Source organism: Cryptomeria japonica, chromosome 5 (assembly GCF_030272615.1).
Source record: "Cryptomeria japonica chromosome 5, Sugi_1.0, whole genome shotgun sequence".
NCBI classification, from domain to species: domain Eukaryota; kingdom Viridiplantae; phylum Streptophyta; class Pinopsida; order Cupressales; family Cupressaceae; genus Cryptomeria; species Cryptomeria japonica.
In genome coordinates, this window is record NC_081409.1 from 453,578,187 (window position 1) to 453,650,275 (window position 72,089).

Below are 72,089 nucleotides of genomic sequence, written 5' to 3' on the forward strand. Positions count from 1 at the left end.
CATGGATGTATATATATTACAAGCAATATTAGTTCATTACACATTTTAAAATTAATTTTGAACAATATTAAATTAATGAAGAATTTAAAAATTTGTGCATGTACATATATGTAATCTACAAAATATGCATGTACGCACCTGTAACAACTAAATCAGAAACATGTTCATAATCAACTGAATATAGAGGATCATGAATATCAATAATGTCACTATCTTCGTAAGGAGGCATTGTGAAAAATTATTTCATATCCCATTGCAAAACATATCCATTAGCAATATTTTGACAATGAGTATCTCTGTTGTTCGCTTGTTGTAAGTTGTATCATGACCAGTAAAATGATTTTTGCACGATTCAATAATATCATTAGAATTATGTATGGTGATACCTGTACATAATCTCTTTCTTTATAAAATTGGACAACCCACATGTATATGTATATAATATATATATGTATATATACATATATATATGTATATATATGTATATGTATATGTATATATATATGTATATTTAAATTTATCTATGAAGATAATTTACCTGCAAGTTCATGTTGGCGAAGTGCACGCTTCACACATGCTCCTGATCCATCATGCTCTCCTTTTCCATGTCCATTCTCAAAGAAGTTCCACAAAAGCTTTATGCTACGTCGAGCATGTTGTAGGGATAACCAGTTAAAAGCTTTTGCAAACTTAAATTGCCCTGACATGAATAACATATATATTAAATATATATTTAAAATTTTGACCTGTTATATACAATCAAATCATATATATATATATATATATATATATATATAGACTTAAATAATCAATTTCAAATCTAATGTACTTACCGGCACATCCATCTGACCAAATCCAATGTTGTGTATGTTCTATCCCACGATCTTTAATATCTTCAAAAAACACTCCAAAACAATGTGCTACATATCTCCTATCATGACACGTATCATCACTGATATAGAAATGGACCTCCTTGACGATAATGCGTTCATTTTCAGTACTCTATATACCATCCACATGAAATTGTGCATGTCTATAGCAAACTTGTACAAATATTGCAACTTGGTCAAAATGATAATATTGGCTTTGAATTTCTATGTGAGGACTAAATGTATAGTTCTTGGAGAAATCTACAATTGAAAGAATACAACCTGGTGGAAAACAATTCTTTGAATCATGAAACTGTTTAGCTTGCCATCTTGCACCATGACAATGTTGGATATGTGGATATATCATATTATGAAATCTATCTATAAACTAAATGTAGGGAAATTCACTCTCTTTCAACATAATTTTTTTGGATTCAGTTCCTGACTTACTTTGGTATGTCTCATATTCAAATCTCTTCCATATAACTAGTGCATGAATATCAAAATTCTCAGTTTGCAACACAAACTTTCTCAAAAAACTACAATCATTGCATTCACCTTTTATACATTGTATTTTGAACTCATCAGAATCTTTCAATATTTTCACATAAAATAGACTTTACAAATTGTGTTGTACTTGTAAGAATGACTAGATCTGGATTAATTATTGCCATGAACTTCTTATATGATTGCAAGTGTAAATGAAATTCAACATGATTTCAACAACAAGTTTCACGTACCTTATTTATGCGTACAAAGAAAGGACGAAATCTCTCAAACATCCTATTAGCACATATTTTTATGAAATACTTTGTGCTATAATAGATGCCATTTTTCTTATCATTCAAGAATTTACTGTGGGTGTTTTATATGTAGGAGCATATTGAAGAAAATGGAGTTGTCCAAAGATTAATTGGCATTGCCAAGACTCCCAAACCTGCGCATATAGAACGGTGGAAAAGGCTTTGGAAACTTTTATAGAGCCCCACCTCGATCAAGCTCTAGTTAACTTAGCTGACCATGGTTGACCATATTATTAAATGTTATAATTCAATAGGATGGGCTATGATAGATGGGTAGATTAGTGGGAAAAGTAATTGAACCGGGTTATGGTATCTGTTCACTTTATTTTCCCCTGATTTAAGTTCTTTTTGGCGGGCCCGGTTGTGATCGCCTTTTGCCAGCAGGGCAAAGCACGTAGGACACTTGGTGGCACGACATTGCTCCCTCAGTTCATCTTTGGCATCCAGTTTTGAAGCAGCATGGAGGTGACGAATGGAAATGCATGCTGAATGTTCTTTTTGGCAGGCCCACTTGTTAGTGCAGTATGCGAGCGGTTTCTTGCGGCTGTGCCCTTTTCCGCAATCCGTTCACGGTTGACAGAATCTTTTCAGTTCTTGGTAACCTCCAGTCCATTGTAGGTGAAAAGTTGAGTTTCAGGGTTTGTTTTGCTTGGTGCGCCCTCCATAGTGACACACCATGCTTTCTGTTCAAAGGGGGTTGTGCCATTTTGGCATTTTGGGGAAGCTATTTTTAGGGGTGGTGACCTATTTAAATGTGGTGTTCTTTTTTGCCAAAGGAGGAGGAGGAAAAAAGAAGAATTTTTTTGGAGAGCATAAAGAAAAGAACAGTCTAGTTTGCTAAGTAGGAGTTTTCTTTTGTTTCTAGCCTTAAAGAACTATTTTGGTCTTGCTATAAGAAGATTACTCAAATTGTGCCTGCGGCCTTTATGATGTCTCTTTTGGCCTGCTATTAATAGTGTTTTTTGTGCTATTGTTGTTGAAAATTCTGATAACTTTGGGAATATTTTATCCAAGACTTCACTGATTAAACTATGTCTTTTGCACTTTTTATCTGATGAATGCGTGATGAATATTTCCATATGTTTTCAAGTAAATCTGGTCGTAGCTTTTGATTATGTTTTGGATCTGAACTTGTAGATTGTTGAATGGGCTTCTAGAAATTATATGTTTCTTAATTTATGTGAGTTCATTGTCTCTTAATAGTCTGGCATATCGCCCAAGTAGTTTAGTGTTACTTTTAAAAAAAGTATTTGTTTCTTTTCCCTTTCCTCAGAACCCAAGGAAGAGTTGGCTTCTCAATCTCGGAGGTCATTCAGTATTCCCCATGCAATTTGGTCCCGCAATACTGAATTTCCCATAAGGTTGTTTGTCCCCAAAGCAAAATCTAGAGTCAACAATGTTCACTTTATTTTCCCCCGGTTTAAGTTCTTTTCGATGAGCCTAGTTGTGATCACCTTTTGCCAGCAGGGCAGAGCACATAAGACACTTGGTGGCATGGCGCTAATCCCTCGGTTCATCTTTGGCATCCAGTTTTAAAGCAGTGTGGAGGTGACGAATGGCAATGCATGTTGACTGTTCTTTTTGGTGGGCCCACTCGTTAGCACAGTATGCGAGCGGTTTCTTGCGGCTATGCCCTTTTCTGTAGTCCATTCGTGGCTGGCGGAATCTTTTCAGTTCTTGGTAACCTCCAGTCCATTGCAGATGAAAAGTCGAGTTTCAGGGTTTGTTTTGCTCAGTGCGGCCTCCGTAGCGACACACCATGCTTTATGTTCAAAGGGGGTTGTGCCATTTTGGTGCTTTGGGGAAGCTACTTTTTAGGGGCGGCGACCTATTTAAATGCGGTGTTCTTTTTCGCCAAAGGAGGAGGAGGAAAAAAGGAGTCTTTTGGAGAGCATAAAGAAAAGAACAGTCTAGTTTTCTAAGTAGGAGTTTTCTTTTGTTTCCAACGTTAAAGAACTATTTTGGTCTTGCTATAAGAAGATTACTCTGATTATGCTTGTGGCCTTTATGATGTCTCTTTTGGCCTGCTATTAATAGTGTTTTCTATGCTATTGTTGTTGAAAACTTTGATAACTTTGGGAATATTTTATCCAAGACTTCACTGATTAAACTATGTCTTTTGCACTTGTTATCTAATGAATGCATGATGAATATTTCCATATGTTTTCAAGTAAATCTAGTCGTAGCTTTTCATTATGTTCTGGATCCGAACTTGTAGATTATTGAATGGGCTTCTAGAAATTATATGTTTCTTAATTTTTGTGAGTTCATTATCTCTTAATAGTCTGGCGTATCACCCCAATAGTTTAGTGTTACTTTTAAAAAAAGTATTTATTTCCTTTCCCTTTCCTCAAAACCCAAGGAAGAGCCATCTTCTCAATCCCGGATGTCATTCAGTATTCCCCGCGCAATTTGGTCCCCCAGTACTGAATTTCCCATAAGGCTGTTTGTCCCCAAAGCAAAATTTAGAGTCAATAGTTCTTTTTCTGGCATGCCCGATGGGACTCTTATTTAAAAAAAAAAACCACATCCCAGCTAGTTTATGAGTCATAGGCCCGTCACCAAGAGTCAAACGGCCCTACATCCTCATCTTCTTCTTCCTCCATTGTTGACCATCCATTCCACCTCAGTTTCACCTCCACAAGGTCTCCCCACTATTATACATGCTGCAATGGCACAAGTTCCTCCCCGAAATTTCAAAACATGGGACAATGGTAGCCCTCTCATTCCTCAAGTTCCACCCATAGTTTGGGGAGCTATCTTGGTAGCCGCATTAAAAGCCATTCCCAAATTCATGGGAGAGTGTCATAAAACCCCTGGAGAACATCTGCAAGATGTGGCTACTATTTGTACTATACATGGCATCACCAAGCAGAATGTGGCTTTGCGGTTGCTCGTAGCGTCTTTCAAAGGAAAAGCTCTAGATTGCTTTAGATATCTAGGCCCTAGTACTATAGGGGACTGGGATCAGTTGGGAGACCGCTTCTTTCAGAGATTCTCAGACAAAGCTAATAGATCATCCCTAATGCACCAACTCATTATGATCAAAAGAGCTCCTACAGAGGCATTAACTGATTTCAACCTGAGATTCCAGCGAACTTGGCAAAGGATACTATTATCCACCCGCCCCCCGGTAGATATGGCTTTTGTATTTTATCTAAAAGCTTTCAATTCCGACATATCAGTAATGATTCAATCCTTAGGGGGTAACACTCTTCCGCAAGCTTTTAACTTAGCGGTTTAGGCTGAAAATAACCTTATCGATGCTGGGAAGCTCGCACCTTGCCCTACAATGCCAGTGTTCCCTGAAATATCAACCGAAGTAATGGAGGAAGCCACCCTGAGCACCTTTGCTCCACAGTCTATGTACTCGTTCCCCACTCCTCAAGCTACTTCCCAAACCACCTCTCTGGCTGCTGAGGTCAATGATATGAAAAATCTCTTAAGATCCTTCTCTAATGAAATTGTCAACCTAAAAAGGGCCCAGGTCTCTCCTACCAAGCCTCCTTTTCAGCCAAACTTCCAAGGAAACCGACCTCCCTATCAACATCCTAATTATTGGGCTAAGAAAAATCCCCCACCGAATGGCCAAATAGTCCCCATCCCTAATCCATTGTAGGCCATCCACCCAAATGGTGGTAGAGAATTGACTGTAGGTCAGAATAATTTGGTGAACGATACCAATTCTTGGTGTTTTCCATGCAACAATGCTCATGCCCCGAAAAATTTCCCAAGGGGGAATTTGTAACAAAAGGTTGCGGAACAAAGGAACTCAGGTATAATGCCAGATGAATCCGCGTATACATCCTCGGGGATGGATAATGCAGCTTTTGTTTCTTAGATGCAAGGAATGTCATTACAACAAGAAGTGGAAATCACCCCTAGTCGCTTTTTTCATGGATGCAGGATGACAATATAGTGCTAACTATTGATAGAGGAACTCTAAAAGATGGAGCCCCTATGGTGCATTCAGACTACAACCTTCACTGTAAAAGGTGTTTGACCAGGGAGTATGCCAGCAATATAAGGTCACTACCCGTGACTAGGCCCCTAGAACCACCAGTTATCAGTTCCGCCTATCCCAGGAAGGAGTTCATCCCTTACGAACCGAAAGAGCCAAAGATTTTCACGCCCCTGATGCTGGATATAGTAGAGCAGTTGAAGAAAGCTCCAGCTCATGTCTCTCTCTAGGACCTCCTGAGTATTCTAGAACAGAAAAGCCAGCTAAGGGAGGCATTGTCCCATGATCAAAAGGATACAAGCACGGTAGCTCCCCCACTCTCTTAGATGAATGGAATGGATCACCACCCAGCAGTTAGTAAGGCACATCCCCCTACTGCTTTGACGAATGAAGGCTCACCCTCCACTGCACAAGGAGAAGGTAAACCTAAGCCGAATCCTTTTTACCTTACCCTTATAGTTGGAAATAAAATTTTGCATAACTCCATGATAGATTCTAGTGCTAGTACCACGATAATGCCCAAGCAAATTACCGAAGTATTAAACATCAAGTATGACCCTTTAAGTAAGGGGGTAATGCAGCTCGATGGGAATAAAGTCTAGATGATAGGTCTCATCAAAAGCCTCCCTTTGAATTTATTTGCATGTCCAAGTATAACAGTATCTTAAGAAGTAGCGGTCATCGATATCCCTCCCATCTTTGGGCTCTATCTATCCCAAGACTTCACTGCTAAAATAGGAGGTTATATGTCCCTAGATTGGTCCCACCTGATTCTCCGTACCTGACATGGTGCTAAGATGAAGATCCTGTCAGAACCCCTTCACACCAAGCATATAGCGGACCAAGCCTTGATTAATTTCAAGCCTACTCACACCTCTATAACTCATGATGAGCGAAAGGTAGTGGAAATTTTAGAAGATGAAGAAGTAACTAGGGAAATCCCACCCAAACAAGAAGCTTTCCTGAATGAGTTCATAGACTCTAACCCCTTCTCTAATTACCATGCCACCGACTTAGGAACTTATTGCATTTTTGAAGAGGATCAGCTGATCCCAAAACTCACCAAGGATCCGTTTTCCAAAGATTAGTTGTCTTCAACACTATCGACTCTACACTTTGACAGTGCCAAATGCAAAATGAGCTCCAGATCTAGAGTTTGTCTCACCACTCCTGCGGGCAATCAGATACAAAGGCCTTTCCGACTATAGTTGGCATGTTCAAATAATGAAGCAAAGTATGAAGGGCTAATTCAAGGTTTGAACATGGCAGAAAAAATGGGCATCAAGAAGCTGAAGGTCCTTGGTGATTCCAAATTAGTAGTACACCAAGTTCGAGGGATATCCAGTGCCAAACATGTTCGTATGAGATCCTACCGCTCCAGAGTCTGGGATTTAATAGAAAGTTTTGATGCTTTCAATATCACAAGCATTCCTGGGACACTAAATACTGAAGTAGATCACATGGCAACCATAGGAGCTCATTTTGATCCAATTGTAGACCTCTTAGCTGACCACCCAGCAGTCATCATTGTGGTCCATTTGGCTATTCCTGATAATGATACATATTGGCAGGTTTTTGAAAGTGATGAGAAGATTGCTCTGTTTATTCAAATCTCGAGAGAGTTTGCCGACCACTTGCAACCAAGGGTTAAAGAAGCTTACGGAAACTAGATTATTTAGTTAAAATCCAACAAGCTCCCTAATGGTTTGATCACCTTAGAGAATTTTTTTGATCATGAGGATGTTAAGAAGGATAAGCGAAAGCTCACAACAAAAAAAGGAGATTATGCTAAAATGTCAGTCAAAAGCGGAAGAATCCTCAAAGTGGGCAAAGGTGTTTCCTCTAAAGACAGGGAGAAATTGGCTCGATATTGTGATGAGTATGAAGGTGTCATGGTTTGGTCTTATGATGATTTAAAAGGTTACAATCCTAGCATCATCCAGCACACCATCGAGCTCACTAATGAAGCTAAGCCAGTCTGACAAAAATAGAGACCTGTTAATCCTAAGATTGAGTCCCTCATGGCTCAAAAGTTAAAGAAACTAATTGAGTCAAAGATTATTTACCCTATAAAGCATAGTACATGGGTGTCAAATTTGGTCCCTATAAGAAAAAAGAATGGAGATATTCGACTCTGTGTGGACTTCCGGGACTTGAATCGAGCATCACTCAAAGATCATTATCCCTTGCCATCGATGGAGCAATTATTAAGCACTGTAGTTGGATCAGAAATGTTCTCTATGCTCGATGGTTTCTTAGGATATAATCAAGTAAGTTTCAAAATAGAGGATCAACACAAGATGACTTTCACCACCAAGTGGGGAACGTTTGCATATCAAAAAATGCCTTTTGGCTTGTCAAATGTTGGGGCCACTTTCCAAAGGGCCATGGATTTGGCTTTCAAAGAGCTAATAAATAAGATTATCTTTATATATTTAGATGACCTAACCATGTTTTCCAAACACCGAGAGGATCATTTTGATCATCTTGAGTTAGTCCTACAAAAATGTCTTGAATTTGGGATCTCCTTGAACCCAAAAAAATGCATCTTTGGGGTTCCTCAAGGTAAGTTGCTGGGGAATATAGTTTCTAAAGAAGACATCTCTATCAACCCTGACCGGGTCAAGGCTATTAAGGAACTTCCCCTTTCGATCAACAAAAAGGGAGTGCAATCATTCTTGGGAAAGGTCAATTTTGTTAGTCGTTTCATCTCCGACTTTGCTGGGATAGTAAGACCTATCACCCTCATGCTTAAGAAAGATATACATTTTAAATGGACCACTGAAGCCAAAAATGCCTTTGACCAAATAAAGCATGCCATCTGTTAAGCACCAGTATTATCTAATCTAGACATGTCAAAGGATTTCATAATGTATGTCTATTTCGGTCAGCATAGTATCGCCATGGTGCTAACTCAAAAGGACACCCAAAGGGAGGAGAGCACCCTATAGCTTTCCATTCAAAAACTCTCAAAGATTATGAGCTCCACTATAACTTTGTGGAAAAGAAAGCCTTAGCTGTCATAAAAGGACTGAAGAAATTCAGACATTTCATTGCCTGCAACAAGACCACAGTGTATGTAGCTCATCCCGCAGTAAGAGAGTACATCATGGAGGGTGACATCATAGAAAAAAGAGCAAATTGGATCACTAAGATCCTAGAATACGATGTTGACATCAAGCCCACAAAGGTGGTCCGCGGGAGAGGCTTATGTGAGTATATAGTACAGGGCAATGAACCCCATGGTTTTGAAGCCATTTCAGAAGAAATGGTTATGATTATGCCTAACACCCTTAGCGACAGTTTGATTGACAAAAGAAAAAATTTCATGAGGACAGGGACCTTTCCCAAAAATCTTCCCCCGGCCAAGAGGAGATTCTATCGACTCCAAAATAGCGATTTTCGCCTCATAAATGAAATTCTTTTTAAAAGAAATTTTGATGGAGTTCTACTCTGATGTGTGGACCGAGGCCAAGTTGATAAAATTCTCTAAGAATTTCACTATGGCCCCTCAGGAGGCCATTTCTCCACACCTACAACCGCGATCAAAATTACCCAAGCTAGATACTTTTGGCCATCTATGTTCAAAGATGTACATGCTCTAGTAAGAGGATTTAAAGAATGCCAATATTATATAGGGAGAGGTACGAAAGTGGCCATGCCACTCAGGCCTGTGTCAGTGGAAGAACCCTTCGCTCAATGGGGCCTCGATTTTGTCAAGATGATCAATCCTCCAAGTTCAGCCATACAGAAATGGATCCTGACTGCCACCGACTATTTCACCAGATGGTCTAAAATCGTTCCCCTATGGAATTCATCTAAAAATGAAGTGCTAACTTTCCTAGAAGACCTAACTTGTCAGTACAGCCCCCCAAAAACCATTATATCAGATAACATGTGTACCTTCACTGGCTCACGAATCACACAGTTTTCTCTTAGCAGAGGTGTTTATCTCAAAACCTCCTCTAACTACTTACCCCAAGGGAATGGTTTGACAGAATCTACTAACAAGAACCTGATTCGACTTATCAAGAAGATAGGCACGGACTATAAGAGGGAGTGGTACCATCACCTAAGGAGTGCATTATGGGCCGACCGCATAACTCCCAAAAAGATTCTCAAAATCTCCCCGTACAAGCTGGTATATGGAAAAGATGCATTTTTTCCTTTGTCACTAGAAATTTCAGCATTACAGTTGCTAAACTCTATGGATATCGCCGAAAATGGTCCAATGGCCATAAGGCTAGTAGAGATTATGGAGTTAGAGGAAGCAAGGGAGACCAACTTCACAGCTCTCCAAGACAGGCAAGAAGTCATAAAAAGGTGGTTTGATAGTAAAAGGAGTTCTGATGTGATATTCGCCCCTGGAGACCTTGTTCTGAAGTACAACGAGAGGATGGCGAAGCCAGGTCAGCACACCAAGTTTGACTGTCTATGGGAGGGTCCTTTCTGCATCATAGGATGTAAGGGTTTTAATGCTTTTGACTTAGAGGACATGAATGGAGACTCCCTCTCCATCTTGGTCAATGGTTTTCATCTTAAGCCCTATTATTAAGGGTCCCTTTCCCTTTCCAAGTAAATAGTATATACTATGTGCATATGTGTGGTGTGTATTTATTTTAATTATTTTCAGCTCAGCAAACATCAAGAAAGAGAGATCAGATAAAGAGGAAAGTAAAATCATTATATTAAGTCTTTCTCATATTTTGTTATAAAATGTGTGGGCCCTTAGCCTCTCTTTTGTTTACATCTTGTAGTTTCAAGTGCAAGTCATGCTTTGCCACTCTTTTCAGAGGCTAGCTTCAGTATCTTCCTCCTCAGTGTCAGAGTCCCCTTCTTCTCCTGGCCATTCTGAATTAGAAGAAGTCTCAGGCTCCTCATGCAGGAATATAACCACTAGGTTAGGAGGCTGATCTAGCATTAGGACTCTTGCGAAAATATAGTCCCTAAACCCAGTATACCAGTCCGTGCCTTCTAGAATGGGGACCATCATATGTACTTGCAGGAGAAATTCTGCAGCCAGTGATAAGTTGATGCTTTGACATGTTTTTTTATCATGACTCTTTGGTTTTTGGCATCTTTTGGGTTGCATTGTGATAGTAAGGTATTGTGAATTGACTATATGTAATCCATGTTTTGAATCTAAACTTATGAAATCAAGTTTGAACTTTGTCCGTCAATTCTTGTAGCCATGCCAATTTATTCTTGCAACCAAATGATTTGTCCCTGTGATATGCAAATTATTTAGGATAATTTCATATGTGAGTTAATGAATGTATTAATTGAGTAAGATACATATGCATGTCCTTGTATGTTGTTTTTGTTTTAGTGTAGATAATAATTGATGCTGTGGTGGATGATTTTCTTTCATGACTAAGGACTGGAGAATCACGTTCAGATAACTGGAGATCAAACTGAAGGGGATCCGAGAAAGCGCAGTTTATGGCATAATTGAAGCAGTTATACTTCACCATGGGAGTTTAACTCTAGTGCATATTGAATTCACAAAATATTGCTTTAGCGTGCAAAGACTATGGTTCAGTTTTAGATCCACAGTTCCTACAACCAAGCTCTCAGTTATCTCCTTCATCTGACAATAATCCGCCTCTTCTTCTGGGCGTGATTTGAGTTGTCCATTGTAGTTGATCTTTTCTTTATAATAAGCTCTTCCTTCTTTGTTAGAGTTAGACAAGATAAAAAGGAATTGAGTAGAGTTTTGACAAGCATTCTGAATTTTCTCCTTTAGAATATGTAATCATTTTCAGGAAGAAATGAATAAAGAATATGTTGTTATGATCTGTTAAAAGTATTTTGCTGGAAGTTTGATATCACTCATCCAAGAGGGCCCACTTGGTGAGTGATCATGTGTTTATGATCATTGAAGCTAGTTTTTACTTAGTTGCAATAGAAGTTCATGACTGGATTGTTTCTGCAGCCATTGGAAATAGATCCGCTGACTGTTTCTACAGCCAAGACAGAATGGTGTGATTTATGTTATTTTCATTAGATCATTCAAGCATTGTTTTGTGAAGCTTTCATGTAGCCTTTTATGATTTCCATTCTTGCCTTTCCCTTTTGCATAATGTTAATTACTGTAGTAATGCAGAATAATCATTTAAGGAGCTTACTGCATATATATTGCAAACCCATTTCAATTTTTACATTCCTGGATTGATAACTAAATGAACACCAGCCATGAAAATAGTAAACTCTACCATATGAATGTCCAAACTTTGGATTGAGATTTCAATTAGAGATATTATTATCATTATAGTTGAGGTAGACATTTTTGGTGCCGTTGCGGGGATGGTGTCAAGCTAAGAACCTTTTATGATTATTTTAGTTTCCAGTTAGTTATTTGAAATTTCATGAATCTGCATGCATAATAGAAGAAGAGATGCCAGAGGTAGATTTTTGCCCACTCATCCTACTCATGCAGAAGATAATTTTCTAGATATAAATCTTTTTGTTGAACTTTACCAAGCCCCACAAAATTTGAATCACCCTAAGTTTGAGTTTCTAGAAGGTAGCCTTGAGTTCCTTTTTGGTTTACAAGAAGAAGAATTCCCTATAATAACAACCCCCACAAGTCCAATGCAAGGGAATCCTCCTCCTAGTGGAGATAATCCACCACCACCAAGTCCAACATTTGAGTTTCCCATCTCTGACCAGCATGATAATGCTAACCTCAAGAACATTCCAGCATCTTCACTTCCTAAATTCTATGGGTTTATGACAGAGGATCCGGATACATTTCTGTTTGAGTTTGATGTTCTCTATAGGAGTTTTGACTATACTACAAATGCTTATAGACTCAAAAAATTTCCAGACACTTTGAAGGATTCATCCTTGAGATGGTTTATGAGCTTGGGTAGTAGCACAATCAACACATGGGATGAGATGAAACGGTTGTTTCTTGCAAAATACAAAGATTATTGTAGAGGTACTGATCGTCATGGGGATGATATCTTTAGAATGACACAAACTGAAGATGAGAGTCTTGAGAATTGTCTGGAAAGGTTCCTGTTTAGTGTCAAGAAGTCCAAGCATAGTACTCTCAATGAAGATTCCCTCAAATTGATATTTTTGAGGGGCATCAGTGATGAATGCACTGATTCCTTAGATCTTATGGGAGGAGGTGACATTACACAATCTACTTGGGCTGAAATAGGACAAATTTGCAAGAAGTATTTCAGATCTACTTCTAAGAAGAATAGGACATTTAAGCCAAGGGCACCATCATTAACATCTGGAATTGGAGTTTCTAGACTGGAACTGAGCCATCTGTTAAAAGATTTCAAGGAGGACATTATAAACAATATGGGTACTCAGTTGGATACATTGGCAGCTAAGAAGAAGCATGAGGAAGCTGATGCATTTCTTGCAGAATTTTGTCCTCATTGTAAGCAGTGGAAGAAAGATTGCAGATGTAAGATGGTTGCAAATGTTGAAGTACTTGATTTCAAACCAACTCAAGGTGAGGATGAACAAAGTCTTCTATGTTTCTCAAAGAAGACCAAATTTTCAAAAACAAGGTATGCCACCTAATCCACTTTCCTTTTCTGGTTATAGTGGTAATTCTTATGCACCAAATAACCAATGGCAACCATAGTATTCTCAAAATTTTGATAACTATCCACATTGGTATGGGTCACATGGCCAAGGACAACAATTTGCTAATCAAGTCCCCCAGTGGCAGCAGCCATAGGGAAACTGGTATCCACCTCAGGGTCAAGGGAACCAGTCTCAAGGGAATTGACAACCTACCTCTCAATGGAGGGGAAACCCATCATGGCCATCCCAATCTTCTAGATATCAGCCCCTTGCTCAGCAACCACAACCTCCTGCTTTAATGCCTCCTCCTGCAACTACAGCTGCACCTCCTAAGCCAACACAGTTGCCTACTCAATCGTTGCCTAATCCAAATATCAAATCTTAGCAACAACAACAAGCTTATTCAGTTGATGCTAATCAATACCTAGCCTATTCTTTATCACTAGATGATATTCACCTCCAATATGGGAAAACTCTACCTAATCCCTCTCATTCGGTTATTATTGAGGTACAAGAAGAGAAGCCAATCTCCGATCCTAAAGATACAATACCTCATAATCAAATATTACCACCATTTCCCCATAGACTAAAAGACAAAGAAGTTTCCACTGAACAACAGTAAAGCTTTGATATTCTTGATCAACTGAAGAACATTTGTGTTAAAATTCCATTGTTGCAAGCAATAAAGGATGTCCCTATATATGGTAAGGCATTGAGAGAAGCATGCCTAAAGAAACCTGGCAAAAAGAAAAAGGATCCACAAATAGTTCATGTTATGGGTCAATTGGCTGATATTATGTTAGGAAAAATTGTCATTCCAAAGTATTCTGATCCAGGTAGTCCTGTTGTGAGTATAGTCATTAATGGCAGTCAAATAAAAAATGTTTTAGTTGATCTAAGGGCAGCCATTAATGTAATGACAAGGGAAGTAATGAAACATCTAGAGATCGATAGTTTAAGGGCTACACCCATAGTTCTGCAACTTGCTGATGGTTCTGCAGTAAGACCTGATGGTATCATAGAAGATATAGTAGTTATTCTAGATTCCTGGGAATATCCTGCAGACTTTATGATTTTATCTCCAAAAGCAACATTGGGGGGATATCCAGTCATTTTGGGTAGACCATGGCTTGCCACAACTAATGCATATATTGGGTGTAGATCAGGAGACATGAATATTTCAGATGGCAGTTCCACAAAAACATTAGTCTTGTATTCCCCAGCACAACCTCAACTTGAGCAGCAGCAAGCTATTTGGCCTATCTTGGGAGAGGAATCTGAAGAAATTGACTCTATTAATCACCTTATGATGATTAATTGAGGGCCACTCATGCAGTTATATGATGAAGAATCAATTCTTTATAAGGTCCTGATAAGTGAATTAATAAAAGATCAAGAATTGCAAGAATTGGTTCCAAATATTGTAGGTTTGGACTTTCCTGCAGCCACTGATATCTTGCATACCTTGTTGCCACAGGAATTGTCTTATTCTCATTTTTAGGATAGAGGTGGAATTGAATAAATATCTGAACATCAATAAGAATATATCAGATACTCAAAAGGATAGCCTAGTGGACTTGCTAAAACTCCATAGAAATTCTTTTGCATGGGATTACAAGGATATGAATGGAATTGATCCAGTAGTTTGTACTCATCGTATTTACATAAAGGATGAGTGTTTCCCCCTCAGACAACCTCAAAGAAGAGTCAACCCTGCCTTGAAGGATATCCTTATAGAAGAATTACAGAAATTGTTGAAAGTCGGGTTTATCTATCCTACCTCTGACAGTCAATGGATATCACCTTTGGTGATAGTTCCTAAAAAGGGAGGCAAATGGAGAGTATGTATTGATTATAGAGCCTTGAACTTAGCCACAAGGAAGGATCATTTTCTACTACCATTTGTGGATCAGGTACTGGAATCTTTTGTCGGTAAGAGATATTTTTCATTCCTAGATGGATTTAGTGGCTATAATCAGATACAAATAGCTCTCGAGGATCAGGAGAAGACAACATTTACTTGCCCATGGGGCATGTATGCATATTTTGTTCTTCCTTTTGGGTTGTGTAATGCTCCAGCCACTTTTCAAAGGGCAGTGACCAGTATTTTTTTTGATATTTTTCAAGATATTATAGAAATTTACATGGATGACTTTACAACTTATGGCTCTGAATTTGATCAAGCATTGGGTAATTTGAAGAAATTTTTGCAACGGTGTGAAGACTACAACTTGTCTCTAAACAGTGAGAAGTGTTTCATTATGATGGAAGAAGGAATAGTCCCTGGTCATCATATATCTGTACAAGGCATAAAAGTGGATCCAACAAAAATTGAGGTTATTCAGCATATTAATGACCCTATGAAGTAGAAAGATGTGAGAAGTTTTCTTGGCCATGTTGGATACTATAGAAGGTTTATCAAAGATTTCAGTAAAATTGCAAGTCCCTTATATTCACTACTTACTAAAGATGTAGAATTTAAATGGACCTCAGCATGCAATGAAGCTTTTTTAAAGCTTAAGCATGCTTTGACTCAAGCACCAGTTCTAAAAGGACCAAATTAATCTCTACCATTCCAAATCCATACTGATGCATCTGATTATGCCATAGGAGTAGTGTTGGGACAAAAAGTTGACAAGTTGGAAAATGCAATATATTATATCAGCAAGAATTTGCAGGGACCTAAATTGAATTATACAGTTACTGAAAAGGAAATGCTAGCTATCATATATGCCCTTAACAAGTTTAGACACTATATTACAGGGTATCCCATATTTGTGCATACAGATCATACTACAATTATATATCTCATGAATAAGCCATCAATCACCAATAGATTAGCTCGCTGGTTATTGTTGATGCAGGAATTTGATATCACAGTTGTTGATAAGCCAGGGAAGTCTAATGTGGTTGTAGATTATCTTTCACGTCTTCAATTGCAAGAAGATTCTACAATGATAGATGACACTTTTCCAGATGAGCATTTGTTTCTCATACAGGCTCATACTCCTTGGTATGCTGATATTGTCAACTATTTAGCTGCAGCTAAGATGCCAATTTATTTTTCTCCTAAGGAAAGAAGGTTGTTGGTTGAGAAAAGTTTTAACTTTTCATGGATTGTTGATTGTCTATTTTATACTAGACCTGACCAAGTCATGCGAAGATGTGTCAGAGAAGATGAAACGTATGACATCCTGCATGCATGTCGTGATGAGCCATGTGGAGGTCATTTTGCTACCAAAAGGACAACACTAAAAATACTCAATACCGGATACTATTGGCCTACATTACACAAGGATGCAGCTCAGTACACAAGGAAATATGATAGATGTCAGCGAATGGGCAGACCTACAAAATCTGATGAGATGCCAATATATCCTCAAATGTCTATTACACCATTTGACAAGTGGGGATTAGATTTTGTTGGCCCCATTGATCCACCTTCTAATGGCAAATCTTATATCTTGGTATGTACAGACTATGTAACAAAATGGGTAGAAGCTAGAGCTATGCAACATGCAAGAGATAATAAGGTGGCTGAGTTTCTCTATGAAGAGATATTTACAAGGTATGGAGTACCAAGGGAAATTGTCTCAGATTAGGGACCTCAATTTACATCAACATTGATAAAAGCTTTGGTCAATGAATACAATATAAGACACAGGAAATCTACTCCATATCATCCAAAGTCTAATGGACAAGTAGAAGTTACCAATAGAGAGCTTGAGGATATTCTTACAAAAATAGTGTCTATCCATAAGAAAGATTAGTCTCATTGACTTTCAGAGGCAATTTGGGCATATAGAACAACATGGAAAACACCAATTGGGCTCACACCTTTTGAGATGGTTTATGGAAAAACAACAATGATGCCTATTGAATTTGAGCATAAAACCTTGAGAATAGCTCTACAACTAAATATGACATTGTCTGAAGCACAGAAAGAATGCATTCAACAGTTAAATGCTCTTGATGAATGGAGGAAGATAGCTGTTCAATAGACAGAATTGATTCAAAACCAAAGAGAAAGATGGCATGATAAATATATCAGAGAAAAGAAATTCAAAGTTGGTGACTGGGCACTCCTATATGATTCTAGATATAAAGATGCTATGGGAAAACTCCAAACAAGGTGGTTAGGTCCTTATGAGGTAGAAGAAGTTTTTCAGAATGGAGCAGTCCATTTGTCCACAATAGATCCTATTCGATTTAAAATCTTAGTGAATGGACACCGCCTATGACTTTATCACAAACCAGCTACTAGAGAAGAGTTCCTACAGTAGTTTGCTCCACAAAGTGAAATAAAAGTTCCTGTAGCAAATGGCAAGATTCCTGTAGCAACTGCCAATGATGCGGTATCAATACATGAGCTTCATGTTGCACTTGAGTAGACTAATAAAGGTGATGTTCCTGCGGCCTCTGCAGTGAACTTATTTATTGTATCATAATAAAATATTTCCATGGGAATATTGTTCTCTATACATAAAGTTCCATCCCACTTTCTTACCTGTCACTTCATTTCATTTTTCCATCATTTTCACCCAATTGCAGGTATGTGTATATTGTACTTTATTTTAATTATGCATTTATTAGTTCATTATGATTTTATCTTGTTTAAATCTGCTCCAAACCCTAAATCTCGTCAGCCTGTGTGGACACGTGCTAGGTTAAGTTGGGGGGGGGTACTTTATGGTCCTTTTTCCAATGAGATTTATTATTAGTTTTTTGATACCCCGAACTGATTTACTAACTCACATTACTTATGATGATTATTATTTCATGCAAGTGAATAATAAAGTCTGCCGCCAAAATTAAGATATGTATGTAGATTTTAGTTTTTTGCGAAACTGTCAAACATTTTTGTGAAGCTGCGGAAGTATCAGAGTAAAAAATGGGTGGTGATCTAATTTGCTATGAGCCAATAGTCCATGAAGGGTTGCTACAGGATGTTGTCTGTGAGCAATATTTCTGAAACCACGGCTAGTTGGATTATTTCTTGAAAATTAAGGATTACAATGACGAAATTGCTGCAGAATTCATGCATTCCTTTAATGGAGGAGAAGCTATAGTTAAAGGGTTGAGGGAAATTGCTATGGAGAAATGAATTGTAGAGATCACAGGGTTGCTGCAGGAAGGAGAACTCTTTCCAGAATCAAAAGACGCAAGAAGTGCCAGGGAAAAGTTTACAATTTCCACTGACAGACCCTTAATGGTGGATAGACAAGGGACTAGAAGGGTTTCTTTACTAGCACATTGGCCTCAAGTAGCTTTGTATGTTATGAAATATATTACATGTGAAGGGCGATATTCAAATCTACATTCAGCTCATTTTAAGTTACTTAGTCATCTGCATCATGGCTGGTGAGTTGATGTCCCTAATTTCTTATACCATCTCATTTCTATAAGTACTAAGGAGACTCAAAAGTATGGAAATCCCTCTGTTAGCCATCATGGATTGGTTAAGTTTCTTGTATAACGGTCCCTGAGAGATGTTTCACAAATGGAATGGGGTGTATTTGAGGATATTCTGCAATTTAGGGTTGATGATGCCCCTGTTGCGAATAATCCACTGGCTCAAGAAGAGATTGTTACAAAAGATCCTTCTGGTGAAGATGAGGGTTTGCTTGTTGTTGAAGGAGCCACAATTATTATGGAAGAAAATATTGAAGCAGAGTTAATTGAAGAACAACCCTCTACTTCTCTTCAAAGAGATTCACCCATTTTGCAAAGGGAAGGAAAAGAGTTGGAAAAGGATGAATCAGATGAAGAATTTGTTATCCGGCCGTAGGTAACTCAGATTCCTCCTGCAGCCAAGAGGCATTGAACAAAAACAAAAACTCCTACAGCTATTTCAAAAGTGTATGTAAGGAGAACAAGAAGGAGGACACAGAAGACTCAACCTATGATTAATCCAGCAGAGGTTATTGCAGTAGAAACTTTGGAAGAAGAAGATGCTGCAGAGAAAGCAATTCAAGAAAACCCTATGGAGGAAAAAGATGCTGCAAAAAAAGAAATGCAAGAAGATGCCATAGAGAAATCAATGCAAGAACACCCTATGGAAGAAGAAATTCAAGAAAACCCTGCAGAAGAAGAAATCCAAGAAGAAATTTAGGAAGAGGTTGTAAAGGATAAGCTAGCAAATCTTGCTTCTATGACATTGCAATGTGAAGAGATTGTTGATGATGTTCTACAGCAACCAGAAGAAAATGTGGGAGATATGTCAACTCAGAATGAGGAGTTTATTGAAGAAATTCCATGGTCTAAGGTAGGACCTATTAGACCTCCTTCATCCCTAAGTAGTTTATCTATTGCTTTAACATTTTTTAGGCAATGGGAAATAGACAAGGATAGGTTGTAGGGGATAATTAATAAGCAACAAAAAGAGATTGAAAAGAGAGATAATAGAATTGAGGAATTAGAAGCTAAGGTAGAAGTGATTTATGGTATGGTTTCTGAGTTGATGCAGTGTAGGGCACCCCCAAGAGTTTATGCAGTACATTTGAAAGAGCGGTATCTGAACTTCAGACTAAACCACATTGTTAGGGACCTTAATCCATCCTTGGAAACACCTGAAGAATTCTATCATGCTTATCAAACCTCTCTACATGTTGTGAGGAATTTGTTATGTGAATTATATTTACGTAACTATGTTGTACCCCAAGACAAAGAATTGAATCCTTTATTGTATATTGGGGATATCCATCTTAGAGTTTTAATGTCATGGATTCAAAATGAGATTATCATAGGGCCACAAGCCAGTGAGTTTGAAAAATTAGAGCTTGACTATCCATTACCATTGAGAAGGGAATCAGAAGCACCAAGGGTTCTTTATTATGATTGGAAAAATTTGCTAATAAGAGAAGATGATAGTAAGGTAGTACTTCCAATGAGAGAGGAAGTCTATCAAGCGTATGAGCATTTGGTTCAAACCTACAGGACAACCGCACTAGAAGGGTTAACTCAACGTTGGAATAATCTACCAGATCATTTAAACTGGGAGAACCTTACTCATTACAAAATTTTCATGTAGCCATACAAAGAGCCTCCAGATACATACAGTTAGGCAGGGAGAAAGCCAACAACTGGTTGCCATTGATCTTTCAGCCTCCGATCCTTATGTGGCCATTTTTGGCATGCCAACCAATAGAACAAAATTATGATGTAGTTGCAGAAGAAACAACTAGATGGTCTAGGTTAGAAAAAATGAAAGGATTTTATTGGAATTTGCCTTCTAAGGGAACAGGGCAGGACATTGTTGGTGATTTTAGAGTTTCAGCGAAAATCAGAAATTTTCCTTTTGCTATAGGAGCAGCAAACCCTTAAAGTTGGGGGGCATGATAAGTTGATGCTTTGACATGTTTTTTTATCATCTCTCTTAGGTTTTTGGCATGTTTTGGGTTGCATTGTGATAGTAAAGTATTGTGAATTGACTATATGTAATCCATGTTTTAAATCTGAACTTATGAAATCATGTTTGAACTTTATCGGTTAATTCTTGCAGCCATGTCAATTTATTCCTGCAGCCAAATGATTTGTCCCTATGATATGCGGATTATTTAGGATAATGTCATATGTGAGTTAATGAATATATTAATTGAGTAAGATACATATGCATGTCCTTGTATGTTGTTTTTGTTTTAGTGCAGATAATAATTGATGCTGCGGTGGATGATTTTCTTTTGCGCCTAAGGACTGGAGAATCATGTTCAGATAACTAGAGATCAAACTGAATGGGATCTAAGCAAGTGCAATGTATGGGATAATCAGAGCAGTTATACTTCACCATGGGAGTTTAATTCTAGTGCATATTGAATTCACAAAATATCGCTTTGGCATGCAAAGACTATGGTTCGGTTTCAGATCCACGGTTCCTATAGCCAAGCTCTCAGTTATCTCCTTCATCTTACAATCATCCGCCTCTTCTTCTTGGCATGATTTGAGTTGTCCATTGTAGTTGATCTTTTCTTTATAATAAGCTCTTCCTTCTTTCTTAGAGTTAGACAAGATGGAAAGGAATTGAGCAGAGTTTTGACAAGCATTCTGAATTTTCTCTTTTAGAATATGTAATCATTTTCAGGAAAAAATGAATAAAGAATATGTTGTTCTGATCTGTTAAAAGTATTTTGTTGGAAGTTTGATATCACTCATCCAAGGGGGCCCACTTGGTGAGTGATCCTATGTTTATGATCATTGAAGTTAGTTTTTACTTAGTTGTAGTAGAAGTTCATGACTGGATTGTTCCTGTAGCCATTGGAAATAGATACGCTGACTGTTCCTGCAGTCAAGACAGAACTGTGTGATTTATGTTATTTTCATTAGATCATTCGAGCATTGTTTTGTGAAGCTTTCATGTAGCCTTTCCTTTCTACATAATGTTAGTTACTACAGTAATGCAGAATAATCATTTAAGGAGCTTAGTGCATATATATTGAAGACCCATTTCAAGTTTTACTTTCTTGGATTGATAACTAAATGAACACCAGCCATGAAAATAGTAAACTCTACCATATGAATATCCAAAATTTGGATTGAGATTTCAATTAGAGATATTGTTATCATTATAGTTGGGGTAGGCAGCCAGCTCAACGCAGTACCTATGGGAAGACAACGACATGGTTTTCAAGCCATTGATAAGTGGACGCCACCTCACTTCTTAATTCTGTAAGATGAAACACTCTAAGTTGGATGCCACAGGGAGTCCTAGGAAAGGTACATGATACATGACTACATCTTCAAGGCCTCCTAGGTAGTCTAAAGGAAATAGTGCTTGAGTCAGCTTCATTGTGAGTAACCCAGACTGGCCGCAATCCAACAAAGAAGCCACGAAGCACGAGAAAATATCCATATTTACCCGGTATCGGTCTCAATTCCCAATGAAATCCTCCCCAAGTATCCATTTGATGGCAGCAATTATTAATGGATTCTTCCTTTGCATCATCCCTTGCAACCTCGAGTCTGATATGTTCCCCAAGAAAGTGACTTGTGCCCTTCTGCTGATGAGTAGAATTGGAGTATCCATTTCTTCAAAAACTCTGTCGTTATAGCTCGCGTTGTGATGAAAGAATGTCTGAAAAGACATATTTATAGCAAAAATCTTGGCAGGTAAGTAATCGGCAACTTGAGCTTCCCCTTTTTCCATTTCAATGTCTCTGTCACACCTCTATTAATTCATGTCACGCGAATGGGATTATTTCCAAGATATTGACATCTTGTTAGTCACCTTGAAAAGAGGAATGGATGGGAACAAAGAGCCATATGTACGTTTAGGTACGTCACCCTTAAATGCGAAAGCTCTGCCAACCTATTTCAGCTCGCACGACCATTATTCCTAACTGATCCTCTTGATCAAAGAAAGATTTTTTCCTTAAAAAACAAAAACTTTTCCCAAGGAACGCCAAATGAACTAAGTAATTTTTTTAGGAAAGTGGGAATGACGGCTCCCGTCATTCATGGGGGTTGATCACAGCAGCATTTCTGAATTGGCGCACATGTAAGCTGAGCCTTAGCTTTCAAAAAAAACAATGCATGTCATGCGTTTACAAGTTCAGAGGTTCTTTTGATCATCAATCTGTTCATTGTGTTGCCAAAGAGTGAGGCCAAAGGGAGACATGCAGGTTCCCATCTCTTATCTCTGGTTTGATAGAAAAACAGGAAAGGAAGGTTGTCTTCCTTGATGGATTTTGAGGCTTCATCCATAAAAGCTACTCCTAGAGGTTTTTGGGTTAAGATTTTTGAGGAACTATCTTACTCCTCTCATGCCATTCCACTAAAGAGGAAGTACCCAAAGACGAAGGCCAAAAAGAAAACGATGACCCAGAACTCGTCAGTTGTTCTAGATTCCTTAGAAAATATCTATGAGCCTGAGGTCCGAAAGTAGCCCAAAAACCTTAGAGAGGCTACTTGTTTGAGGATGCTACATCACATAAATGATCCTCATTCCATCGCGGTGCATTTCTGGAAGAGTGGTGCTCCCCAATTTTTTGATCCCCGCAGTTCCCTACTGTCCTGAGCTTGTGGCCGCCTGTGCAGAGGTTTTTGATCCCGCCTCATATTTTGTCAACAGCTCACACTTGAAATTGATCATATCTCCAGAGGCCATTAGGGAAATGCTATGCTCCCCAATCTTTGAAAATACTGAGGTTTTCTCAGAAAAATCTATGGAGGAATTCTGGAGCACCAGGAGAGATGCGTTAACTTTCTGTCAAAACACCCTCAACCAGAGTTTGTCAGCAGGGCTTCCAAAGTTCCCTTTATCTTACAGCGATCTAAAGAAAGATGACCTCAGAGATATCTCATCTACCCTAGCATGGTTGTGTGGTCATGATAATGACCAGGATATCACCGCTTCCATGATGGGATTTCTTTTTAAATGTAGGAAGCAAAGGGAACCTTTCCACTTTGACTTCTCCATGACTATCGCTAAGGCCATGGTCAAGCAGTTATCCGAGTTTCAACAGTTACGATGCTTCAGGTTCTCTTCAGTATTGGTGCATCTGCTTCTGCATCAAAATGAAGCTTTCTTTGCACAGTTCATGCGCTTGGCCACTTTCGATGAGGCAGGAAATGTAATGTCAGTGTCTTGTTGGATGCCTCTATTACTGGCCTCTTATGATTCCTACCAGTTTTTAGATTTTTTCTCAGCTCCCGTACTCAAGGATTTTGGAGTGATTCCCAATGAACCTCTAGCCTGTTTCTCACAGGTTCAAATGAACTGGATGCAGAATGAACGCCCGCCTTGCCACTAGTTCATGGGCCCTGATTTCTCTTTCATCCACGTGCATGGTTTCTCTGAGGAGCCATTTCGGCTACCTACTTACGTGATTGACTGAACCCTAGCTCTATAAATGGCAAGGCAACTGGCAAGAGTCAAGCAAGCGATTGGCGCTGGGAAGCACGATACCTCCATTATAGAGGATAACAAGGCCATTGGCCCAATTACCCTAGTAAGAAGAAAAGTAGCTAAGGAAACCTTGACTTTAAAGATTGTGCAGCTAGGTTTTATGGTTATCGATGACTTTTGGAGTTATGACCCTGATGGCCGCTTAAGCAAAAGGAAAAATGCTATGAGGCATGAGCCTCGAGACTCATGGGCAGAACGTACAAACCCTCAGGTTGACGACCCAAGCAAATATGTGGGTCCTGATGATTTTCCTATTTTGGATCGCCCCTCGTGGTTAAAATTTTATACCCTAGTTCAAAGGGTTAACCTTGCAAAGCCTATTCTTCAGGCATTGTTGGAGGGCATGAAAAATCTATCTTGGCCCATAAAGAAAAGGGAAAGTTTTTTGGTCTATTGTCAGGAAGTAAATAAGCTTAGAGATAGCCTTGGGAATGCACCCCTGGATGAGTGTTTCGAGTAGGAATGGAGTAAGGTAAATAAATCTGAGGATGAGACTGGTGATAGTTCCTCACGAAGGGACTCATCTCCTGAGATAGCTACTCAGCAAGAAGTTGGGATTATCAATATCGAAGGGCAGGAGCCAGAGTTAGAAATCCCTCTTTCTTTAGACAGTGCAACATGCAGACTTTGTTCACAGTCTAGTAAGAGGCGGTCTGAGAAGCAATCTTCTGAGGGCCCCTCGAAGAAGAAGCCATATCTTAGTGGGTAAGAAGGGGTTGCACCTAATATATCAATGACAACGTCTACAGATCTTCAACCATTGCATCCTTCTGCTGACCAGGTACGCTCCCTTTTTCCCTCTTCCCATTCTCTAGATGTTCTTACAACTACCCTCGCACCCATAATGCAAACCTCGGTCCCTACTGCTCTTACTTTGGCCCTGACAGGTATGACAGTTAATACCTAAGAGGTACTCACGCAAGCTTCTATTCCTTTCATAGGTGCGATCCCCATATCCACAACTTTTCAGTCGTCCACATTAGAAACAATCCCTGTGTCGCGTAGGCTAGGTTTTGAAGAGTCTTCCCCCTAGAGTATGGTTGCGGAATCCACCAGTTCCTTCCTGTTAATGGGATCCCCTTTTTTCCTGTTATTTTCCCCACTGGTAGTGACTCATCTGGTCCAATCTTCTTTCGCTACCCCTTTTTCGCATTTCCTTTTCGTTGTCCCTCCTGGTGCAGTTTTTGTAGGTCAAGCCATCGATCATTCAGATAGTTTCCAATAGCAAGTTGTTTATGATAGAACCGTCAGTTTGAATAAAACCAATAAGCAGAAAGAGAAGGAAGGTGCTCGTCGTGCTTGCCCTTGCTTGCAAACCCATTTCAACAAGTAAAGAGATTGCCTTTACTTTGCAAATCTAGTCCCCAAGGTTGACAAGCTAGAAGCTCAGATGAGGCCCAATGATTATGAGCTACAGGCAATGGGCGTTAGTCTCCAAAGCACCATGGCATCCAACAAAGTCAGAATGATGGAAGAGACTTCCAAAGCAGTGTCCATGGACTTTATCAAGAAGAGCCATTATTTGAAAAAGCTTCAAGAAGAAACTGTTAGCCTCCATGATTCCCTTTCCTAGCAAAGGAAGGAAGATAAAGCTCAGGTATCAGAGATCAATCGTCTACAAAGCCTGCTAACTTAAGCTAATTTAGAGAAAGGAAAGTTGCAGTTGGCCCTTAACAACATAGGTTCCTAGCTAAAATGTCAAGAAGTGACAAGAAATATAACCCTAAAGGAATTGCAAGATAAAGACTCTGAGATACAACGATTGAAAGCTGCTTCTAGGGACGTTTCCCAGGTTCAGATGCAATCGCATGAAGAAATCCTTCTCAAGGAAGGTTATGCCCATCAGCTGAGTGAGGCCCAGGTATCACGGTCAGATGAGAGGATGAATTTCAAAGCTTAACTGAAAATGAGAGAAACTAGCCTTGAACAATCTGGAAAACATGTTTTAAAATTGGAGACTCTTCTACAGCAGGAGCAAAATCATACTTTGCAGTTGCAGTAGGCCATCAAGACTAGGGAAGCAAAAATCTTAGCCTTGGAAAATCAAGTGGCTATTGAGCAAAACAAAATCTAGCAGCTCCAGCAAGAGATGATTGGGAAAGATAATGAGATATCTCGATTGCTAAGTCTCCCACCCCCGTAGCTGATTGCTCCAGACTTCTCTACCATGTTGACGGAGCTGTATGTTTCCCATTGGGAAAAAGTAAAGCAGTACTACCCATCCTTGCAACCAATGTTAAGATTTCTCAGTGATGCACAGTCCCTTTGTGCCGAGGCTGGGCACTTTATTAATGATTATATGCTTATCATCAGTCTAAAGTTCCCAATAGCCCATAATCTTATTTAGTTGCTTTATTCTACTCAAGAGGAGGAGCTTAGGGAAAAAGGGATTGCTAATCACCGACAATTAATCAAAAAGACTAATGTCTTCATAAATTGCCACAGGATAATTATGCAGGTGTCAGCTGCTCTGGCACCTTTGCAATTTTTTAGTACCAGACATTAAACGGTGTGTCGAGAAATTTGTTTATCTAGGCTTACCTTCTCCTTTCCCTATGGATGGTTCTGTGCTATGGATTGAGCAAGTATTGCAGCAGATCAAGAATGTGCAGCAGTATAGAGTTTTCCTATCATGACTAGGAAGTCCTATTTCAGTAAATGAGGTAGAGTGTCTTTTACATCCTCTAGCCTAGCTCTCCGCTCTCCTGAACCAGGTCCAAGAAGAGCCTATACCTCTACCCTTGGATGAAGTAATTTGCCTAGAGCAATATTTCCAGGATTTTATGCTCTCTGAAGATGAGTGGCTGCCTTTGCAGCAAGCTTTTGATCTTTTCCATCCCGTGGTGGCTTGAAGTCTGGTCTGTGAAGCCAGTAATTTTGGGTTCTTCTATTCCACAGGCAGAATCGCCCCTGTTAGTCACCAAGAATGTTCACTTTATTTTCCCTCGGTTTAAGTTCTTTTCAGCGGGCCCGATTGTGATCGCCTTTTACCAGCAGGGCAGAGCACGTAGGACAATTAGTGGCACGACGCTGCTCCCTCGGTTCATCTTTGGCATCCAGTTTTGAAGCAGCATGGAGGTGATGAATGGCAATGCATGCTGACTGTTCTTTTTGGCAAGCCCACTTGTTAGCATAGTATGCAAACAGTTTCTTGCGGTTGTGCCCTTTTTTCACAGTCCGTTCACGGCTGGCGGAATCTTTTCAGTTCTTGGTAACCTCCAGTCCATTATAGGTGAAAAGTTGAGTTTCAAGGTTTGTTTTGCTAGGTGCAGCATCCGTAGCGACATGTCATGCTTTCTGTTCAAAGGGGGTTGTGTCATTTTGGTGTTTTGGGGAAGCTACTTTTAGGGATGGTGACCTATTTAAATGCGGTGTTCTTTTTTGCCAAAGGAGGAGGAGGAAAAAAGGATTTTTTTGGAGAGCATAAAGAAAAGAACAGTCCAGTTTGCTAAGTAGGAGTTTTCTTTTGTTTCCATCCTTAAAGAACTATTTTGTTCTTGCTATAAGAAGATTACTCAGATTGTGCCTACGGCCTTTATGATGTCTCTTTTGGCCTGCTATTAATAGTGTTTTCTATGCTATTGTTATTGAAAATTCTAATAACTTTGGGAATATTTTATCCAAGACTTCACTGATTAAACTATGTCTTTTGCACTTGTTATCTGATGAATGCATGATGAATATTTCCATATGTTTTCAAGTAAATCTGGTCGTAGCTTTTGATTATGTTCTAGATCCAAACTTGTAAATTCTTGAATGGGCTTCTAGAAATTATATATTTCTTAATTTCTGTGAGTTCATTGTCTCTTAATAGTCTGGCGTATCGCCCCAGTAGTTTAGTGTTACTTTTAAAAAAAGTATTTGTTTCATTTCCCTTTCCTCAGAGCCCAAGGAAGAGCCGGCTTCTCAATCTTGAAGGTCATTCAGTATTCCCCATGCAATTTGGTCCCCCAATACTGAATTTCCCATAAGGTTGTTTGTCCCTAAAGCAAAATTTAGAGTCAACAGTATCATTTTACCTTGCAGTACATATTTTGATGTATTATGGATTTAGATCGTATATGATCCACTGATTGGATAATCTTGATATAACATATGTCACTTATCTCTGAATTTGCAGTACTTCATTATGATATTAGAAAACATGGATGCATGCCATATTAATGATTGAGTTTCATGAGGATTATGATGATGCAATTTAATAGATTATTTTATATGGATGTTATTAAATAATTGGAAACTTGATTTTAATAAATGAAATTGTATGCGATGTCTGAATTGTATTCTTTGCATATGATAATATTATATTTGATTTTTGGAATTACTAATGTGCAAGTGAGATGTGCAGGAAAATTATTCCAAGTGACCATGGAAACTATTCGGAGAATCAAGCCTAGGCCTATGTGCGATTGTGAAGCTAAGGGTTATCTATTTGGAGAGATAACACCTCATTTGTAAATGTGTTTTAATTTGTAAATGTTATACTTGGATGTGTGTTTAATTTTGAAATTGTTTAATTTATAAATTTTAAAAAAGGGACATTTGCCATGTGTAATTTAGTGATTTGTAATTCTTTTTGTAGTGTCACTTGACACATGTGTTATAGGATGAGTTGGCATTGTCATGTCTCTTTTGAGGAAAATTGTTTTAGCAATGCATATTTTTCAATTATCCTAGAATGGTCCCAAGAAAGTCTTGGATAGGGAGCCATTAGAAAGGTCAACTCAGGGGTGCCCGTAGGTAAACTTTGGGTGGACTTCTAGGGGGTTAAACTAACTCCTAGGGTCAAGTTAGGGGCATATTTAGTGGGCCATATGATGTACCTATGGATGAAGGCCAAATTTTTTCATGTGTCCACTCCTTAGGGCCTGTTTAGCCTCCCCAAAAATTGAGTTTCCCAAGTTGGTCGAATTTCATCTTTAGAAGAGCCTTCCTAGGTTAGATAACCCTCTTCATGAGTGGAATTTATCTTCCCCATTTCTTTTACCTCTTTTGAGGAGTCTTGGCTAGAGAGTCTATAAGGTATTGGGATGACCAACCAATGATCATCCTTCACCCTTCCCAAGTGGGTTGGAAAGAGTGAGGAGTGTCTTCATAGGGAATAGTTTGGGAGGGAGAAGTTTGATCACCCACTCTCCATTTTGGAGACTTAGATTTTTGAGCAGTTTTTATAAGTTTTTTGGAGAACTTTGGCTAAGTATTGAGAGAAAAAGGTTGTGGATTTGGGCAGCTCTCCTACAACTTCTTTTCACCCTTTGGGCAGATTTAAGGTTGGTTGAATTCCTATCTCATGTATGATGATGTTTTTGAAAATATTGTTGTTGTATTTGTTTTCCATTGTTGTTGTTTTTTTATATGTGTAGGAAGATGTTGAGTTCTTCCTTGTGTTTTTGGTTGAGTTTTTATGTTATTGTTTTGGGAGTTTTCAAGGCCAAACTCACCCTTGGGAGGGTAGAGTGGCCTTGGGGTGAAGAGCTATTTGACAGCCTATGAGTGAGAGGCTCTCTTTGGAAGAGAGTGATTCACAAGGGATTTTGTGACCCTTATTGCATAGTGATTTGTTTATGCAATGAGAGTCATAAGGGGAGTTTTGTTGGCTTGTATGCCTTGGGGGACATAAGGGATTATAGGGACAAGTTTGGAACTTGTAGATGTGTTTATTTGTAGCCTTGCTATGACATTATGTTCTCTACTTGCAGAATTCTCCTCGAGGTACTTAGTCCACCTTCACCTCACTTGAAAAGTCACATAGGTGACATTGTTTAATCCTTGGGTTGGGAGTGTCTTTTGTTGTTATGAGTTTTTTGCTTGTATATGTTTGAATATGTGTTTCCCATCTAGCCTTGATTCTCCTAGCTCGGGGGTGGCTTCTAGTAAGCCCAAGTTGGGAGTTTTATTGCAGGTTTTGCTTGGGAAAAGATTGGAGGAAAAAGCTTGAGATGATCCTATGTCTTTATGTATTTAGTTGCAGAAAAGAAAATGTAACTATTGGAATAGTTTTTACAAAAAGAGATGTATTTTAAATTTGAAGTATTAAATGTTTTTATATGACTAATTTTCACCATGAAACAATATGTATATTTTTATTTAAAGTATATATCCTTGCAAGTGTATTGTTGAAGTTATCTTTTAATGATATGTTTATAGAAAAAAAGAAAGATTAAGCATGAAATTTATAATTTGCTTCTATTGCCATTTGAAAGGAAAAAAAAAGAAGAATTTATCTAAATGCTAATGATGCAGTATTTTTTACTAGGAAGGAAGAATTATTTATTTCTGTTTATAGTTATACAAAAAAAAAGATTTAGAATGATGATATATTTTGTCTTTTAAGTGTTTAAAAAAAATAAAAATGCAGAGTTATATGTTAGTAAAGTAGTCACTTTAAATGAACTAATTGCTTAAGTCTATAGTTCAAATTCAAAGGAAAATTAATAGGCAACTTAGAAATGGTTTTCTAATCTTACATTACTTCTTATTGTTATTAAACCAATGGGTTTTAGAAAGATTTATATGGCAGTTGTAAATAAATTAGTTTCTGCTAATCTCCTTCTATTATGTAAATGCATATTAAGTAGAAAAATAACCAAACCTAGATAATAATAATATTACATTAGATATTGCAATTTATTGTATTAAATGTCTTTTTGAAAATGATAGTTGCAGCTGTAAATAGAAATATTTTGTCACATTTTTCATTCTGTAATAGCATGTTAGTGAAAAGAATATAAATCTAGTTATAGGATTATTAAATCAAAACAAAAAAATTAACTATATGTTATTGATATAAAAAAATAGGGGAAAACAGATCTACTCTATTCTGTTATTTAACATATTTTGTTATTCTTCATCTATTTAATATTCTGATTTTAAAAAAAAAAAAAAATAGTTTATCAAGTCTGTACAAATGTTCTGTAATAATTATACATTCAGGTTAAATATATTAGAATATTCAGAACATAATAAACATATTGTGTATATATATATATAAACCTATAATAAATATCCATATATTCAAAATTTATGTACTTAGAAATGCACATTTTCCCTTAACTATGCTCCTATATACATATATATGTATGTATGTATGTAAATATGTATGTGTATATATATGTATACATACATATATATACATACATATATACATGTATATATATGTGTGTGTGTATATATGTATGTACATACATACATACATACATACATATATATATATATATATGTTGGCATTTTTTATGATTGATGATGTGATTGTCATTGATGGACACATACATGATTTGAGATCACTTTTTGTATGTATAAGTTAAAGCTCAACCGGTATTTGTTCCAATTGGTATGATGTATTATAGTCTTTAGACTATTGGTATTTTGTAGAAAGTGTTTACCGATTTGAAGTGGTATGAAGACCCCAAGTGGTTCGAGGATCTCAAGCGATATGAAGGAACGAAGTGGCAAAACTCATATTTCCCAGTTTTCATTTTGTCAAACCGACAACCGGTATTTTGCTTAAACTGGTATTTTGTTTGAACCAGTAATAATCTGTGATGAGTTACCAACTGGCATTTTGTGATGAGTTACCATCCACCGATTGTTTGGTGGTGCCGACACTTTAACAGTACTTTTTGTGTCGTGATACAAAATATGTCTAGATGCATTTAACCTAGGAAATTGTATTGTAATCCTATTGGACCGACATGAAATCAGATTCCTTTATAAGGACATCATGTATAGGGTTTTAGGTTGTTGCTAGGGTTTAAGGTGGTTGAAGAGTTTTTGTAAGTGAGAATATAGAAGAGAAGTTCAGGTCTACGAGAAGAGGCAGAGTGTGAATGTGTTGAAGACTAAAGTAATGCTGGAATGCATTAGGAACAAGCTACCAAAGATCTAACCAAGCAATCTGTGCTATTTGCTAGATCACTCACTTGTTGATTACTCACATCTTCAACAAGTCTAAAGCCCTTAATCGGGTAGGCCTAAAACACCTTTTGTAAATCCTCTAACAAGGTGGTTCACATCTATGGATCTAAAATCCTCTGGCAAGGTAGTCTTTAATTGGACTTATCTCCTAATAGAGATTGAGATTCCTAACAGGATCTGTTCTTGTAAAGAAAATTGTATGACCTTAACCGGCCTAACCTTAACTAGTCTGGTTCCTATTCTGCAGATAGTTACTTGTGAGTTCCATCTCACCGTGATTTTTCCCATTTGGGTTTCCACGTCAAAATCTCATGTTATGGTATTTGTGCTTCTATGGGTGAATGTGTTATTTTCTATTTGGTTTACATGTGTGGTAACCGGTTTGTTTGCTAAACTATTTTATCGGTTTACTGGTAGACTAGTAAAGTGTTTAAGTACAGTAATTTTTGGCATACTAATTCACCCCCCCTCTTAGTATTCATCAATTGGTATTAGAGCCAGCCTTTCTATAAGTCTAACCACTTGGAAAGAGATATGGGGGAATACACTATGAAGGAACTTATCATCTCACTCAGTCTGAGTAAGCCTATGATGATCTTATGGTCAAATATAAGGCCTCTCAAGAAAAAATGAGAGAACATGCTGAAAAACTGATGGAGCTATCTGAAAATAGTTCTTCTGATGAAGCGGACATGGAAGCCCTGATTCAAGAAGTAGAAAAGATGAATGAATCCAATTCCAACCTAAGAAAGGAGTTGGAAGGACTGACTATTCGAATGTGCCAAGAGCTTGAGAACTGGAGGAAAGCTAAAGATCTGGCAAAAGACAAAGATCATGAAATCTCCAAGTTGAAGCAAGAAATCAATGCCCTAACCACTCAACTCCATGCGAGAAAAGTAGAAAAGGAAGACATGCAAAGAGAACTAAACATAGCCATCTCCGAGAATGCAAACTTGATGGAAACAAATGCTGCTATTTCAAAAGAACTCTCTAAGTCAAAGGAAATACTTGCTAAGTTCAACAAGAGTACTCTTAAGCTAGAGTAAAAGCTTAAATCGGCCAAACCTATCAAGAATACTGATGGACTTGGTTACTCCAGTCATGAGCAAGGAGAGACCTCTAGTGCAAATGCTGAAGCATCAAAGAAGCAACCGACATCCAAAGGTAAAGGTAAGCAAAAGTTCAAACCTGTTTGCTTTAACTGTCTTAAAGAAGGACATATTGCTAGTGTGTGTAGGAGCAAAGCCTACAATAATTTTCCTTACTTTATAAACAATGCACCTAGATCTAATAAGTTCAATGGTAATTGTTATGCATGCAACAAGTTTGGGCATAAAGCATCTGAATGCAGGTCTGTTATGAACAACACTAGAAGATATCCTTAGAGGACTCAAGGAGTTGGTCTGGAACCTTTTGTGAACCAGAATCACAACTGGTTTAATGCCTTTAATCATCAGTCAAGAAGCAGTGGCTATCAAGTGGCAACCAGATGGAGAGAAAATTGTTTGCTCTGTCATTGTCATGGTCACACTGCTACAACATGTAGGAGGAAGAACGGTAACATGAATAATGGACCTTGGAGAGCACTTGGAATGGTCTACTATCATTGCAACAAATCGGGTCACATTGCCAGATTCTGTAGAACAAGAAAGAACATATCGGATAATATACCAGTCACTCCGGAAGGAAAGATTTATATTGAAACTATTCAAGAAGATATGAACAAAACCTAGAAAAAGAAACCAGGAGTGTTGCAAGAAGAACTGGTTTCTGCACCCAGTGTGGAAATCATGGAACCGGCAAACTAAGCATCAGAAAAGCTTAGGGGGAGCAAACGGCAAAATACTTCAAATCCCCGGTTAGAACCGATAAAAGACCTTAACCATTATCTGATACTTGTCAGTTGACAGAAGACCAAAAATGGTAAAAGGAAAATTAGGGTTTACACCCTAATATTGGAGCATTTATTATGGTAGGTGGAGAACATGTTTAAAAGGAATTTTGAAATCATTTCTCACTTATCTTTTTTTTGGAGTGAAGAAGTTTTTCAAGTGTAGAGTGAAGGAAAGTGATTTACACTACGAATCAAAGAATTTATCAAATTCCTGAAGAAGAATCTAAAGCAAACATCTGTTGGAGGAGTGTAGAACGCAAAGCGTTATCTCTACAATCGAAGGAGTGTCAAGTGAAGTTCAAATTGCGAAGCCCTAAATTTCAATTTGTGAAGGTATTTTTCATAATTCTTCATTTATCATGGCTTCCACATCTCATGATAGTTCTAGTCCAACTGTTGATTCTATGGATTTCATTAAGAGAAAGTTGAATTATAGTACCGACTGGTGTTATAGTAGAAGAAGGGATTTTTGATTACATAGACTGCAAAATCAAAGACCTAGGGTCTCTTATGATCCATTCCCAACTGAGCCTATTCTGTGGAAAGGATAAGAAGATTAAACCAGAATTCAACATTCTAGAAAAGAAGAAACTCCAAAATGTAGTTTACTTTCTTGAAGAATTTTTGGATGATCACATTTGCATTATTCTAAGCAGGGTACACGGTGACAAGATGTACCTAGAGCGGATGCATGATATCACACCGGAAGTGATTGATGGTGTCACCAATTTCTGCAATACAGGGGAAGTGCCAGCCCTAAGGAAGGTCAACAAGACTGAAATGTCCAAGCTCACTAGTTCAGTGAGCCACTCACATGGCATGACTATCAATTCAATCAAGGATGATCTGGTCAAGTATGCCTGCATGGTGATAGGGTACTGGATATTCTCTGCTAGCAAAATTAATTCTGTCTCTGCTACAATGGTAAATGCCACTTACATGATGATCAAGGAAGATACATCATTTGATTTGTGCACTTGTATGCAAACGCAACTTATGTTGAATCTTAATTCGACCAAATAGGACAATGCACTAAGATTCAAGTTCGGACAACTATTGGTTGAGTTGTTCTTTTATTTTCAAGGCTACTTTCCAGGAGTAGGTGACATGTAGTGGTCTGCCAACCAATCGGTGACAAAACAAATCAAGGAGAGCCTACAAGCAGTTGTAACTAGCTATCTAGAAGCACTAAACAAATATTTTGATGAGTTCAGATGCAAGATGAGCCAAAGGATAAGGATATCTGGTGACATAGTCAAAAAGTATGAGGAAGACATCTGCTTCACCATCAAAGTGGATGAATGCATAATGGAGGTCATTGAGCCTAGGCAAGAAGAAGTGCAGCCTATGGGCTATGAGGTAATGAATGATATTTTGGACGGGTATGCTTCAACCCTAATCGCCTCACCCCTTGATCCTAAGGCAAAGAGAACCGACACCTATTTTGAAAGGGTTACACTGGTTGCAAAACCCTCAAAAAAGAAAGGAAAGGCAGTGCCTTCAGCATTGGCACCGGTTACTGTAGCCAATCCCAAAGCAACCAAGCGGTCACCAGTTAAGAAGAAACTGGAAGCGACACCTTCAAAAGTCTTTGAGAGGAAGTGAAAGACAAAAAGCAATAGACCCGACTTAGAAGAAACTGTGTCAGAAGAACCGCCTAAGAAGAAGACTAGGCAAACAAAGAAAATGACAAAGAATGAACCGACATCATCTGCACCGGTAAATATTGACATTTCTTCTTACAAACCTTTGACATATTGTCAAAGAACTATAAAGAATATTAGGAGAAAAGTGTTGAATGATTTAATTGATTGTTTTGATGATTTCAATGATGATGAAAAGGAAGAAGTTCAACAGGAAATCATTAAGTATTTGTGTATCAATGACCGGTCGCCTTCAGAAATTAGATCTGAGACACCGGATTCTTTGTATAATTTTTTAGACAATAAATGGTGCATTGCCATAGAAAAGGAATAGGAACTGAGGGAGAAAATATTTGCTCAGCATTTTCCTGATGTATCAAATTAAGAGCTTTTCAAAGTTATGAATAAATACAAAGGTCTCTTCTTCATGAGACGAAGAAGACTCCTATTACTAGAAGGAAAGGTTAATGAAGTGATCAAAGATACACATACTCATGCTCAAGAAGCTCTTAAGATGCATCAAGTGGCTGAAGCCAATAGAAAAGTTGAGCAAGAACCAGAAACTGGCAAACTAGATAAGGTGTATAATAGTGAAGAAGAACCGGTCATAAAACCAATGGACCCCATTGATGTTGACGCCTTAGATGGTGAAAATGTTACTCAGGATGCACCATCTGAAGGAACATGATAGGAAAAGAAGGCAGGAGAAGAAAAGAAGCAACAGGAAGCTAAAAAGAAGAAATGGGCTGATGAAGAGGATAAGAGAAAAGAAGAGGAAAAGAGGAAAGAGGAAGAGGATAAGAGAAAAGAGGAGAAAAAGAAGAAAGAGGAAGAGGATAAAAGAAAAGAAGAGGAGAAGAAGAGAAAATAAGAGGAAAAGAGGAAAGAGGAAGCATATAAGAGAAAAGAGGAGAAAAAGAAGAAAGAGGAAGAGGATAAGAGAAAAGAGGAGAAAAAGAAGAAAGAGGAAGAGGATAAAAGAAAAGAAGAGGAGAAGAAGAGAAAAGAAGAGGAAAACAAGAAACAAGAGGAAGAGAGGAAGAAGAAGGAAGAGGAAAAGAAAGAAGAGGAGAAGCGGTAAGAGGAAGAGAAGAAATAGGAAGAGGAAAAGAGGAAGAAGGAAGAGGAGAAGAAGGATGAAGAAGAGAAGAAGTGAAAAGATGAAGAGAAGAGACAAGAAAAAGAGAAAAGAAAGAAAGAAGAAGAGGAGTAGAGGAAGGCTCAAGAAGACTAGCAAAAAGCCAAGGACAAGGAAGCAACATAAAAGAGAACACAGGTGGAGACTCCAATGGCAATTGATAGTCAGGCTAAACTGATTGCAATTACTAGTCCTATTGACCTCCAGTCTACAAATGAATCAGAGCTATTGTAGAGCATTAAGCTTGCTCAAGAGCAATTGGATGCTCTAAGGAGGAAAAAGGAGGAAGATGTTATCCAAACTGCGGTGGAAACACTTACCAGTTTGATACCTAGTACGAACCTTCTCAGTACCGATTCCTCACTTGCACAATTGAAGCTCCTATGCATAGTTGTAGAAGACCAGGTACAAAGCCTGGAAGAGGTCGCAGAAGCCAATGCTAAGAAGGAACATCAAAAGGCTCTGGACACTGCCCCGGTGAGAAAATTAACAGAGCTCCGGTCTAATCTTCAGAAGGCACAGAAGGACATTAGACATGTAATGGATGAGGGAAATCTTCTACTCAGCAAGATTTGCCAACCTTAGTTATTATGTGATGATGTGCTCACTCAGAAGGAAAAACTACAAACTGACATGCAGTCATTTATTAGCACCTTCAAGATGCCATATGATTGCTTTTCCACATATGGACAAACTGTTCACCAGCTTCAACTGCAGTTTGCAAGACTAGAGGTAGAGATAAGCAACCAGACATGAAATTTGCAAGAACTTCAACTAGTCCTACTGCCAAGGCTGCAAATTCTCCAGAAGTGCTATCTAAATCTTGATGCCATAACAGTCACTCAAGAGATGAGCACGATAGATGCCATGGAAGAATAGGTCTCCCAAATGCAAACAGAGAAAGAGGTGGCTACCTCCCTACTTGACTCATGGTCCTTATCCATGAAGAAATTTTTGCAGGACTTTAAATTAGTTTTTGACAAATTTTACTCTTTATTATCATAAACACTTATTATTTTAATGAAACAGGGGTTAGTCTGCAATACTTTTGTCATTGTTGGCAAAGGGGGAGAAGTATATAAATTTTGATGCTTTGATGTATACTTTCATGTTATTTATGTTAAGGAGTAGTATACATTGTACTTTCTACAAAAGGGATAGTGTATATGCTTAGGGGGAGTTATTTTGATTATGGCATATTTTTGTTGTAAAACACTTAGATGTCAAACTTTTCCTAATTGTTTCCATCAATGCCAAAGGGGGAGATTGTTGGCATTTTTGATGATTGATGATGTGATTGTCATTCATGGACACACACTTGATTTGAGATCACTTTTTGTATGTATAAGTTAAAGCTCAACCGGTATTTGTTCCAACCGGTATGATGTATTATAGTCTTTAGACTATCAGTGTTTTGCAGAAAGTGTTTATTGATCTGAAGAGGTATGAAAACCCCAAGTGGTTCGAGGATCTCAAGTGGTACGAAGGAACGAAGTGGCACAACTCATATTTCCCAGTCTTCATTTTGTCAAACCGGCAACTGATATTTTGCTTAAACCAATATTTTGTTTGAACCGGTAATACTCTGTGATGAGTTACCAACCAGCATTTTGTGATGAGTTACCATCCACTGATTGTTTGGCGGTGCCGACACTTTAACAGTGCTTTTTGTGTTATGTTACAGAATATGTCTAGATGAATTGAACCTAGGAAATTGTATTGTAATCCTATTGGACCGACATGAAATCAGATTCCTTTATACGGACATCATGTCTAGGGTTTTAGGTTGTTGCTAGGGTTTAAGGTGGTTGAAGAGTTTTTGTAAGTGAGAATATAGAAGAGAAGTTTAGGTTTGCGAAAAGAGGCAGAGTGTGAATGTGTTGAAGGCTGAAGTAATGCTGGAATGCATTAGGAATAAGCTATTAAGGATCTAACCAAGCAATCTGTGCTATTTTCTAGATCACTCACTTGTTGATTACTCACATCTTTGACAAGTCTGAAGCCCTTAACCGGGTAGGCCCAAAAAGCCTTTTGTAAATCCTCTAACAAGGTGGTTCACATCTGTGGATCTAAAATCCTCTAGCAAGGTTGTCCTTAATTAGACTTATCTCCTAACATAGATTAAGATTCCTAACATTCTGTTCTAGTAAAGAACATTTTATGACCTTAACCAGTCTGACCTTAACCGGTCTAGTTCCTATTCTACAAATAGTTACTTGTGAGTTCCATCTCACCATAGTTTTTCCCATTTGGGTTTCCACATCAAAATCTCTTGCATTATGGTGTTTGTGCTTTTGTGGGTGAATGCATTATTTGCTATTTGGTTTACATGTGTGGTAACCGGTTTGTTTGCTAAACTATTTTATCAGTTTATTGGTAGTCTAGTAAAGTGTTTAAGTACAGTAATTTTTGGCATACTAATTCACCCCACCCCCTCTTAGTATTCATCAATATATATATATATATATATATATATATATATATATATATATATATATATATATATATATATATACAAATATATATATACAAATATATATATACATATATATTTATTTTCATTAAAAAAATAATATAAACAAATAAAAAATAATAATAATACATGTTTGGCCTAGCCGAGCCACTGTGGTAAACCATAGTGGACGGCACGGGGCTGCCACTATGGGTAACCACAATGGACGGCTCACAGCTGCCACTGTGGGTATCCAAAGTGAGCAGCTCATGACCGCCACTATGGGTATCCATAGTGGGTGGCACCAACCACCAGTATGGGTATCCGCAGTGGTGCCTAAGAGCCTCCTCCACCTTTCACCTTCGGCCTCCCTCCTTCGCCACCATGAAACCCTGCACACACACACACACACACACACACACACACACACACACACACACACACACACACACACACACACACACACACACACACACACACACACACACACACACACACACACACACACACACACACACACACCAGAAGCAAGAAAAAAAAAGACATGTTAAAATAAGCAACCCTAACCCATTTTCGGGTTAGGGTTAGCATTTGGAAAGAAAGAAAAGAATATGTTAAGTTATAAGAAATAATCCAACCCTAGTTAGGGTTCGAAATTTAATATGATTAAAATTGAAAAGATGGGGGGAAACTCTTTTCAATTTGAGATGGGTAAAGCCCATTTACATTTTAATTAATTAAATGAGAAAGTTATTTTAAAACCTTTTTTCATTTTAATTAATTAATTAGGGAAGTTATTCCTAGATTAGTTTTTGAGGGATTAATTTTTATATGGTAATATTATTCACATAATCGAGTTAATTTTATTAACAAGGGTTATTAATGAGAAATTTTATATAGTTAGTTTTCATATTTAAATAAATATGGATGTTTGGGTTAAAATTCCTTTGGGGGATTTTAATAATAAAATTTATTAATTGTATAATGTAAAATTTTAGCCTATGAGGTCATTATTGGCTGAATATTTAAATAGTTGAAATTTAAATGTTTAAGGGGTCTTAAAATTTGACTTTAGCATAAAATGAATTTATTTGGCAAATATAATAATTGATTTGGTTAACTTTAATAGTTATATTTAAAATTGTATTTCACGTATGTTCAATTAATTATTTTAATATGAGTTAACATTATTTTATTTAGCCTTGAGTATTTTAAATACCGTTGAGATAATTAATATCTCTTGATTTATTATTGGTGAAATTTTTAATTAGAGAAAATTAATTAATTTAGTTTAATTAATTAATTAAGTTGTGATGACCCATTTTAGGAAATAATTAGTCTTCTCTAATTATTATCGCCATATTGATTTAGTTAATTAAATCAAATTTAGTAAACCATTCTTTAATCCTAAGTTAACCCTTAGTTAAGACAAAACTTATTTATTCCATTTTAAATGTAGATTATTTAATGTATTTATGTTGTAGTTTTAAAGAAAAAAAAATTGTTGTTCTATTTTTGCCCAAAAGTTTGGGCATGAAAACTTTCAAGTGTGTTGCGCTAGCAGAGGGAAAGCCTTTATCCCACATTGTTTGTGGGATAAGCTCGTTTAACGTTTAAGTCCAATGCGGCCCGTATGATAATTGTCAAAAGACAAAAGGATTTTGGCATGAAGAAGGTTGAAGCTGGTGGACCCCACATGTGTGCGTATCTTAAGGAAACCAAAATTTTACAATAGACTGGCGAGGATGGAGGCTAAAGATTGAGAAAGTCTGACTGATCGGACAATGATCGCAGAGGATCAACGTTTGTCGCTATGTCGCAAGATAGAGATGCACATTGGTTTAAACCCACCACTTGGCGTCTAAGCACATGCAGAAAAGGGGAGGTTAACAAGCATGCAAGTTCGATGTGGATCAACAGTCATTGCTGTGCCTTAAGATGAAGTTACATGACCTATATCCCCTGTGACATAGCGATTGCCAAGGTGGCAGATGAGGTGTCATCCAGGTAGATCTACAAGCAAGTCAAGATGTGCCACATGGTGGAGCATCAAAGAAGAACCTAGGTCCAGTGGTGAATGAAATGGCAAGACAGATCGGGTCCAGTGGTAGTCAAGGTGGATCTACAGGTGAACCAAAAAGTGACACATGGATAGACAAAGAAAAGAGAGAGCCGCTAAAGTAGGGTTAAAGGCCGAGCATATAAGGATGATCAGATGGTCAGATGAGTCGATCTAATGGTGGTCCCTACACCACGAGTGGAAGGTGCTCGATGTGTATTCATCATGACTTGGTGACTAACCAATAGTGGTAGGTAGTAGACTGAGGCAGTTAAGGCAAATGACTGAAGTGAAACAGTCTGGCGGTGCAGAGCTTATCGAACAAACTTAGGCTGCGATGGATCTCAAAACAAACTCACCAAAAGCAATAGTTTCATCGACATGAGGTTCATTGAAGAAATCAGATGCGGTCCCATTAAAAAAAAAAGGTATCAATGAAACTGAAGAATCGATAAGACCTGTCAATAGCTTGCCAATGAGGAAGTTTGGCCGAAAAGATAAAGGGTGATCCTCGAATGAACCAGAAGAAGATACGTGGCACAAATGGATGCACAGAAAACGAAAAAATTAAAGTTAAATGTATAGCTCGGACTATAAGGGAGAAATATGGTCGAAATACTGATTCCCGAAAATAATAAAAGGGAAGTATATTTCCTGCTTTATGTTATTAATTGAATACGCATTAAAGATAAAATTTATTTATATTTGAATGAATGCCTTGAATATACATCTTAGGGTAAAATATTGTTTTTTTATATAAATGTATGTTATATTCACAGAATTATTTTCTTAAAATATAAATACTTTGGTTTTACTGGACTATTTTGAACCAATATTTATACAAAGATAATTGACTTTTCAAAATCTAAGGTGGAGTATACTTAATTTTCAAAATTAAGGAATTTGATTGGCTTATCTTATGTACAGGAAATAATGAGAGCATGATGAATATTTGCCAAAGATTTTTATTAAGATGAAGAATAGAAGACACATTATTAAAGCATCATTTAGTATTTTTAAAGGTTCTCATTTGTAATTTTTTATTAAACCAAAGGGTGTGTCCTTCAGAGGAAAACTATTTGTGTATGAAAGGGTGTGTCCTTTCATATGTGCCTTTTGATTCAGATACTTATAGGGAGTCAATTTTAATGTAAAAAGGGAAAGTCATAAGAACAAGATACTGCTATAAGGATTGAATATCATTTTTTATTAGAGAATTCTATAGGAATAAGAAGTATCATTTTGTGCAAGCAATCTATAATGGAGTATCTGCAAGTACACCTTATGTATGCAATTATTTCCTGAAGATCAATATACAAGGTTCACTGTTTCTTTTTCCAAATATTGTGTACACTTTTGTGTTGATGATTATCTTTGTCCTCTTGATAAATCTATTTATAGATTTTCTATGATGTGAATCACATGTCATTGCATTAAGTGAAAGATTGAGTTCTTATTGTTTGTGTAATGCATATTGAACCTTCATAGTTGATGAGAAATTGTCTCTTGAGTCGATAAGATATTTTGTCCACAAAGTGTCATATATATCCCTAGATAGAGGCACTGGTCTATTATTGATCTTTTAAGGTTTTGATCTATATGCATTCAAGGTCCTTGATAGAGAAATGTTCTTCCCAAATCCTATATGAACTAATCTATGCAGATTTCATTTAAGTCCTAAAAGCATTTTCATTTTAAATATACATTCACAATCATTTCTTTTCAAAGCATTCAATTAAAGCACATAATAAAGCATAGTTGCAGAACAATAATTTGCTAGTTGTGTAAACTTTCTAAAAGGTTTAAATCCACTATAAATAACATCTTTTGTGATTGAGAGGAAGAGGGACACCCACCTAGGTTCAGTGGAGCCTAAAGTGCAAAGGGATTTGGTCTTTGACCATCCCTATTCATTGGCCAAGGCCGATTGGACTACTTGAGGATTTGGAATGTCTTTTGGTTTTCCAATCTATGGTTTTGGGAACCAACAGATTGGCAACTTTGTTGGGGAGTTGTTCATGAAGTTTTCAAAATCTTTGGTAGTTTGTTTAAGACTCTACTAGAGGAGAGATCCCAGAAGATCAGTTAAGTTGGTAATATTTCATCTTAGGAGGTGGAGACTCTAACATTTTAATACATGAATAATAATTGATATGTTGAGAAAATAAGAGAAACCCCTAGGAATTTGTCAATAAGATTTATGTAGGGGAGGAGGTCTCTGCACAAAGGAAAAGAAGATTTTGTTTAGTTGAGTCCTAAGAAAAGGAACAAAGAGAAGAAATCAAACATGGCATTTGAAGGATACAAGCGAGCGATTTCCTAGTGGGGAGGAAGATTATTCATCTGCTGGCAAATATGAAAATAGGGAGGAAAAGCCTTTCTATAAAATAAGTACAAAAGATAATAGACATAGTCATGATGAGATCTTGACTCAGGAGGACAAGCAACTAGATGAAATCATATTTAAAATGGCCGATTTAAATGGAGATGAATCCAAGATGGCAAAAGCTCTTAAGAGACAATTGGATTGGGTGTTGCAAAAACTAGGAATAAACAGAGATACAATTCAAAGCCCTAGGCCAGAAGAAATTGAAGACAAAAGTAAAGGTGAAGGAAATATGCCAACAATTCCTAAATATAGTCCCCCTCATATGAGAAGAATAGAACAACCCTTTGTAACTTATGATAACCTGTTATTAAATGGAACTAGAAGAAGGAGGGATGTACATAAATATCAAAGTGAAGAAAGGTATGAGGATGGAAGAAGGAACGGAAATGGGGGAAATGATGGGAACTAGAATAACACAAATAGGGGTACCCATATAGGAGGTAGTGGGTATGGCAATAGTCAGAATAATGGATATAATAAAGTTAACAATAGCAATGGTGGAGATAGGAACAACAATAATGGCAATGGAGGTAATAATGGAAACAATGGGAACAATGGTAATTATGGCAACAATGGTGGATTCAATACAGGAATATGAATAATCAAGGTAACCATCATGTTGGCAGAATGCCTATGATCATTGAAAGATACAGACAGTTGGATTTCACTGGCATTGTTGGTTATCCAAATCAGATCACTAGTGATTTAAGATCAACAATCCCCAAATTCTCAGGGAATGGAACTAATTCAGCAGAACAACATGTAGTTAATGTAAAAAATATAACTGAAGAATTTGAGTTTCCTCATGAGGATATATTCATGAAGTTGTGTGTTCAATATTTGATAGAAGATGCACGAGAATGGTATAGAAATCTTCCTAATGGATGTATTGGCAGTTGGGATGAGTTTTTAACATTGTTCTTGGAATAATTTAGAGATCACAATGATCCTTCATTTGCATCCCATGAATTAACAAGTATAAAGAAAAATCAGAATGATTCATTTGCTGAGTCTAATAATCAGAATGATTCATTTGCTGAGTCTAATAAAAGATTTAATAAAGTATTAAATAGAATACCCAGAGATGTCAGACCTATTGATTCTTTTCTGATTAACTTTTATTTGAGTGCTTTTGAAAGAAAAACCCATTATGAGATTTTGTCTCATAGACCTGATACTCTACAACAAGCATTCAAGATTGTCGCTACTATTGAGAATAATAGGAAGGTTGCTGGGAAAATTGCTAAAAGACATGATCCAAAGTTATACAATACTAGGATTCCCAAGAAAGATGACCTTACTCAAATCATGGACATGCTTAAGGACTTAAAAGGTAAACAAAATCTTAATGAAAAGTCACTGTATAGAAATAATAAGCAAATGAATTTCAATAAGCCCAGACTCCATGATATGCCTTATAACACCAACTGGAAAGATGGGAAGCCAATAAAACCAAATCTGAGTAAAGAAACTCTAGATCCACTGAAGAGAGAAAATAACTTTGTGGGAGATTTTCCATGGTGTGAGGTTTTCAATCTTCCCCATGATGAAAATAAATGCATGATTACACAAGGTCTAATGGAGGATTGGCATCAAGAAGAGGAATGTTAGCCTATAATTAATGTTTTGTCATCAGATCCTATGTTGGGTAGAGATGAGGATTCATCTGAGGAAGACAAACATTCAGATATGCAAAGGATGAGAAACCATTAGCAGTATAGCATACAACAGGTTTTTTCTGATGATGATGAAGATATCCCTACCTTGAAAAAATTGTTTCAAGAAGAAGCAGTGCCTTCTTTGAGAAACTTGATTGAGGAGGAGAAGAGAACATTCATAGTGGCTTCTATTGCCCAAGCCAAGAGTAATTACCAGCTGAGAAATAGAACAGTGAATCTTGAACAAGGGAGGCCTGCAGGAATATTCACAAAAGTCTCAAAACAAAGTGTGAACAAGGAGGCAAATGACAAGAAAGGAAAAGAGGATCCAAGTGAACCAACAAAGAAGATTGATGCTCCGAAGTTGGTCAAGCCTATGGAGAAAAAAAAAATTAGTAAGCCTCTTTCAAATTGTGGAACTTTTATGTCTCAAGCGTTGTCTCAGGTAAAAATTTCTATGCCTTTGCTTGAAGTGATGAAATTTCAAGATTACAAGAATGAGACTTTGAAAATCATATCAAATGTGAGTGATGCCAATAAAGAAAATCAAAAATCAAAAGAAGATCCTCCTGTAGTATATTTAGGCACCTCCATTACTAAAAACTTCGCACAAGTGGATCCTTTTTATTTAACATTTCTTATAAACAATAAGATGGTAAAAAATTGCATGATAGACTCAGGAGTAGTAGTAAATATTATGCCAGAGGATGTCATGAAAGAGCTAGGAATGAAGGTAGATACCCCTTAGAGGAAATGTTATGCAATGGATAATAGGTCAGTCCCAGTGGTCAGGATCATGAAGGATATTGAGTTCAGGTTTCCAACTTGTCCAAACACTACTTATAAAATAGATGTAACAGTTGTACAAGTGCCTACAAACTATGGAATGCTGCTATCCAGATAGTGGTCGAACTTGGTAGGTGGATATGTGCAATAGAGCTATCATATGCTACCATCCCGGTCAAAGGAGCAGAGGTAAGAATCAACAAAGAACCAAGATCTCCCTACCTCATAGAAGAAGTTGATCCAGATCAAGTAACTTTCTTTTGTCATTCCGACATGGACAACTTTCAGGTAAGTATTTCTAAACCTTTAGAAGTTGAAAAAATTGCAAAGGCTGTTGAACATAATGAAAGTTTAATTTGGAAATTATATTTTGATGGTGCCTACAGTAAAGATGGAAATGGAGCAGGAGTTGTGTTTATTTCACCTAATGGAAAATCTTTTAAATACTCTTTCTCATTGGCTTTTGAATGTACTAATGATATTGCCGAATATGAAGCCCTCTTATTAGGAATTAAATTAGAAAACATGCATGGCATTTAGTTACTAACAGTTTATGGTGATTCGGAATTATTTGTTTCATAAGTTAGAGGCAAATTTAATGCAAAAAATACAAAATTAAAAAGTTATAGGAATGAGGTTTGGGATTATATTGAACTTTTGGATGCTTTTTCCATTAATTGGATTGAAATGTCCAATAATATTTTGGCAGATTTTATGGCTAACCTAGCAGTTAAACATAATGATATCCCTTTTGATGATATTACACAAGCTGAAATTAAAACAAGACCATCTGTACCTGATAATGTTAAGAGTTGGCAAGTGTTTGATGATGACAGGGATCTGGTAAGATTTCTCTTTTGTGAAGATTAGTATACAGACCAGCAGATTGATTGGAATGGACTTGTAGAAGATAAGGATGGCACAAAAATAGTACTTGGGCAGGAGGCGTTGCAGCTCAAGACAAATAAAATCCTGAAGGGATTGGTAGAGCTGGAAAGAATGTTTGATGATAAAGACATGACTAGTTTTAGACCTAGTTAAGGAGGGTGTGAAGGTGTTGAAAAAACAAAGGCCTATAAACCCTACCTTGGCTCCTAAGATGAAGGAGGAGTTAATGAAAATGAGAAATGCAGGGATTGTTGAGCCTATAAGACACTCAAAATGGGTGTCAAACTTAGTACCAGTATGAAAGAAAAATGGTGATATTAGGTTGTGTAGATTTTAGAAATCTAAATGTTTCATCTTTGAAGGATAACTATGCTTTGCCTAACATGGAAGCTTTGTTGCAGAAGGTTACAAGAAATGAATTGTTGTCTATGATGGATGGGTTTTTAGGCTATAACCAAGTTAAGGTCAAGGAGTCAGAGAAATACAAGACAACCTTTACTACACCATGGGGGACTTATGTATATGCAAGAATGCCTTTCGGGTTAAGAAATGCAGGAGCTACATTCCAGAGGGCCATGGATGTAGCCTTTGAAGGGTTAATTGATCATATTTTAGCAATGTACCAAGATGATATGACTGCTTATTCTAAAAATGCAGAAAACTATTGTAATGACTTAGAAAAAAAAATTATTAGAGCATTGGAATATGGTATATCTTTGAATCCTTAAAAATGTCACTTTGGGGTTACTGAAGGAAAGTTGTTAGGCCATATTGTTTCAAAAGATGGTGTAAGAATTGATCCAGAAAGGATTGCTACTATTGATAAAATTCAAAACCCGAAAATAGTTAAAGCAATTCAATCTTTTTTCGGTCAGATTAACTATGTAAGAAGATTTGTTTCAAACTTCTCTGAAATCATAAAGCCTATTGCTAAAATGTTGAAAAAGGGTGCTGAAATAAAATGGACTAATTAGGCTCTTTAAGCTTTTGTAAATATCAAAAGAGCCATAAAAGAAGCCCCCATATTAAAATCACCTGATTTCTCTAAACCCTTCCAAGTGTTTTCATTTGCTTCATTCCATACTATTGTTGATGTCATGTTACAAAAGAATGATGAAGGTCATGAACATTTAGTGGCATTTTTTAGCAAAACATTGCAAGCATTCAAGTTGAATTATGATTTAAATGAAAAGAAAGTTTATGCTCTTGTGAAAGCTATGAAATCTTTTAGATCCTACCTAGTTGGTGCCACTGTCATTGCCTATGTACCAAATGTTGTTGTTAAAGACATCTTCAAATAGTCAGAAACTACTAGGAGGAGATGCAGATGGATAAATTAGATCCAAGAATTCAATATTGATCTACAAATCACAAAGTTGGTAAGGGGTCAGGGTTTGGCAAAGTTAATGGCACAATCAAATTTTGAAGCAGCACAAGTAAATCAGGTAGAGTTGGAAAATTTACAAATTAGCCTTGAGAGATGTCCTTGGTATACAAATATTGTATATTACTTAAGATACATGAAATTTCTAGATAGTTTAAATGATAGTCAGAAGAGGACTTTAAAGATTCAAACATCTAAGTATGTGTTATTTAATGGAGATCTATAGTGGAAAAATAGAGATGTGATTCTTTTATTGTGTCTAGATGAGTGTCAAGCATCTGTTGTTTTGAGAGACTTACATGAAGGCGTATGTGGAGGCCATTTCTCAACTAAAACCACTACTCATAAAATTCTAAATCCTAGTTATTATTGGCCCCAAAATTTTAGAGATAGTCATGCTTATATCAGAAAATGTGAAGCATGTCAAAAGTTTTCAGGAAAACTTAAGTATAATGGAGCCATTCCTCTTAGACCCATGCATACAGAGGAACCACTCTAGATGTGGGGTATTGACTTGATAAGGGAAATAGAAAACAAATCTAGTGGTGGGCATAAATGGATTTTGGTGGCTACTGACTATTTTACTAAGTGGGTTTAAGCCATTCCTACAAGACAAACTACCAACAAAGTTGTGATAAAGTTTCTTTTGGAAAACATTCTTACTAGATTTGGGGTACCTCTGAAAATTGTGGTAGATAATGGGATGTGTTTCACATCCAATGAGTTCTCTGATTTCTGTGAAAACTATGGCATCACTTTGTCCTATTCATCACCTTACCATCCCCAAGGAAATGGGCAAGCAGAATTAAAAAATAAAAACTTGTTGAAGATTAACAAAAGGATGTTGGTTGATAATAAAAGAGCTTGGGATTCAAAATTGATATCAGTACTATGGGCTGATAGAGTGATAGTCAAGAAATCCACAGTATTTTCTCCCTATGAGCTTGCATATGGCAAAGAAGCAAGATTACCTTTGAGTAATTTGCTCCCAGTTTATAAATTTGTTACAGAGGCATCTTCAAAAGAAGTAAACTTTATGAGGGATAGATTGATGGCTTTGGCTAAGTTGGATGAATGTAGAAAAGAGGCTCAGGAAAGAAATATTCAGAGACAACAGATGGTTAAAGCTTTACATGATAAAAGGGCTTCTAACAAAACTTTTGAGGAGGGAGAATGGGTAATAAAATGGAATGCCAAAGACCAAGATAAAGGAAAACATGGAAAATTTGATGCACTCTGGCTAGGACCTTATATCATCTTTGCAAAAGGTGGAGAAAGATCATATTACTTGTAGGATAGTGATGGAGAAGTGGTGGAATTTCTAGTTCATGCTCAATATCTCAAACACTTCTTCTCTTGATGATCAAGGAGTATTTCTTATATTATAGTAATATAGTTTTTTCTCTTATTTTTAGTTATATGTTTTCAATTTTCATTTTGGTCTGCTTTCGAGAGATAACTAGGATCTTTCTATGTCCTTAAAGAGAACATACATCCCCAGAAAGAGCTACTGCTAGCACATATTTTTACAAAATACTTTGTGTTATAATAGATGCCATTTTTCTTATCATTCGAACATTTACTATGGGTGTTTTATATGCAGGAGCATACTGAAGAAAATGGAGTTGTCCAAAGATTAATTGGCATCGCCAAGACTCCCAAACCTGCACATATAGAATGGTGGAAAAGGCTTTGGAAACTTTCAAGTGTGTTGTGCTAGCAGAGGGAAAGCCTTTATCCCACATTGTTTATGGGATAAGCTCGTTTAACGTTTAAGTCCAAAGAATCTCGTATGATAACTGTCGAAAGACAAAAGGCTTTTGGCATGAAGAAGGTTGAAGCCGGTGGACCCCACGCAAGCATGTATCTTGAGGAAACCAAAATTTTACAACAAAGTGGCAAGGATGGAGGCTAAAGATTGAGCAAGTTTGATTGATCAGATGATGATCACAGAGGATCAATGGCTATCGCTATGTCACAAGATAGAGATGCACGTTGGTTTAAACTCATGACTTGGTGAATAAGCACGTGCAAAAAAGGGGAGGTTAACGAGCATGAAAGTTTGAAGTGGATCAATAGCCATCCCTATACCACAAGATGAAGTTTCATGACCTATATCCCCCATGACATAGTGAATGCCAGGGTGGTAGATGAGGTGTCATCCAAGTATATTTGCAAGAGAGTCAAGATGTGCCACGTGGTGGAGCGCAGAACAAGAACCCAGGTTCAGTGGCAGGTGAAATGGCAAGACAGATTGGGTCCAGTGGCAGTCAAGGTGGATCTGCAGGCGAACCAAAAAGTGACACACAGATAGACAAAGAAAAGAGAGGGTCACTCAGGTAGGGTTAAAGGGAAAGCAGATAAGGATGATCGGATGAGTCGATCCAATGATGGTCGCTATATCATCATCCAAAGGTGCTTGATGTGCATTCATTGCAACTTGGAGACTAACCACTAGCAGCAGGTAGTAGACTAAGGAGGTTAAGGCAAACGACTGAAGTGAAATAGTTTGATGGTACAGAGCTTATCGAACAAATTTAGGTTGCGATGGATCTCAAAGCAAACTCACCAAAAGAAACAATTTCATCGACATGAGGTTCATCAAAGAAATCAGATGTGGTCTCATAAAAACAAAAGGTATCGATGAAACTAAAGAATCGATAGGACTTCTAAAAATCTCGCCGATGAGGAAGTTTGGCTGAAAAGATAAAGGGTGATCCTCAAATGAACCAGAAGAAGATACGTGGCACGAATGGATGCGCAACAAAGGAAAAAATTAAAGTTAAATGTATAGCTTAGACTATAAGGGGGAAATACAACCGAAATACTGATTCTCAAAAATAATAAAAGGGAAATATATTACTTGCTTTATGTTATTAATTGAATATGCATTAAATATAAATTTTATTTATATTTGAATGAATCCCTTGAATATACATCTTAGGGTAAAGTATTATTTTTTTTATATAAATGGATGCTATATTCATAGAATTATTTTCTTAAAATATAAATACTTTGGTTTTACTGGATTATTTTGAACCAGTATTTATACAAAGATTATTAACTTTTCAAAATCTAAGGTGGAGTATACTTAATTTTTAAAATTAAGGATTTTGATTGGCTTATCTTGTGTGCAGGAAATAATGAGAGGATGATGAATATTTGCCAAAGATTTTTATCGAGACGGAGAATAGAAGACACATTATTAAAGCATCATTTAGTATTTTTAAAGGTTCTCATTTGTAATTTTTTATTAAACCAAAGGGTGTGTCCTTTGGAGGGAAACTGTTTGTGTATGAAAGGGTGTGTCCTTTCATATGTGCCTTTTGATTTAGATACTTATAGGGAGTCAATTTTGATGTAAAAGGGAGAGTCATAAGAACAAGATACTGCTATAAGGATTGAATATCATTTTGTATTAGAGAAGTCTATAGGAAGAAGAAGTATTATTTTGTGCAAGCAATCTGTAATGGAGTATTTGCAAGTGCAGCTTATGTATGCAATTATTTCCTGAAGATCAATATACAAGGTTCGTTGTTTCTTTTTCCAAATATTGTTTACACTTTTGTGTTGATGATTATCTTTGTCCTCTTGATAAATCTATTTATATATTTTCTATGATGTGAATCACATGTTGTTGTATTAAGTGAAAGATTGAGTTCTTATTGTTTGTGTAATGCATACTGAACCTTCATAGTTGATGAGAAATTGTCTCTTGAGTTGATAAGATATTTTGTCTACAAAGTGTCATCTATATCCTTGGATAGAGGCACTGGTCTGTTATTGATCTTTTAAGGTTTTGATTTGTATGCATTCAAGGTCCTTGATAGAGAAACATTCTTTCCAAATCCTATATGAACTAATCTATGCAGATTTCATTTAAGTCCTAAAAGCATTTTCATTTTAAATATACATTCACAATAATTTCTTTTCAAAGCATTTAGTTAAAGCACATAATAAAGCATATTGCAGAACAATAATTTGCCAGTTGTGTAAACTTGTGAAAAGGTTTAAATCCACTATAAATAACCTCTTATGTGCTTGAGAGGAAGAGGCACACCCAAATAGGTTCAGTGGAGCCTAAAGTGTAGAGGGATTTGGTCTTTGACCATCCTTGTTCGTTGGCCAAGGTCGATTGGACTACTTGAGGATTTGGCAAGTCTTTTGGTTTTCCAATCTGTGGTTTTCAAAACCAACACATCCTTTGGAAAATATTTAAATCTAAAAATTCTTGCTTGAATGCTTCAAACAATTCACTTTGTGTTGTATCTAAGAAATTTTTTGTGTTGGTATTTTGATGATGTTTAATTGTGATTATCATTGATGGACACACACTTATTTGATGTATGAGTTATTCTCAACCATTAGTTGTTCCAAACGGTATTGTATGTCATCAAATGTACAGTCTTTGTTTGTTGAAGACTATCAGTGTTTTGTAGAAGATGCTTACCGATCAAAGCATGAACGAAGACCCCAAGTGGTATGAAGACCTCAAGAAAAACGAAGACCCCAAGCGACAGTTAATCTTTTGATCGGAACACTATGTTATAGTTTTCCAATCTTCATTTTTTAACTAGTAATTGGTATATTGTATTAAACTGATATAATTGTAATGTGTGATGAGTTATCATCCATGGACACTTTGGCAGTGTTTCTGTGTCGTGTTACCAAATGTGTCTAGATGCACTATACCTAGGAAATTGTAGTCTAATCTTATTGGACCGACATGAAATCAGGTTCCTATATGAGGACATCATGTCTAGGGTTTTAAGGTTGTTGATGTGTGTGAGTGTTAGAGAGGAGATTAGGTTTGTGCGAGAAAAGGTATCTCACGACAGAGATTGAGAGTGCAAAATATAGAAGACTGAAGTAATGTTGGAATGAATTAACAAGGAGCTATCAAGGATCTAATCAAGCATTCTATGCTACTGTCTAGATCATTCACTTGTTGATTACTAATATGTTTGACAAGTCTGAAACCCTTAACCGGGTAGGCCCAGCCAAGCCTATTGTAAATCCTCTAACAAGGTGGTTCATAGTTGTGGATCTAAAATCCTCTAATAGGGTAGTCTTTAACATGACTTATCTCCTAACAAAGATCTGGATTCCTAACAAGATTTGTTCTGGTGAAGAACGTTGTAAGGCCTTAACTGGTCTGACCTTAACTGGTCTAGTTACTATCCTGCAGATAGTTGACTTCTGAGTTTTACTCACCGTGGTTTTTCCCATTTGGGTTTCCACGTCAAAACATCATGTGTTATGGTGATTGTTCTTATGTGGGTGAATGCTTGATTTTCTATTTGGCTTTTTTTTTTTTTAACCGATTTATTGTTTAATCTACTACACTGGTCTGTAGTTAAACTGCTTAAGAGTTTGTTTAAGTTATTGTGTATACTAATTCACCCCCCCCCCCTCTTAGTATTCATCAATTGGTATCAGAGCCTACCTTTCTATAAGTCTAACCACTTGGAAGGAGATATGGGGGAATACAACATGAGGGAACTCACTCACTGTCTTACTGAGTCTGAGAGAGCCTATGATGAACTCAAAATCAAGTATAAAGCCTCTTTAACCAAGAGAAGGGAACTTGTTGAGCAATTGATGGAATTTACTGAAAATAGCTCTTCGGATGAAGCAGACATGGAAGCCTTAGTTGGAGAAGTGGAGAAACTAAATGAATCCAAAACTAACCTAAGGAGGGAGTTGGAAGGGCTAACTATTAGGATGAGTCAGGAGCTAGAAAACAGAAGAAAAGCTGAAGATTTAGTGAAAGACAAGGAGCGTGAGAACTCTAGGTTGAAACAAGAAATTGTAACTATCACCGCTCATCTGGAAGAGGGTAATGAAGAGAAAGAAGAAATACAAGTAGACCTAAATGCTGCTATCTCTCAGAATGAAACCTTAATGAAAACCAATGATGCTCTTTCCAAGGAACTTGTTGAATCAAAGGAGATACTTGCTAAGTTCAACCAGAGTGCTACTAAGTTGGAACAAAATATGGAATTGGTGAAGCCATCAAAGGATACCACTAGACTTGGTTTCTCTAGATACGAGGAAGGTGAAACCTCTGGAACCAAGAGTGATGCACCAAAGAAGCAATCAACATCTAAGAACAAAAATAGGAGTAAAGGTAAGTAAAAGTTTAAACCTGTTTGCTTTAACTATCTTAAGGAAGGACATACTGCCAATGTATGTAGGAGAAAGGCTTACAATAACTTTCCTTACATACAAAACAATGTGGCTAGATCTGGTAGATTTAATGGTCACTATTATGCATGCAACAAGTTTGGGCATAGAGATTTTGAGTCCAGGTTGGTTATGAACAACTCTGGAAGTTATGCACCAAGATCTAAAGAACTTGTCCCAGAACTTCCTATGAATCGGAACCCAAATCGATACAGAACCTATGACCATTGGTCAAATGGTTATGGAGCGGCAACTAGTTGGAGAGAAACCTATTTGATCTATCATGGTAGCGGTCACACTACTACAACATGCAAAAGGAAGAATGGAAATGTGAACCCCGGACCATGGAGAACACCTAGAATGGTATGCTATCATTGCAACAAACTGAGACACACTGCTAGAGCATGCAGACTGAGAAAGAATCCATGGGGAGACATACCGATCAACCCAGAAGGGAAGATTGATGTTGAAACCATTCAGGTGGATATGGATAAAACTTGGAAAAATAAATATGAAGAGAAGCCATAGTATGTACCAGTGTCCGCACCCAGTGTGGATATCCCTGAATCGACAAAATGAGCTTCAAAAAGATTAGGGGGAATATATCAGTAAACATGTTTCGAACCCCCAGAGTATATTGGTAAAGTACCTTTATCAGTATTTGTTACTTGTCAACCGACAGAAGAAATGAAGCGGTAAAAGGTAAAATTAGGGTTTGAGCCCTAATGGTGATGCATTTATTATTGTAGGTGGGAGCATGTTTAAAAGTGACTTTTGTCATCATTTTTACTTACCTATTTTCAGAGAAGAAATTTTCTAGCTTGAGTAGCGCAACCAGAGCGATTCATCTTGCATTTGAAAGAATTTAGAAAGGAATCTTGCACAATATTTTGCAGCCACTTCAAGCTATCAGTGTGGAAGTCAAAGTGGTAAACAAGCTTCTGAAGAAGTGTGTTGTGCTCGACATCAGGAAACCCTAGTTTAGAGTGTGAAGGTATTTCTTGTTGAAACATTCTTGTCATTTGGAATCTTCTAGCTACGGCCTCTACATCTAAAATCCCTTCTAGTTCTACTAAACCTAAGGAATCACCTGAGTTTCTTAAAAAGAAGACGTAATATAATGCCCTATCTCAAATTCCCACCGAAGTCATTATTGAAGGAGATGTTTTAGGATATATTGATTTCAAACTAGAAGACCTAGGGTCTCTAGTGATTCACTCCCAACTAAGTTTGTTTTATGGAGATGATAAGAAGATTAAAACTGAATACAACATAATAGAGTAGAAGAAATTACACAATGCAGTATATTTTCTCAAGGAATTTACAGAAGAACACATCAAGATTATCTTTAGTAGGGTTCATGGTGATAAGATGTACCTTGATCTAACCCATGATATTACTCCAGAGGCAATTCATGTCATGACCAGTTTTTGCAATGTTGGGGAAGTCCCCGTTCTTCACAAGATCACCAAAACCAAAATGATAGAGCTCACCAGTTCTGTGAGCAACCAATGGGCAATGACTGTTAACACCATTAAAGATGACTTGGTGAAATATGCATGCATGGTAATCGGGTATAGAGTATTCTATGCTAGTAGAATGAATTATGTTCCTACAGCTACAGTGCATGCCACTTATAGGATGATCAAGGAGAATGCAGAATGTGACTTATGTACCTGCATGTAGAAACAACTCATGGAGAACTTGAAATCGATCAAATTGGACAAAACTCTGAGGTTTAAGTTTGGTCAACTGCTTGTTGGTTTATTTTTCTACTTTCAAGGATATTTTCCTAGAGTCGGTGATGTTCAATGGCTGAGTGACCTACCAGTTTCCAGACAATTAAAGGAGAGTCTGCAAGTAGTGGGAACTCCATTTTGGAGACTCTGAATAGGTATTTTGATGAGTTCAGACTAAAGATGAACCAAAGAATGAGAATATCTGGTGATCTAGTTAAGAAATATGAAGATGACATTTGTTTCACAATCAAAACAGATCACTGTATAATGGAAGTGGTCGAACCCAGAGAAGATGTAGTTAAGCCTATGGGCTATGAAGTGGTAAATGATATACTGACAAGGTATGCCTCTACCCTACTTTCTTCACCACTGGATCCCAATAAGAAGAGGATCAGTACTTACTCTGAGAGGATCAAACCTATTGAGGTACCGAAGTAGAAAAAGAGTAAAGCAGTGCCATCAGCATCGACACTGGTTACATTTGCTGCTAGTCCTAAAGTGACCAAGAGGTAACCAGATAAAAAGAAACCAGAGGCTATCCGACCAGAGGCATTCGAAAGGAAGAGGAAAAATAGGAATAACTCACCAGAATTAGAAAGCACTGAACTAGAGGTAGAAATGAAGAAGACAAGGCAATCAAGAAAAAAGATGAAGTCAACTGGTAATGTACCAGCAACCTCTGCACCAGTAAATATAGATATTTCCTCTTACAAATCTATGACACATTATCAAAGGACCATAAAGAATATTAGAAGGAAAGTTCTTGATGATTTAAAAGAATATTTTGATGATTTCAATGATAGTGAAAAGGAGGATGTTGAACAAGAACTTATTAAATATTTGTGTTAATGATCGGTCACCTTCTGATATTAAGTCAGTTACTTCTAAATCTTTGTATGACTCTTTGGACAATAAATGACGCATTGACATTGAAAAGGAATGAGACATCAGGGAGAAAATTTTGCTCAATATTTTCCAAATACCTCAAATTTAGAATTGTTTGAGATTATTGACAACTACAAAGGCATTTTCTTCATGTGAAGAAGAATACTTTAGCTACTCTAAGGAAAAACTTCTGAAGTGGAAAAAGACACCCATTTGCATGTTAAGGTAGCTGTCAAAATGCAAAAAGTATATGAAGCTAATCGATTGGTTGAGCAAGAGCTTGACCTATCCATAGCCAAACTGGCTGAAGTCTTTGATACTCTGGGTGAAAGAGTAGCAAAACAAAATGACCCCATTGATGTTGATGCACTAGATATTGAGGATATCACTCCAGATAAGGAAAAAGATGAAAATGAGAGAATGGAGAAAGAAAAGGATGGGAAAGCGGAGAAAGAGAAACAAGAAAAAGAGAAAGTGAAGAAAGAAAAACAAGAGAAAGAGAAAGCAGAGAAAGCGAGACAAGAGGAGAAGAAGAAGAAAGAAGAGAAGAAGTGGAACGAAGAAGAGAAGAAGAAGTGGAACGAAGAAGAGAAGAAGAAGAAGGAAGCAAAGAAGAAGAAGGAAGAAGAGAAGAAGAGGAAGGAAGAAGAGAAGAAGAAGGAGGAAGCAGAGAAGAAAAAGGAAGAGGAGAAAAAGAGGGAAGAAGAGCGGAAGAAAGAAGAAGAGAAGAGGAGAGTGGAAGAGGAGAAAGTGAAGGCCACCAAGATAGCCCAAGAAAAAGAAGATGAGGAGAAGAAAAGACAAGCGAAGATCAAGGAAAAGGAAGGAGGACAGACTCCTAAGGGAACCGAAGATCAAGCCAAGCAAGTTGATCCCACCAGTCCCACCAATTTGACTCTTTCCTGTCTGACTCAATCGGTTGATGAGACTGAGCTACTACAGAGCATTCAACTAGCACATGAGAGATTGGAAGAACTAAGGAAAAAGAAAGAACAGGATGTCATTCAGTTTGTTGTTGACACCCTTTCCAATCTAATCCCCGGTACTAACCTCCCCAATATCGATTCCTCGCTGGCCAAGCTCAAACTTCTTTGTATATTAGTGAATGATCAGGTATAATGTTTGGAAGATGTTGCCCAGGCCACTGCAAAGAAAAACCATGAAAAGGCACTCAAAGTTGCCTTATTAAAGCAAATGGATGAAGACAGGGAAAAACTGTTTAAGCAAAAAGATGATATAAGTTCAGATATGGGTGAAGGTAACCTACTCTTGAGTAAAATCTGCCAACCTCACCTATTTTATAAAGATGCTCTAAAATAGAAGACTCAACTCCAATCGGAGTTACAAAAGTATATCGGCAACTTCAAACTGCCCTATGATCTGTTCACAGTGTATGGATAGACTATTCATACTCACCAGCATTAGATTGCAAAGCTTGACTAAGAGATTTGCAATTGGACTCAAGATCTGCAGGAGCTCCAGTTGCTTCTATTACCAAAATTGTAGGTTCTTCAACAATGCTTCCTAAACTTGGAGGCTATTACTGTAACACAGGAGATGAGCACCATAGATACAATGGAAGAATTAGCCTTCTAGATGAAGACCAAGAGTGAAATTGCTTCCTCACTTCTTGATTCATGGTCTTCAGACATGAAGAATTTTATGCAAAACTTTAAATCTCTTTTTGAGAAGTTTTGCTCTTTATTGTCATGAACATATACTCTGTTTTTATATTATGCAAAAAGGGAATATTTTGCATTACTTTGTTATTTTTGGAAAAGGGGGAGTAGTGTATATTAAAATTTCATGCACATACTTGTAATTTTTGCAAAGGGAGTAGTGTATATGCTTAGGGGCAGCAATTTTGATTATGGCTTCTATTTTTGTTTTGTAAGCACTTAGATGTCAAAATTTTCCTAAGTGTTGCCATCAATTCAAAAGGGGGAGATTATTGGTATTTTGATGATGTTTAGTTCTGATTGTCATTGATGGACACACACTTATTTGATGTATGAGTTATTTTCAACCGGTAGTTGTTCCAACCAATATTGTATGTCATTAACTGTATAGTCTTTGTTTGTTGAAGACTATCGGTGTTTTGTAGAAGATGCTTACCGGTCAAAGCATGACTGAAGACCCCAAGCGGTATGAAGACCTCAAGCGGAACAAAGACCCTGAGCGACAGTTAATCTTTTGATCAGAACACTATGTTCCAGTTTTTGAGTCTTCATTTGTTAACTGGTAATCGGTATATTGTATTAAACTGGTATAATTGTAATGTGTGATGAGTTATCATCCATTGACACTTTGGCGGTGTTTCTGTGTCATGTTACCAAATGTGTCTAGATGCACTGTACCTAGGAAATTGTAGTCTAATCTTATTGGACCAACATGAAATCAGGTTCCTATATGAGGACATCATGTCTAGGGTTTTAAGGTTGTTGATGTGTGCGAGTGTTAGAGAGGAGATTGGGTTTGTGCAAGAAAAGGTATCTCACAATAGAGATTGAGAGTACAAAATATAGAAGACTGAAGTAATGCTGGAATGAATTAACAAGGAGCTATCAAGGATCTATTCAAGCATTTTGTGTTACTATCTAGATCATTCACTTGTTGATTACTAATATCTTTGACAAGTCTGAAACCCTTAACCGGGTAGGCCCAGCCAAGCCTATTGTAAATCATCTAACAAGGTGGTTCACAGTTGTGGATCTGAAATCCTCTAACAGGGTAGTCTTTAACAGGACTTATCTCCTAATAGAGATCTGGATTCCTAACAAAATTTGTTCTGGTGAAGAAGATTGTAAGGCCTTAACCGGTCTGGTTACTATTCTGCAGATAGTTAACTTCTGAGTTTTACTCACCGTATTTTTTCCCATTTGGGTTTCCACATAAAAACATCATGTGTTATGGTGATTTTGCTTCTGTGGGTGAATGCTTTATTTTATATTTAGCTTGTTTTTTTTTTAACCGGTTTATTGTTTAATCTGCTACACTGGTCTGCAGTTAAACTACTTAAGAGTTTGTTTAAGTTATTGTGTATACTAATTCACCCCCCCTCTTTGTATTCATAATTTTGGATGTGTAATCTTCTTACCATCTTCATCTGTAATCTATATAGTATCCCTTCTATTGGAAGAAACACGAGATTGGTTGATCCAATAAAATAACCTGTCTTCTTACATCTTCATAATTTTTGTCTTTTCTAGGAATCCTATAGATATTTAACCAATTATTTTTGATGTTTTCATCCAACATATATCTCTTACTAATGTATCTTTGAACAGTTCTTCTAGATACATGCATTAATTGAGAAATTGCATTAACTTGTTTTTTACGAGTCAATTCCTTACTAGTAATCATAGTCATCAATGCTCTACGTGCAACACTTAAATCAACACCTCGACTTGTGTTCTAAATACAATTCAATGCTTCTTGTAAATTTTCAATTATAGTTTATTTTACTAATGTATCACTCAAACTTTTCTTATTACCAACACCCATCAACTCCAAAACAGGTTTCATTTCCCTTTTCCTAAGTAACTTAACAAATAATTGTGCTCTTCCAACAATGGACTTATTTTTAAAATAATCATCCCTCAAATTCTTACAATGCAATTTTAATGTGCTTTCAGGTATCATATCTTTAGATGGAATTTCATTGAAAAGACTATCTTCATCCATTTCCATCAAATTTTTCATACTAGAAAAAAAAAATTCATCTCGTACCTGTGTAGATGTTTCTTGAACATCATCAAGTTGATCTTGAACAACAACGGATTGTTGTTGATTACGTTTTGTATGACCTTTCATCTTATCATCCCTTTTACGATCATACAACCTTGATCTAGTCCTCTTATTCTCCATTGCAAAAAATATTTAGATCTTCAAAATTTTGTGCTTTGAACCTTAAAACAACACATGCAAATATGCAAATCTTCAAAATTTAGTGTTTTGAACTAAAAGGGTTATATATCTAATAAATTTTTGTCGGATCTTAACAAAAAAAATGTAATTAGTGAAATATATAAATAATTTTGCATTCTTAAACTTAACATGTGTAAATTCCATCCATTTAGATCATTTGACTTGAAGTCCAATTTTTTATAATTTAGAAAATGAAAAAATAAGGCTCAAGAAATTTAGGAGCATTGATAAAAAGTAAGAAATTAAGTATACTTCAATTAGATACATTTGACTATGCAATGTACATATGAACGTGATTTAATAACATTAATTGCTTGAAATCACTTAGCTAATATATAGAAAATTTGAGTCAAGTATTAGGAAATATAATATAATATAATTTAGTACTAAATAGTGTTGGATATATGGCCAAGTAATGGTTATCGTCATATCGCAGTGACTAAAGAATATGGTTAATCTAAAAAATATTTAATTTCCAAAAAAACATCTAATATTGTAAATTAAGCATGATTGAAAAAATAATTTCAAATAACATACTTGGAAAGGGTAGACGCCTTCCAAAAAAAATTCAAAATCTTCGCCCCTTTACAAAATTAGAAATATTCGCCCCTTTATAATCTTCCTACTCACTCCAAAATGCCACTTTATTTGGAAAAAAAAGGATTTTTTGCAAAAATAACTCTTATTATTTTTGCACTTGATTGATTTGGTTTTTTTAAAAGAAAAAATAATTCTTTTTTATATGTGGTTCAAGCGACTGGTCGCATCGGCCCTCACAGTTCCGACCGGAACTATTTTTGAATTGTTCCAGCTGGAACCCTTTCATCCGGAACGACTTATGTGGAATGCCAAGTGGCAGCCACATCAACAAAAATGATGATTTTCTCAAACTTGTCACTTCTACAACAAAATTCAATAGGTAAATTAAACTTATTAAAAAAATTAAAAATACCCTTTTTTAGAGATCGAAGTCATGATTCTACTCATATAAATTTTTTAATGTTTTGATTACATTTAATATATAAAAAATTAAAAATACTACAACTAGGTATTCTTTTGTTCGATATGAGTTTGCTTTGAAAAAAAAATCAAATCAAATCACTTCAAAAAAAAATATAAAAAAATATGGTTCACTAGAAAAGGCAGTCTTCTCCAAAAGGGTATTTTTAGTTTTTGGATTATCATAAATTGAATAGACAAATTGTGGTGGGAGAGAAAAACTGTCAAATTCTGGTGTATTCGACTTCCAAATGCTATTACAAAGAAAATATACATCAAATTTTATTTATTTATTTTTCATGAACTATATAAATATGTGATCTATAACTCATATCAAAATGAGAAAAAAAAAGTTGATTTACATTTACTTTTGAGGTGGGAGCCAAACCCCCTGTTTTTCAGCATTTTTCAGCAATAAAAAAATGGACTTTAGAGAGAAAAAAATATATATATTATTGACAAAAAAATTTCAAAAAATAGTAGACTTAAACTTCAACAAATTTTACACATTTCATCAGTTTACATCATCTTCAAATTCAAAATGCAAATGACACTTTTATGGTGACGAAATTGAACAGTTATTGTTGTGTTAGCCTTTTCTTTTGTAAAAGTGTGACATGGGTTTGTACTTTTACCCTTTAGCCATTTGCCACTTAGGTTGTTCCCCTCTCACTGACCTTAATGACACTCTAAGGGAAACTCGGGAGGGCAGGCCTTCTAAAGGATTTAACTACAAGAAATAAATGAAAGCATGAAAGAAGAGAGTCTAAGTTTTTGATCACCCATTGAAGGGTAGAGCATAATACCTATCCTTTCGAAGAAACGAAAAACAAAATTCTTTTTAACCTTCCATTGCAATGATTTTCTATTCTAAGTGGAGATGTTGCTCCACATAGACATGATGTTCATTTTAACCATCATATTAATTATGAAAGTTGTATTGTTCTTTATTTAAAGCAACAAAAAGAAAGATTTATACTCTAACCCTGTAGAGAAAATAACATTAGTCAACACATGGTAGGCTATCCAGCCTAATTTTCTAATTACAAAGTTCTATCTTTTTACAGACAGAAAGATATTCTGGTAAAAACCATAATTGTAACAGGAAAAAATAAATAAAAAACTGAATCTATCAAATGTGATTTACCTACAAAGAAAATGTGAACTGATATCAAATCAAGTGCAAAATGATGTAACATTAATTGCGAATTATTGTGTGAGCAATTTATGAGATCAATTGCTCACTTTTTTTTAAATTTTGAAAAGAAAAATAGAATAAAAAGATGTAAGAGAGAAGGGTTATTCTGCAATGATATTGTCCCACACCACGTGAGCCATTGCATCAATTTCATCGAAGAATTTGTACTTTGTTAAGAAGTGGTGGATGGTCCTGTGATATTGAGAAATCTCCTCTCTTTCTTCGATCTCACAGAGCTCCTTTTTTGCCTTTAAAAACCTTTGATAAGTCTTTTGTTGTCTCCTATGTTGTTTTGCCTTCCTTGTACTTGAAATTCTGAAGGTCATTGCCATTTGATTAAATACATCTTATATGCAAAAATATTTTTTTCCGAAATTTAATGAAATTTTAGGGTTAGATGCGCAAGACAAAATAATGTAGAAACGACATTTTTTTTTTAAATTTGCAATCCTTTAAAGCAATTGCGATCTATTTAAGAAATTTTGATATGATATGATAGCAATTGTGACATGTTAGAAGCAATTGTGAATTTCTGCATATGCAATTGCGAGATCAAATTTCCTATGCACGTACGGATCTGCAAAATTTGTCAAAATAGGAAATGAAGGTTAGAATGTTTCATGTCAGGTTCACCAAATGTTTTCAGGTAGTAAATAAGCATAAATTGTATAATCAGATATCAAAGAGCGAATCACAACTCTAATCTAATCAATATTACTCCTAAATGATACTAGAATAATGAAATATAAATTGAATTGAATTGAAACTAATTAAAAGCTCCCTCAATTGACATAGCAAGGCTTCCATTGCCCTTCTCCATTGTTGTTTATGTAGGTGGCTCTCAGGTATTGCACTTGATTTCTTGCATAAGATAGACAACAATATTGAAGACTATGATTCTGTGATTCTAGACTGAATTGAGAAAAGAGGTTGAATTTATAGATTTTCAACACAAAGGAGGTGAGAATTTGAACTCAAGTGTTGATTGACAGATAACTGATTTAGATTGATCAATGAACTCAATTGATTGATTTGTTAACTCATTTGATTGAGTAGTGTACTCAATTGATTGACCAATAGACTGAATAGATGGATTAGTTGACTGGATTGATTGATTAGTAGACAGAATTGATTGGAGAGATAAGTGGATTGATTTTGAGTTAAAAAGGATGATTGATGAGTTAACTGAGTTAACTGATTAGACAACTAATTTGATCAATAAGTTCTAATTTTATCATGTGTTGTAGGAATTTGAAATCGAATTTGATTATCATTTTCAATTTGGATTTGATTTTGGTCATTCAAATGTTGAAATGCACATGAAGTTAACTGAAATTCAGATTTAGGGAAAATGTGAATTTGGTGATGTGAAATTAGATGAAATGAATTGAAATTCAAATTTGGGGAAATATGAAATGAAATTTGATGGAATTAATTGGAATAATAATTTGGGGAATTGGAGGAATTTAAATAATCAATTTAAATGAAATTATTTAAACTTAGGAAATAGAATTAATTAAATAATAAAAATTATTTAACTAAGGAAAATGTTGTAATTAATTAAATAATTGATATTCAATTAATAATTGAGATATGGTTAACTGATTAAAATGTTTTGAGAATAAAAATAGAATAAATAGGAGTGTTGAAGGGCGATGATTAGAAGAAATAGTTAATTTTATCAAATAATTAAAGAATTACTTAATTAAATAGACGAATAATTAGTGTAGAATTAACAAGACATTTTTAGGTGTCTATAGACACCTTGGAGAAAGAGGATGATACTTTGGTAAAATAAGTTGAAATGATTAATAATTCTTTTGATAACACATCACCTTCTATTCATTTCAATAGCCTTTCGAGATGAAGCATTAATTACATGTGATAGTCTCTTTTATATTGATTATCTTAATCACAAAGATGCCTTAGAGAAAGAAGATGGTTCTATTTCCCATTATTGTAATGATCTCTCTCCCAAAAATGAAGAGCCTAACAAAGATCAAATCAATTAAATTCATATTCCTCAAAAATTCTTCTTGATTATCATTCAATGCCTTACACATATAACAATGAGGTGTTTTCGTTAGACGAGACCATATCAATTGAAGCACATTATGCTTTCTTAGTTCCTAAAATCATCTCTCAAGTTTAGGAAAGTACACCGTCTCCTACTAAAGAAGTTCCTAAATAAGAATTATTAGAGGATGATTGGGGGTCTTTAGATTTCACACCTTCTTTTTCTAGAAAATCTAATATGCTGGAATTTGATACTCAAAATGTTTCTCCTAAATCATGTCTAGAAATTGATTGGGCCTCTTTAAACTTAAATCCAATTCCCCCTAAGACTAAACCCTATCCTGATCCTACACATGAATACAATGGACAAGTTCTAGGATGTGTGCAACAAAGCCTTGAAAGTCATGAGAAATCATACTTTTCTAGTGAGAATCTAGGTTTCCAACCTCTTCCTTTGTCAACATCCCCTCTTCCATTGTCTAATGAATCCACATCTTCTCATTCCAATATGGTGTTACAACAAGAAAATGTATTGTCCAATCTTCTCCATGCCAATTTAATCTCTCTCCTTTTCCCTAAAAGAAGAAGGAAACATAAACATCTTGAAAATTCTTCCTTTTGCAAGTATCATCAAACTCATGGCCATTATACTAATGAGTATCAAGATTTGAAAATAAAAATACAACATTATATTGATTTAGGAATAAATAAAATAACATATGAACATGAATGACATATTTATCTTGATCATTTCAAATAACATTAAAGTTCCTATTATGTTGCTCCTCACTATGTGACATTATTACCCTATCTATTGGTGGATCATTGTCATTCATGGTGGTTCAATTTCAAGTACAATCATATTTAGTGATCAACATAATAGTCTGTAAAGTTTTGATGCCAATAGCTAACAAGATGAGAGGGGGGGGGTGAATCATACAAACTTAATCTTCCATAAAATCAACAGATTCAACCTCGGTAACTTATACTTCAGTAATATAACCAAAAACTGCTAAACATGCAAACTCATAAACGCATAAACATCATAACACGTATAACACCAGATTTAATGTGGAAACCCAAATAGGGAAAAACCACTGTGGGATTTTGGACCCACTAAGAAATATACTCTTCTAGAGTATGCTCGATTAAAAGCAAATCCTGTTAAAGATTACAAACACATTGCTAGATGTGACCCGGTTAACGGATTTCCCTCAGATTTGTTAGCATCTTCACTTTGTTAGAAGTGACCTTGTCAAAGCATTTCAAACACTCATTTAGAATGTCACCTTGCTAGAGGGTTTACAAATAAGACTGTTAAGTCCACTCGGTTAAGAGATTTTCTGTCACTTACAAAATAACAGTAATAAAATATATCTGCAACTTCACATCTAAAATGCTAAAGCAGATTCTTATTTGCTCAAAGCAATCTTTGTCATAGGACTTATCTTGTCCCTCTGCTGGGCTCCCTACTTTGTTATTCAAGCAGGTCTTCAAGCTTCTATGCTGGGTAATCACTATGTAGCATCCCTTTGCTTACACTTGCCCGCATACATTGTTCATCAACAATTTCTTATTTATAAACAATTTCCTATTCATTGAATCTCCTTGATCACATTTCTCATGATCAATCTTAGCCATCAGATCTTCAATCTAGACTAGGTTCAATGCATCTTTCGATCTGAAAATGTTTTACCTTTCCTTGGGACTTGCATTCCTTTCTTGGAACTTGCACAAGGTTATTGCAGTTCAATCTATGCTATAGATCTTCCTGTCGATCTTCTATTGCCATAGATCCTTAACAAACTTCATGCACAGGATACCAATCATTTATACATCTCCAATTCATCATTGTCTTTCATTAAATAATACTTTTATCCATCCAATGTGATCTGTCATAACTCGGTTGCAACTCAGTAAATACTAAACTTTACTCGGTAGACATTCCACCTTCATTAACCGATATCGATAACCTTAGGGTTTACCGACTAGGTTCTTTACTCGGTGACATAGTATAGTATTAACCTTACAATCAACAACATATATAGGATATCAAAACAATCTAAACATCATGATCTCATCATTGTCTAACTCGGTAATAGTTTCCAATTGAATAACTTATTTCTCCCCTTTCTTATCACATTCTTTCTGTGTCTTTTACTGACCACTTAATTCTCTTCAAATCAATCTTCTCAAGATATGGCAACATCATACTGAATCAGAAAATCAATTTCTTGACATCAATGAAAAAATAATGTTATAAAGATAGTTATCATCCCTTTTCAATTATATCAAATAATCTTCAACAACCTTCTCAATATCCTTAATGAATATCAACAATCTTCTTCTATTGAAATGCCAACAATCTCCCCCTTTGGCATTGATGGCAAAACCAGCTTTTAAATGGTAATACCAACAAGATATTCAAATTGATTCGGATTTAGATTGTTGTTAGACTTCTCCTATTATCCTTGAGATATTAAAATCTTCTGAAGTCTTCTCCCCCTGTCATTAGTCTTCAGTTATCTTCTTCATTTCCCTTTTTTTTTTACCATTTAGTCTTCTCCACCTTTGACAACAATGCCAAAAAGTAAAAGAACTAAATCATGATTTCTTCCTCTGTGAAGTGATTTGCCTTGCTGTGTATCATCTTAGTTTCGGTTAGAGCAACTTGTCTCTATTCACTATTTCCTGTACACCTTTAGAAACCCTTCTAAAGTGCGTAAATCAACATCAATCCACACATAATATTCTGTAGATTCATTGAATTGATGCTTTCACCAAACTTTTTCAGTGAGTAGAAGATAGGGGTAGGACCCCTAACTTGTTTTTGTGATACTCAAAAGTGTCCCTTGGCAGTGGCTTTGTGAAGATGTCTACTAATTGCTCCTTTGAACTAATATATTCCAGCACAACTTTCTTCTCTTGAACTTCTTCTCTGAGATAATGATACTTTATAGAGATATGCTTTGTCTTAGAGTGCATTACTGGATTCTTTGAAATGTTAATGGCACTCGTATTGTCACAGAATATAGTTACTGGCTTGGTACCTTTCTCATTTATACCTTCCAACAATTGTTTGATCCATGCTCTATTGGTACAATTCAATGTTGCAGCAACATATTTAGCTCCTGCTATTGATTGTGAAATATAACCTTGTTTCTTGCTAAGCCAACTCACTAGTCTTTCTCCTAAAAAGAAAGATCCACCACTTGTGCTTTTCCTATCATCTATGTTGCCTGCCCAATTAGCATTAGTATAAACTTTTAAATCAAAATCATTTCTCATTTCATATACTAAGCCATAATCTTCAGTGCCTCTCATGTATCTGAAAATTCTCTTGATTGTTGTCATATGGGTTTGCTTGGGATCTGCAGAGAATCTTGCAACAATACCTATTGCATGTGCTATATCCGGTCTACTATGCACAACATATTGCAACTTCCCAATCATAGATCGGTAAAGTGTTTCATCAATAGATGCAGATTCGTCATTCTTTGATAGTTTATAGTTAGTAGTCATAGGATTGCTTACTGCTTTAGAATCCTCCATTCCAAATTTCTTCAAGATTTCCTTTATGTACTTGGATTGAGTAATGAAAATATCATCTTTCATTTGCAGTATCTGTAATCCTATAAAATATTTTATCTCACCGATTAATGACATCTCAAATTCTTTGCTCATTTCATTTCCAAAGTTCTTGCATAAGGAGTCATTACCACAAAAAATAATATCATCAACAAATATGGCTGAGATAATTATTCCATTGTCCTCATCCCTCTTCATCTACATATTGTTGTCTTCACTTGTCCTTCTAAAACCAATCTTGATTAAATAAGAGTGCAGTCTCTCATACCATGCTCTAGGTGCTTGTTTCAGACCATATAAAGCTTTGTTTAGTTTACATACCTGATCTTTACTCTTGTCTTCAACAAATCCTTCAGGTTGTTCAATGTAAACTTCTTCTTCTAGTATACCATTCAAAAATGCAGATTTAACATCCATTTTATATACCTTGAAATTTTTGAAAGCAGCATATGCCAACAATGTTCGTACTCCCTCAAGCCTAGCCACAGGTGCAAAGGTCTCACCATAATCTATTCCTTCTTCTTGAGCATAACCTTTGCAAACTAGTCTTGCTTTGTTTCAGATGACCTCACCTTTTTCATTTAGCTTGTTTCTGAAAATCCACTTTGTACCGATTACATTTTTGTCCTTCAGTCTTGGGATCGGTGTCCATGTGTCATTCTTCTTGATTTGATTAATTTCTTCTGTCATAACATTTATCCAATCTTCACTGTTAAATGCCTCTTTTATTACTCTTGGTTGAAATTCAGATATCAGACATGTGTTCTGTCTCAGTTTGTTCCTTGTCATCACTGGATCATCCTTATCTCCAATAATCTTACTTGATGCATGATGTCTTCTAACATATTTGGCTAATATAGGCTCGGTAGGTTCTATATGATCTTCTTCATCACTCGGTAACTAGACATTATCTTCATTTTCTTTAGTAGCTTTCTCGGTAGGACTTCTCGGTTGAACATAAACAAATTCTTCATAATTTTCTGGTTCTTTGGAATTTCCTTCATCATTTCTTTCTACAAATTCATCAATTTTCACATTTGCACTTTCTACTATTTTGTTAGATGATTTGATCAAACATTTAAATGCTTTACTTTTAGAAGAATAACCAAGAAATGTTCCTTCTTCACTTTTTTGATCAAACTTTCCATTTTTGTCATCTTTGTGAACATAGCATCTACTTCCAAAGATTTTAAAATAACTTACATTAGGTTTCTTGTCATACCAGATCTCATATGGTGTCTTCATAGTTCCTTTCTTCAGTTGAACTCGGTTCAGGGTGTAAACTACAGTGCTGATTGCTTCTCTCCAAAATGTTTGAGGTACCCTTTTTTCTATCATCAAGGTTTTGGCACAATCCACAATTGATCTGTTTCTTCTCTCGGCTATCCCATTTTGCTGAGGTGTTCTCGGTGCAGATACTTGCCTTTTTATACCATGATCATTGCAGAATAAGTTAAATTCATCAGAAGTGAACTCTCCTCCTCTATTATATCTAAGATATTTCAGCTGTCTTCCTATTTCATTTTCAACTCTTGCCTTGTACCATTTAAACATTTGAAAAGCTTCAGATTTTTCTTTTAAAAACATAACTGACATCATCCTTGAGTAATCATCCACAAACAATATGAAATATTTATCACCATAATAACTTTGAACTTTCATGCGACCACAAAGATCAGTGTGTACTAGATCTAAAATTCCTTTAGAAGTGTAGGACTTATTTGTAAAGCTTGATCTTGTCATCTTACCCATCTGGCATCCTCGGCATATAGCATTCTTAGGTTTTTCAAGACTCGGTAGACCTCTTACTCGGTGCTTCTTACTTATTTTGATCGGATTATCAAAATTTACATGACAAAACCTTTTATGCCATAACCAGGTATCATCTATCTTAGCATAAAGACACTTGTTCCGAGTTGAGTCAAGATGAAATGTATTACCTTTTGTTTGTGTCCCGGTAGTAGCTAACTTTCCATGCTTGTCATGAACTTTGACAATTCCTTTCTGAAATTCTATTCGGTATCCTGCTTTGTTTAGCTGTGCTACACTCAACAAATTGTATTTCAATCCTTCAACCCAGTATACATCATCACATTTAGCATTGTCAAGAAGTGTTATAGATCCTTTACCTTTCACCAGACATGGTGCATTATTACCAAATCTTACATAGCCTCCATCATAGTCTTCTAATTTAACAAACTTGTGTTTATCATTTGTCATGTGATGTGAGCATCCACTGTCTATGATCCAAGAATCATTATTATTTATTTGAGATATTAGGGCTTTTTCTTCATACCTTTCTTCATCTGATCCATCTTTAATAGCCACATAAACAACTTCCTCAGTATCAGTTTCATCAGATTTATTATCGTTGGATTCCTCATCAGCTACTAGGCATGTCTTTTTGTCTCTCCTTTTGAAGTCTTGGTGTCCTCTGTATTGGTTGTCTTTCTGCCTATTATCTCGGTATTCTCTCTTTTCACTAGATTCTTTGTCAAGATAGTTAGAAGCCATATGTCCTATTTTATCACAATTGAAACATTTTAAAGGTAGCTTTCCTTTATACATACCTTTTCCTCTCGGTAACCTTTTAGCTAATAATGCTTCAAACTCTTCTTACTTCTTGATTTCCTCATACAGTTTGTGCACTTCTTTCATGTTCTTATGAAATCTTTCACTTGCTCCACTATGATTCCCTTCAAAGTACTTACTCATTCTATCATTGTAATCATCAGATTCACCAATATGAAAAGAACTGGATGCAGATTCTACTTTATTTATCGAAGACCCACTATTATCAAAATTACTTAACTCAAATGCATGTAGCTTACCAATAGTAGCATCCAAAGAAACTGGCATGTTAGGTACAGACCTCAATTCATTGATTGTAGAGACTCGAATGGCATAAGCAGGTAGAAGGGTTCTCAACAACTTACTTGTTACATCCTTTTCTTCAATAGTTCCTCCTGCTCCTTTAATTTGATTGACAGTCTCCTTTAACCTTGTACTATATTGGGTTATGTTCTCACCTTCATTCATTCTCATGGATTCAAGTTGTCCTCTTAGACTATCTACTTTTTCTCTTTGAACATGTTCATCACTGCTATATACAGATATGAGCTTGGTCCATATTGCTTTTGCATCATTACAGCCATCTAGATCATTAAACTTTGAGTCGGTCAATGCTGATGTTATTTCAATCATAGCTTGAATATGTTCTTTCTTTGCTTTTATCTCTTCCAAGGTCATCGGGTTGGTG